The following is a 62,224-nucleotide window of genomic DNA, read 5'->3' on the forward strand; positions in this document are numbered from 1 at the left end:
GCTGGCTAGCATACTGGCCCGCGCCGAGAACATAAATAGCAGTGTTACGCCGTTTTTAACTTGTGCCTTTCAGGTGAACTAGAGCCACTGACCAACAAGAACAGAACCGATGCGGGAGAACTTGAGCAAAAGCCTCGATTGCGGGTATCAGTCGATGGATCAATGTAGCGGAATGCTGTTTTATCACCCGGCTAGACGCCGTTGACTCTTGCGGGGATTTTATTCTTTAACTGAAGTTAATCTATGTTGAAAAGCCGAGAGGCACTGTACAGCTGTCACCAACTTATCAACGTTCCTTCGGCCTTCATTTTAAAAATTCCTTGCACTCGTTAAAACATTTGGCAGTGTTTTGTGTGCCTGCTCAGATGTCAATAGATTGTAGATCTCCGTAAACGAGAGAAGCTACCTCCTTAAACCAGAGGCTAGCATCAAGGGTTCCGAAGTAACCGTAATAGCGGTAGATCCAACAATCAGTTACGTACCACAAGTGCACAGGAATACATCTCAGTAATGAGCTCTGTTTAACCGGTAACGCTTAACACCCTCCTCGATCATGCCGCCATTTGATGCACCATGTGAGGGCGCTGCTTCGCAATTTCACCACATGACCTTCATGCGCTGCTCAGCCATACTAAAACCATACTGATATACAAGCTACCAGAAGAATTAGTCCACTTCTTGGCCATCCTAGGAACGGTTTTAATCACATCACTTCGGTATTGCGCATCCTTTTATTTTCCCCCCTAAACTCAAGCCGTCAGCTTTCAGATAAGTGTCAAGGGAGCTTTGTCGATCACATTCTATAATAACACACAAAGGGACTGCAAGGTCTTGCTAAGAGCTTGCTGTCACCTCTTGACATTAACTGTGAGAATCACCACATCTGTGCTTGATGCCGGAACTCTCCTGTCGTTTTTAAGCACGGACATTACAGCCAGACGTTGTCGAAATTTCGCAATCAACCTTTTTCGTTAGGTGGTGTCGGCCATTGTGCCTACGGCGTAGGTGGACTTAGGTTTGACTTGTTGAGTAAACGGAGTTGGCGCATCCACAAAATTCAGGAAAAAGGAGAGGATACTGCAGTTCCAGAATGCATAAAACTTCAGTGCGTAGAAAGACGACAGAAGAACTTATGCTAGCATACACCTGATGACCTGGTAGTATGACGCGGTATTTGAACTACTAATAAGTGTTAGCCGACTCCTTTGAATCGGTTGCTTAAAAACTGCTCACAGGCGGCTAACAATTGTGTTAACTTTCTTGGTTTTAGTGGAATAGCTTAAAATATGTTCAGATCTTTGGCCACAAGCATATCCGTTGCGTGATAAGAGTTAGATGGGCGTAACATGTACAATCGCTTTTGCACAACCCCTTCGCCAAAGCTGGGGCTAACGTGACCCACACCAGCACAAAGATGAAAATTTCTGCACAATGAGAATTATCCTTTATCGCTGCCTCGCAGTCGCCCACCTTTTATCGGACACCTCATCCGAAACTAGCTCGATGTTGTTTGCTAGTGTGAAATCGGGCAATATTTGTGATGGATACCGAGCCAATTTCGGCATTTCGATAAGTGTCCTACTTAAATATGGGTGAAAATGTGTCCATTTAAATGTTGTTCAAACGCGCAGGATTACGATTTTTGATAGATTTATTGAAGGCTGAGAAGATACTTTGAAGTAAGTCGCAATACCTCTCTGCTTAATTCACCCTCCAACCAAACCCTTTCTCTCAGCGGAGCAGCCTCCTGGGTTCCGTGTCTACAAACATTTTATTGCTTCCAACAATTATCGCGCTAGGGCGCTATCTATTCAGCCAGCGTAAAAATGCAGCCAGTTACCTGGATGCACCGTGGCTGAACGCTCTCCACCAGGTCTTTCCAAACTAACAGGTTTTTCCAATCTTGATCTCATAAATTCATTTGGGAAATTTGCAGGTGTGGTTCAAATTGAGGTGGCAAAATCACTCTGAGTTAGTTCACTTTTGGACTTGGTGCTGATCGAAAGGCAGGCCATTCCTGTCCAAAGTCCAACCCGAACATTTATGATCTCTGTGGCACTGCTGGCACGGCCTAGAAGGCATTGGACCGTCCAAGGCACTAAGGGCGAAAAAAACCTACTACTAATGTAAACCGAAGGAGATTTTGTGATTCGTTTTTTGCACGCAAATATAATTGGACCGTCCAAGGCACTAAGGGCGAAAAAAACCTACTACTAATGTAAACCGAAGGAGATTTTGTGATTCGTTTTTTGCACGCAAATATAATGCACGATTTGGACTTAACCTGCTCACCTTCACGTAACAGCAGCAATTACGCGACAGCCAATTTGGTAAACACAAATCTGCGCTCCCATATGTACCCAATGCGGACAATCATCACCGCGAAAGACTGACCATGCATTTTTCGGTGGTCTTCCTAAACAACAGATAAAGATTTATAAGGAACAGATCTTTGGATAAAGTTTTCGTCTAAACATGCGGGAATATATCATTTTAACTTTTTTCTGTGCCACGGAGACGCTGACTCACCGTCGGTTGGAAAAAGTCAGTAAAAATATTACCAAAATGGTTTCTCGGTGATGTAGTCTCAATAGACAGGATTCGTTGGGTCAAGTATATTACATTTTGCCAAGGTCTATAGAATAAATGCTGCTACTGGCATGAGTTTTAGTGGCACGAACCTGTGAAACAAAATGGACGGTGTATACCGGCATCTGTTCCGGTGAGTGAAATATTTGATGGCATGTTGTTGTACTTCTATTCCTTCTGTCAAACTCCTCCCTGCTGTTTACTGCTTCAACCTCATAGACTCCAATTGCATTTGTAATCCCTCACTTAAACCATTAACATGTTGAACCGATCTGGTTGATCATCTTTTACGCGCTCCTTTTGACCTTTAGCTTTACTACCTGTTGCGCGAGGCGTGTCTCTGATTAATACCGATTTGCTGACTTTTCTGAGCTTTCTCTGGGCTTGTACTACTTCCTCCAACAACTTAGAGGAAACCCTTCTAAATTTGATGTTTGTACCCACTTTTGAACGTTTTTCATATAATGGTACCGCATTTGATTTCGCGCGTCAATCAATGGGGCTCTCTTGAATACGACAAAGTATTCTACAAGTAGATGATCCCTCCTAGCACTCGCACGATATAGTTCCGTTTCACTTCCGATGCGGCCGAACAACCTCATGTATCTGTAGGCAATTTTTTTCGGTGTCTGGTGCTTAGAATTGCTTCCCGGAGAAGGCCAATAACCCCCTTATTCAGCGGAACTAATTAAAAAATATATAATTGATTAGGCGTCATGACAAAGTATTCTACAAGTAGATGATCCCTTCTGGCACTCGCACGATATAGTTCCGTTTCCCTTCCGATGCGGCTGAACAACCTCATGTATCTGTAGGCAAATTTTTTCCGGTGTCTGGTGCTTAAAATTGCTTCCCGGAGAAGGCCAATAACTCCCTTATTCAGCGGATCTAATTAAAAAAATATATAATTGATTAGGCGTCACCAGGTTTAGCGACCTGACTCGTTTGGGGAGCTCCCAAGTAATTGATGAGTTCTAGCATCGCTGATTCTTTTACTGCCAAGAATCGTCATTTGACGTAAAAAAATGCTGTGCTGCAACGTGATGTTATTAAAGATTGCGATCCTGTTGGGTACCGGAGTGATCCAGGATGTCTGCCATCATGTTGCGGGGTTCATAGTATTAGTAACGTTTATTTTGAGGCAAGAAAGCTGAAACTGCATTTGGCGCGAATCCAGCAGTCTGGTTTGTATCACAATTAGTCTGTTTTCTTATTAATGTTATTATTGCTCATTTCAAATTGGGGGGTGGCAGACACTCAGTTATAATCCTAATTGTGGGGCCAGAATAAAGGCACGAGTCATGTCCTTTGTGGGCTGCCAGCAACGCGTGCAAACCAGGCCAAAAAGAATGGGAACTATGAGGTCGTATCATAGACAGCACGGTCCAGACATCTGATACTGAGATAGGAAGGCATAGTTTTCAAGTATTTTCTAGCCTGCGGAACATACCGGATTGGAGCACGATTGAACCATTACAGTTGGAAAAGGACGGGCAGCAACACAATGAGGAGGGAAAAACCAAAGCATTCTGTCTGTGAATCGAGAAAGCTAAAAAGCCAGAACGCGGAATGTAGAGGCACAGGAGAATTCCTGTGATCGGTTTGGATACTCTAACCGAAAATGAAAATGGGGCGACATGGGCTGTTTAACAATAATCTCGTAGGGAACGCATAAGGGAAGCAAGTTTAAGCCGTCAACTTTTGAAGATTGTGGTCAAATCAGAGTCACCCTGACCTAAGCATGACGAGAAAACCTCGAATTGCGGAAAGTGGGGAACCGGGACGGCAAGCCTGGAGACGCAGCAGGGTTGCCGTCATCCAGCGGGGCAGACGAACCGAAAATAAAATCCAATGCTGGGGCTCCATGACGTTAGATGCTTGGGTTTATGACCAGGATCACGAGAAGCGCGTGTGAGGATAAAATTCTCAAAACGTTTAAATGATACTTGGAATCTTAGACCCACGATACAAAATGAACATGTGTGAACTGATCAATGTCATTACTTTGGCGAAATCTGACGCAAAATCCCCTTGAGCAGATGAGTTCGTGCTAACTTATAGGGCGGAACGTGAACTGTGGAGAAAATGACCGAATTAGGCGGAGCACAAACCAAAAGTCCATCTTGATGGTTAGGTACGGACAAATGGGTTAACTTAATAAAACGAATATTTCCCGAAGATTGCTGGGGTCTAATAAAGAATTTGCTCATAATCGCAGGTAAAAATCGGGTATGCACGACGCAAATGTCAATAGCGCCAAGCGAGTGGTCGCCCGTGTGTCATCAGGCTGGGTATGACAGTGTTGTGCCATCGCTGTACTGACATACTTTTGTTCTAGGACAACCCGGTAGCGACGTAATCTGTGCGATGACCAAGTAACTTTAAGAGAAATAGGTTACACCTAAACCGTGTAGTCTTTGAAGGCACAAATTCCGAGATATACCCGAAAAATCTTGTCCCAGTTGGTTTACATGTAAACTTTAAGCGCATGGTATCGCAGTCTGAGCTTTTGTCCATCTAAAGCCCAAGGTATTGCTATCAGTAAACGCTGATGATGACTGCATACAAGAAAAATTCTCAGTAATACTCTAAATGTTGTGAGCACAACGAGTGTAAACAGCATCTTCAAGTACAGCCTAATGAACAACATTCTTTTTGAGTGGCCACGGGTGTAGCACTGAAACGACTCGGCTGGAAGTTTGAATAAGTCGCCTAGTAGCGGCTGGAATCACTTACCTCACATGCGCGCTAATTCATTTCTCTTTGCCGTCAAACAGATTCTACCTATCAGAAAATGTAACAAATTCAAAAACTCACCTGATTATCTAAAGCCGTGGGAGTTTTTCAAAAACTTTAAAGATGCTGACAGTTCCCAGTAAAAACGGCTGTGTAATTGTGGGTTACGCGCAAAACTCCAAAATTTAAATATTTCAATAAGGGGTTATCAAAGATTCGGTACAGTGGATACAGGAATAAAATATTAAAACTGTGCAAACCTGAAATCTTGGAATTGCGCCTGCTATTGTGCACCGGTTTAGGGACTGCTAATGCTCAGCAGGATCTCAAAGTTCACATTGACTAAAGGTAATTTGGTGACAAGACTGTGTCATCTGTGCTTTTTAATTGAACAAGTTCTGTTGCGACAAGTTCAAAGATCGGTTTATGGTAAGTTCAAAACATGAGAGGTTGTATGGGCGAAAACAGGAACAACCGAAATAAACATTACCTTGTAAACAAGAATAGACAAAATGGACCAGCACAATAACTCCTGCCATAAGCATATCCTCATTTTTTAGTTCCACTATTTTCCAAGGTGAAGAACCTGAAGCACTCTGAGTTAGCCCAACAAAATATGTTTTTTCACTTTAGTGATATTCTGCATTTTCGGCAGAGAAGGTTGATGGCCCTGTAACCAAGAATACAAAATGTAATGAAAAATCTTCTGCTGTTAGTGTTCTATGATGCCCATACAGTTTCAGTGGCGTGCAACGAATGCATTCAGGAACATTGCTGGATTTGTTCATCGAGGAAATGGGAGGAAATGAGAAAACTGTGACTTCTTGGGCATTTGAACAGTTTCAAGGAGGCCAGTGTATGATCTTGATAGTCGTTTGTTTCTAATCTTGTAAGGTTCGTGTGATCTGGTTGTTTAAATAGGAGGCTGTGCACAGAAACCGTGGAGATGCGCAAATAAAAGTCTTCGAAAAGTTATGACATGACTTTTATGCAGCCTAGCTTGTAGGAACGGGAATAAGCACAGTGGTTATGCCCACCAAGCATCCTTTGATTGATGCTCACTAAAAGCTAGGAAATATATCTACTGTTACAAGTACGGCGTGGTGCGCAAGCGGAGTCAGCTGTAAGAAGTTTCACAAAAGGAACAAATTGTCACATATTACAAAACATCTTTTCACAGCAAAGACGTGGGTCGTTAGCTTCGATTTGATGGTGAGCGGTAATTCCGCTGAGAGTTTGTGACCGGCACATTTTGAATAGAGCAGAAGCCTTTTCGAGTTGTATATGGGAACGACCTTCATGCGAGGTCAACCAAGAAACACAACATTCGAGTTGATGTTTGACAGTTAATGATGAACACTATGCTATTCGGAAGCCAGTGACTTTAAGAAGCCTACAAAACAAGCAAATTGTGACAACTGGTGCGGATGTGAATATTGTTTTGCCAGTACAATAACCCTGATTGAATTTCGTACAGCAATGCCCTCAAGCATTCGGCCGTACAGTCAGCACTGCTGCTTCCGTGGACAGTCGAACTGGTCAGCAGGAACTGTTAATTTTTTGCGCAGCAGATGCTTAAGAAGAGGCTAAAAGAAAAAAGGAAACAAAGCTATTGGTAACCAAATTATTTGTAGTTCAAAAGACCAGAAGACCTGTATAAGACCTCTGTGTGACGGATGGGTAGAAAGACATGCAGAAAGGTGAAAAAGGTGGGGGTTAACCGCAAGTGTTGGACAATGTGTTTCAAGTTAAATCCTTAAAATGATGCTAGAAAATGAGAAACTAAAAAGGTAAATTTGGATCCACTAATCAATGGGCATGAGAGCTCTGTGGAAGTGCTACGTAAAACAGCCGCATCGGTTTGAGAAGTGGAGTGAAATATTCGTCGATTTTGTGTTTGCAGTGGTGCAGACGGGGCCATACGTAACGGTATATACCGATGATGCAAACATAATCTGATGGTCTGAGGTTCTTAAATAGCTGTCCAAGGTTTATAGTCAGTAAATGTGGAAAATACACTTACTCCTGCGCATTGACTTGGTAATGTGAAACACCTCAGTATCATTCAGGTAAGTCCGACTATATGTGCAGCAAAAACGAGTGCAAAAAACAATTTCGTTGAACTCGGACATAGGCCTGACCTTTAAGGTTAGTCATTTATGCACGCCCCGTTCGGGTTTCCCAATAGGCAAGCCTGGTCTTCACCGGTTCCTGCTCTGATTAACGTAAGAGAACAAAGTTGCGTAAACGATATTTCCGGCGTTGATCTGACGAGGCTAAATAAAATAATTCGATGGCGCCTGAACTGGCAAGGAACCAGATTTATTACGATAAATTCATCTCCGATATAAGTATCCTTGTCCAACATTTGATAGCACCGCGGGAATTCATCATTTATTTTTTGCGCGCAGCATTTTTTCTCTCCTCAGGCAACCAGTACCACGTGCCGAACAAACTCCTAACGGTTGTTCGGTTAGGCCCACCTGTGGAGAAATTCCAGTTATGTGTATTGATATATTATTAGTGTCAGCATTAAGGAGCCGAATCTCGAGGAAAATGTGAAACAAAGTAGCATCCTATCTGTTGTCCTCAACTTTCCAGCATGTTTTCACGAACGTAGCCTACCAACTGAGTTTATCGAGATAAGGTTTTCCACATAGAGCTAGAAATTCCTAGGTCCAGCACAATGGTATTGATACGTTACCCCGAATACCTCGTGAATTAAAGTCGTCTAATCCTAGAAATCGTGCCATCTGCAAACCGCTATTACGGAGATAGTGCCTAATGAAAATCAGCAACCTGATTTGCGCAACAACTGGTTCGTGATGCTGTATTGAAAAGGTACAACCACTGGAGCACAAAACCGCCATGCACAAAACTTCTAGGTACTGGATGGATAAGAAAAACCTGTCGCCCCCAGTTCACGTGCTCCAGGTCCGCTAAGATTTGTACCTGTAAATTGTTGAGGGGGGCCATTCATTACTTGAAAAGAACCTAATGGAGAGCACAATTTGTGCATAACTTTTGGAATGAAACAAATTGTTTCTTTGGAACAAGGCACACTGAGACATCGTTTGCGACGACCCGAAAGAGACCGATTTACTTACAAATCAGAATATTCAGGAAGGCTGTTGTGATAGTATTGTTCTGACAATTGTATGAACCATAAGACTCTGGTACTTCAACCGCGTTTTTAAAGACCTTAATGTTAGCACCCATGATTTTTCCACTAAGACGACTAAGCGTACAGAGACCACAAAAAGGGTGTAAACTGGCGGATCAAATGGATAAAACAGAGGGAGAACCTCAGTTTGGCAGCTAGTGCTTCGAAGTTTCACTGTGCTCCAACTTGTGTTAGAAGTCGTCCTGATCCGACCCGATAAGTCACCAGCTTGGCAGAAGGCTTTCTGTTATTGCTATTCATGGCCTGATTTCCGTCCGACGTGGCTTTTGAAGATGATATATTATGAATACTCTGCGCTTGCACGGTAGGAGGCTCTAGGCTAGATGTTGCGAAATATTTACGACAGCAAGTAAGCAGTTACTGTCCTCAAGTTTTGTCTGAAAATTGTCAGGCGTGGAAGCCTTAACGGACGATGTCATTTCTCTGTGCAGACATTTTGAGTCTTTGCAACTTGTCCACTGAATTCGCCATTACATCTTTCGACGATTATGCATCAGTTTTGTGTGTGAAGTCATAATTTTAGTCCTTTTACTTTACATTTGGCGAGAATCTTGCATGCGCCTTTATGAGGTACATCTAATTCTCGCAACATAAACGCAGGTGTTTGGTCACGCAGGATTTTCACCTCACCGGCTAGGAGACCTTGATACCATCCCTCTAAACTTCAATGTCAAACTTCACCTGGGTAATCCCAGGTCTTTCGTTCACCCTAACATCGTTACCTAAACATCGTCAGAACCACGCTACCACTTCGACGTTTGCGGTATTCTGCTCACCCTACTTCATAAAAGTAATCTTCTCCTCGCTCAACATGGTTTTACTTAACTCAGTTAGAGGCTTATGAACCCAACCTTAAGAAATATGCGCCGGGGCAGCTCGACAGAATCGCTCAGCATAACTAATGGGTTTCTGTTTACATAATTCCAAAGGCCTGCCCATTAAGATGGGGTGGTTTTATCGTCACTTTTTGTTTATCCCTTCATCCGTTGGTCCATCAGGCCCTTGACGCCCTGTGAAGAAGGCCCAACAATACTGGCATTATCAGGCCAGTTTACCGAAGCATTTCTAAGATTCCTCCATGATAGTATTATCTTACAAATACTGACAATGGACTTCCATTTCGAGTTCACCTAGACCTTACGCCAATGAACAACGCTAAAAATTCACACTCTGGCATCACACAGCATTTTGTTTATTGCAATATAGATAGTTGGTAACTCCTCACACCAACTTGAATGCGTACATAATTGACTGGTACGCCATGTGTTTGATAACTGTACACGTCTAAAACGCTCTTACTTGATAAGCCAAACCGAGTTATAAATGTGTAAACATTTATTTCGTCTGAAGTCAGGATATATCATTGGTAGTGTACTGAGCTGTTTCTTTACTTTTAGTCTGAATGCATCCAATATTTGACGTGCCGGGTATTGTGAAAATTAAGCTATGAGGGGAAGTGACTGGGGCTGTTTTCATTATCATCTGGATTTCAATCTTGCCCGTTTTGTTTATAGCTGGGCCACGCCAATACAAATGATTTAGACTGAAGTTGGACATGAGGGGTTCCAGATGGATGTCTGAAGAACGGGCATAATTTCTCGAATATGCGAACTCCCCAAGTTCCCCACTGGATATTAACAATGCCCATGTTTATCGCTTTTTTCTGCAACGATTTAATGTTAATTTGTCATTTGAGAGATTTTCCAAGATAAAAATTAGATCAATCAAAAAAGCGCGTCCGCTGAAAAATAACATACGCCGCTACGTGTGTGCTCCCATTCCACCAGGCTCTCTTCATTCACTTATTTCTTTTACCTACAATGGATACACAGTGTGTGCGAAGGGTTCATCAGAAAACTGCCATTTGTTGATAAGTGTTGTAAAATTAGAGCGAAATCAACAAACGTTAAATGATTTGTGCCTATCCGCGTTCCGAGAAATAATCCTGGGAGGGGATTGCGAGGCGCTGGTCAGAAACACTTCCCCGGTTCGCAATAGTTAATCGAATTCATAAGGACTTTGTCATTAGAACTCCTCGCATCTCGCACAGCTGCGGAATCCAGGTGTGTCAATTTCTTGAACACAAACGGATCAGTTGCTCAGTAACAGCGCTAAAGCAACATGCTTCCTGCAGCATTTTCGGGTAAGTTACAGCCTATTCTCACCTGTGGTTCACACAGATTTGCCCAAGGCGTTTAAAAGAATACAGCAAATATCAGTCAAACACCATGGACTCTTTGCCGCGGAACACACGGCGCGCCCTTTCAATATTATGCGCGGGCGTTCTCGTCTCACGGATTTTTGTGGGCTGTGAGATCAGTTTGAAGTAATCGCGCTCACACAGACAGGTTCCTAAGATAACGAAAAAAGATACAGAAAAGCTTCATAGTCTGCGGTCGTGTCATCAATCTTTTCATCATCAGCCCTCATAATGGACGTATACGCTGCAAAGCAGTGGTCGTTGGACTGGCACCTGCCTCTGAATGACGGGACGTGCGTCCATGTGTCATTCGGAGGAGACTAAGCGGAAGCCTTTGTCATGCGTTGTGAGAAAGTAACGGAAAACAGCATGAGGATAGATGCCAAAAAGGATTTAGCCATCTGGCCCTCTACAAACATTCCTTCATGCCACACCATACGGAAGCGTCCTGAAAGACTTCCACCGTTCTACGGATGATCCGGCACACTTTCTCCCGTATTACTCGCATGAACTACCAAATACTTTATGCGGCTTATGGCCCCTCGAATTTCCCAACCAAGTTGACTACTCAGGGCGCACGAAAGATGTCAACCTCAATGAGCGTGCCAGCGAGTCGCCGACTCAAATCGGCAGACTACGAAACGCGTCTCGAGGCGCTTGATCTCCTTCTCCTGGAGTATCTTCACCTCTGAGGGGAACTAATACTTATTTACGCGATGTTTGAACAAAGTTTCGTGAACGAGATTTTCACAGTTGACCCAGTAAACATACAGTGGGGACGTGGTAAGATGACCAAGTTCGGAGCGCACACACTCATCAAGCACTTTTTCTCATTCCGGAGAGTCGCCATTTGGAGTAACCTTCCTCCAATCTCCTGGAGTATCTTCACCTCCGAGGGGAACCAATTCTTATTTACGCGATGTTTGAACAAAGCTCCGTGAACGAGATTTTCACAGCTGACCCAGCAAACATACAGTGGGGACATGGTAAGACGACCAAGTTCGGAGCGCACACACACATTAAGCACTTTTTCTCATTCCAGATAGTCGCCATGTGGAATAACCTTCCTCCAGCGGTTGTCCACGCTCAGCCTAGGACCCAGTTCAAAGCACTATTATACATTTATTTATGCGAGTCCTCGCGCTGGCAAGCATACTTCCCGGCGCTGAGGACTTAAAGAACAGTGCCTTTCGGGTACACGGCAGCCAATGAAAGACGAGAACAAAACCGACCCGGGATATTTACACAGAACCCTCGACCCAACAAATCCGTGGTTCCATGAACTTATGCAGTCGGTGGGCTGTTAAGATTAGCGTATAGAACATATTAACGAACATTGCCATGCACAACGATAAGCTTGCAACAAATTGAGTATATTGGAGCTGTGATACATTGTCCCTAGAATGCAATGGAGAACAAGCCGAATACTGAAACTTCTGGTTCTGTAGAATCTCATGAAAATCCGAGAGTTACCAATTGTTTTAAGTAATCATTTTTCAAGGACGCGTATCTGCTGAATGCCCCCGCGGTTATTGTTTTCACCACGAGGAGTTTACCGTAGCTTCGCGATGTCCGCATATAGCGTGTGTGAACGGGGGTGCTCCAATACCAATGGTTATAGGATGTTCATTAGTGAGTTTTCGACCTTCGAACTTTATATAAAAAGGATCTAGTCATAGGAAGTGTACCAGAATATTGGTACCTCGGGTGCGTTCATTTGTGGTCAATTAGGTGATTGTTGACCTGTTTACCAAGGTTGCTGTCTAGCCCACATACGTCTCGTGATAGATCTGAGTGACATCGCTGGTGATTTCACCCGCGGACTGATGGTGCCACCTCGTTTTGCAACGAAACGCCAAGCCAATTTCGACCTCAAGATTAGCCATGAAGGATCTAACCATAGTTTCGCTGGTTCGGTATTCGGGAGTAGAGAAGAATGTCGAGAGCCTGACTTATCCTCTTCAATGAGTCGTTCGGCGATAGCTAGATAATTGAGGTGGCCGTGTCCATATGTATTGTTGCAAAATTTGATTGGTTCCAGGTCGAGATTAAGACATAAAACCGAAGGGTGTGCGATTTACTCGTCTAATAACGATAGTACGTGAGCTGAAAACGCAAAGTGACGGTTGTCAGTTAATAATGTATGAAAATTAAACATAGACGTGGCTGCTAATTATTCGCGCAACATGCAGGCTTTGAAAGGTGTGCAAGATCATACTCAACGAATGGCTTGTGCTTTCCTCAGAGTCAGTCACTATTTTCACGGTTCGCTACTTCTTACGTATAATCTCAAATAGCTATGGGTTAATTGAGGGAGCAAACAAATACTCTGTCAGTATTTTTCCCCACCTCAGCCGTTCACCAACTGTAATGTTCGGTCCTACAACCATGGAGGGGAAACACCTTGGTAAGGAGCGGCAAGAAAGCGGGAAATTAGGCATTGATTGCAAAAAGGTCTTGTCGTTTGGGAAACTGATGGAGAGCAGAATGCCTGCGCCGTTGGACGACATTAAAATTCGCAAATCGAATCAAGGTGAATCAGTGTGATTGACCCAGCGTTTTGTGCGAATCCGACCCGACATTAGCCCATTTTATAACGACGGGCATACTTTAACGGGAGGGAGATGCGCGCATCTGGCATCTGTTGCCTGCCGTATCCTTCAGGGATGTAGCTGACTAGCACGAGGATAACGCTCCAAGGTAGAAAGATACACTAATAGTTCAGAAGATGATGAGGGCCTAGACTCATAGACTAGGGCTCGAAATGCGCGGGTAGAATAAAAGCTGATACAGAGGTAGAGGACAAACTAAACGGTTGTGAAAAGTGTGCCACTCAGTGATCTAGACGCCGGTCTTTACCATATATTAGTTTTCCAGTACTATCTTTAGCTAACTCATTGAATGAATTTTAGGTCCTGACTTGCGGATTAGCAGGAACAGCTTTTATCCACTCTTAGCCACAGTGACCTCTTCCTTTTCTTTAGTTTGCAGTCCCACCCCCCTCTCCATCTACACAGAAGCTACATTTAAGCTGTTGTCCAATTGATTGTCTAGCTGCATTGTACTCTGAGCTCGAAGACCTTGAGCATCTCACATCAGGGAATGGTACCAACCGTTCTGAGAACCAGTGGTTCCCATATACATGCTTAGAAACATCACTAGCGGAATTCCCGACCGCGGATTTCTCATCCCGATTAAGATCGCTGTCCTCCGACAAGGCTACTCATAACGCGTTGCGAAGTAAGCTTCGACATGTCTCCCTGAATAGTTGTGGCTCGTAAAGTTTTATACTTCTAAATGAAGAACTGACCTCTTTGGTTTGATCGAACTCCCGACCGAACAAGGGAAGAGTGTAGTCCTGGTCAACCTGTGTATTGAAAAAGATCGGTAATCAAGAACTGAACCACGTAATCATTAACTGATGTTGATTTGGTCAATTTGGCTCCAAGGCTGCTCGGTGATAAGGGGCTGCCACGTAACACAACGGTGTCTTTTGTGTCTAAACCCACTAATGCTAAGAAACAACTGCTGAGCTGCACAAAGTTGCAAAAGACGTTCACTGTTATCATTGCGTTTTGTCTCTAGACCGCCAAGGTGTTTCTGGTGAACTGAGGCATCATAGTGCATCGGAATCTCGTCTTAATATTGATTTATTTGAACTCTTCTTGATTGAAAAGATTGTGGTCAGTCGTCAACAGGTGCATTTCAATAACTCGGAGCGTCGGTCCTCTGTTACCTGAATAGGAATGATGATGATTGGTGCGAGTTATATCGAAGTAGAGAGTCAGACCGCACGGAGTGGATGATTTACATGTATCCAGTCGGGCAATCAAGCCTCAACTTGTGAACTTAATGCTGTACCGGGCGAACGGTTGCGAGATCGCTCGAAGGTTGTTGTCTGTAGTGTGTACATAGAGAGGATACCTTAACTTCAAATATTCAAGTTTCTGAGTTGCAGTAGGTGCTGGTCGATAGAGTATCTAGAGTACGGAGAAGAACGACCAGTTGTCCCATCTGCTTAAGGGTTCTCATGTTAAATGCTGCATAAATACATGACGGGGCGAAATAATGGACGTGCAGCGATAGATAATAGCTGTGGCGTAGTCTGTCAGTTCACTAAAGCCTGACCGATGTGCCCACAACTGAGTATGCATAAGAAGAAAAGAAGAATAGACCCGAATCCTAGTCAGAGGTCATTTCGATTTCTCCATCGCTTTTAGTAAACCTAGTGTTCCACTATAACTCCGGCGATTCTGGTAGTTGGAATATCGGATCTTCCGAAAACCTTGTATTTCGCCCTGTAGGTCAGCAGAGCTGAATTGGCGTCCAACGATGAACGATACTGTGTCCAATGTCATTTGTTCTGTACATTAACGAGATACCTCAAATAATTGGTTCACCATGTCCGCCGTGCACTGGTGATCTCAGAATATGACAATTGTTCTTTTCCCCGGGAGACTCATTACCATCATCACCGACAGCATCATATTAGTGTTCAACACCGATGCTGCACTGTTGTAAAGCCATACTTTATTTGAAAGCCTTATTGTAAAGAAAAGAATAAAGGTGGATGGGGAAGGGATTTAGTGCTACTTACTACACTACTACTACTTGCTACACCTCCAGACATTCTTTCAGGGAATCTGGATAGAAACTGACAACATGAACGCCACTGACATTACCTGGCAGCCATATCTTGTAGTGTCTCCAACCGGGCGCAGTGCGGACCACGTGGTTGTCATCCTACAAGACAAGTAGTACCTACCGCACCCAAGCGTTTCGTGACCTCCTTCACACTCCTCTGCCAGGTCAAGGGTTGGTCGCCTCTGCTTCCGCCACCATGAATTGGGCATGGAAAAGAGCACTCTCTTCGGCAAGCGATGGTTAAGCATACGCAACACATGTCCCAACCAACGCAGTTTCTGGTGGTGGAAGTACCCGGTGTACAACCGAACACTCGCTTTATAACTCCCTCGTTACGGAATCGCCGATACCAACCCATAGGAGTTATGGTTCTGAGACAACCATTGTCGAACACCTGAGGGCGTCTCAGTTCCGCTGCCCGAATAGGCCAAGTCTCACAGCCATACGTCAAAACAGCCTGCACTGCAGCTTGTTACATACGTGGGGGTGAGAGATGGCTCAGTAGTTATAGCGCGAATTTGCTGGCCGGAAGGCCCGTGGTTCGAACCCGACCTCTGCCTCTGAACTCCCTTTCTCTAGGCTTGGTCAGCCTGGCAGGATCCGAGCCCTCGTGCTTCCTTCTGGTGGCATGGCAGTTAGGCACCGGAAGTGTGCTACAGCTGAGTGATCGTGATACACCCGCCCCTTCATATTCAGGGGGTACACCATTTTGACGCCATATGTGTCTAAAATTAGCTAACATGATCCGAGCCTTGCAGATGCGTGCATCAACTTCACCTGTCACACTACAATCAGAACTAATACAACTCCCAAGATACGTAAAGCGCTCCACTACTTCCAGGGGCTATCCCTGGATTGTAAGTGTTCAGTGTTCACGAGCATGACCCTACACTTTGCGGGTGCAAGGTGCATGCCAAAGAACAGGATGACTTTGGTCAGTTCATAAAAAAACACTATTGCCTTCTCTTCGAGGATGAGAACATTGTTGTCTGCATATTCCAGATCGACAAGGTTTTCGTCATAGGTTATTTGAACACTAGTGTTTTGGGGACCTTCCAGCGTTCGTTTCATGACTTCATCGATCACGGAGTTAAATATGAATTGAGAGAGTGGGCATCTCTGTCGGACACCGCTTTGTGTACGAAAGCTTTTGGATAGCTCGCCGTAGACTCCCACACGTCCAGAAGTCCGGGACTACAAAGAGCTTATTACGTTCACAAACTTCCGGGGCATTTTATTGGTGGGCAAACGTGTCAAGAACAGACCGGTCAACCGAGTCAAGTGCGCCTTGGAAATCCGAGAATGCTAGAATTATGGGTCGTTTATATGTATGGGGTTTTCCTAGCACCTGATGGAGTATGGAGATTTGGTTAACGCAATTCCTACCATGTCGGAATCCCGCTTGTTGCTCTTGAGTCAGTGTTTAGCTAGCCACCATAAGGCGACAGAGCACAAGTGACGCCAACCATCTCGTTACGACCGGCATCAAATTGATCCTTTTGTGGTTGCAACACTCACTACGAGCCGATTTTTCGAAAATAGGCACCATCACCGACTCTCCCCAGTTGTCTGGGACAGATTCCTTTTCACAAATGCAAGCAAACATATCGGACCAGCGCTGACTGAGGGCTTCATTCCCATATTTTAACGATGGGGATTGGAGGTTATCCGGACCAGAAGCTCGGTGGTGCTTGAAAGAATGTATTCAGTCGTAAACCTCCGAACCCGTAGGTGGTTCCACGTTCACCGTCCAGGGTTCTACGTCAGCTGTGGGCTCCAGATGAATGGCCGCTGGTGGCCACAACAGTTGTTCAATGTTTTCCGCGCAACAATGGAGGCGTTGTTTATTCAAGATAATCACTCCCAACTTTGATGGTTTAGTTCACTGGTGGTTCCCGGGGATCGGTCGCACGAACCAACCGCATCTCCAGCTTCCTGGGCCTCTTACATTTATTTGGCTTTCTGTATCCACCATGCTTCATGGTCGGCCCGCTCGCTCACTTTCACTTGACGTCTGATAATTGGTCGCGCCAGGTTATGTTTAGAACAGACGGATATTTCCCCGGGATTTTAACTGTCACCGCTCGGTCCGTTATCCAGTGCTTGAGTGCGCCTGATGGTGCCGTGCCACTGGCGAAATTCGTAGCACTATGCAGAGGTGGCAATCTCGTCCCAGTATGAGTTCACGTCCGATGGTGGAGCATTAGGAAGAGACCCTGGAAAACACTTCTGGTAACTGCGCTAGCATTCAGACCTGCTAGTGTCTCAGTTTTCAAGCGACTTGTCCGCACCTTAAGCTGCCCGTGAAAACTTAGGGAGAAGCGAGTCCGGATGAGCGCGTGGTTGGAATCCACAAATGTATTCCAAAACGACCGGCAGTCGGTTATTGATCCGCCCCATCGGTAACTGATGGCAATGTGGTCGATTTGAGTTTGTGGCCGGTGTGCGTCTGAGAACATCATGTGGCCAGGCGACTTCGGATAATTCAGAATTTAGTACCGCATGGAAACATCCTGCGATCAGCACACGGTTGAAGCAATCGTTCACCATTGTCCGCACGCACCTAGTCCAATCCTTATCGACCTCCTAATCGAGTCTTAGATACGCTAAGCCTGGCCACTTGTGCATTGAAATCTCCAGCAGCCACCACGATATCTGGGCTTTTAGTTTGCCGCAGTAGGGCATTCAGGGCGTCATAAAACCCGTTTTTGACGACTACAGTCATTTGGGGCGTAGGCAGGCACGATAAAAAAACATTGATCAACTTCATGCTTGTGAGACACCTTCACAAACGTTGTCAGACGATCCGCGCAGACGCGACTATCAACAAGTGCCCAGTCAAACAAGGATACTTCTGCCCGGCGACTTAGCACGATACCAATCCCTGCACATCCCGCTGCAGCAGCCTCTGGATCACCAGAGGTGCGCAGCCGGAAGCGAGTGAAGACTGATGGGGCGTTTAGCCCAATCACTGCTTACAACTTGTATTTTTGTTTCTGAGACACAGCACACACCAATGCCAAGCGAGTCCAGTGTGAGTGCTAAAGCAGCTTGTTGTCCTGACTGCTTCAGAGTGTGCACATTAAACGCGGCCAGATAGACTGGGTGTTGAGGCTTGAAGATTGATTTGAAGGTGTCTGACGATGTGGTCGCCATGTGGCGAGCAGATGCTGCACTCAAAGCCGATGCAAGACGAACGGAGTCATCAGTCCTAATCGCTGGGCCTACGAGGAGAGAGTTATTATTGGGGTGGGGAGAGGGGGAGGAAAAAGTGTGTAAAAGAGTAAGAATGAAGGCGTGAGCATTAGTCTCTTTTGCTTACCCGCCCTATCTTATGCAGCATATAAGGCTACTCAACTGTTGGCACCACGCGACGGCCGATGTGGCCTAAGAGTATTGTTAGTTGTAAGTGTCGTAATTGTACGTGGGCAGAGATACTGTCAGGGTGCCCGAGAGTACGATTAAGGTCCTCAACCAAAGCCTTTGGCGCAAATTCTTAACGCAAGGCAGCGGTGTTTGGCGGGAAATGCAAATGTTTTACCATGTATTACGGAACAAGTCACCACATCTTCCAAACCCCAACCTGGAGGAGCAGGAGACTGTTTGTCAGAGCTCTAGCCATTGACCAACCTGATATGAGAGGCTCTATAAGCGTCGCGTGGACACTTTTCAGTATAGCTCAGTGCATCGATCGGGTGCGGAAACCGTCTCTCTTCGTGACTGCCCGGGGGACTCTGTTTAACTTCAGCAGGTCATGAACATTGTGCGGAACGAAAATGACGGAGTTCATCTCACAATTTAGCAGAAGTATCAGCATTTCAAGTTGGTACCTTCAGGAGCATGGATTACGAAAAGTTTGGTGCTGTTGGCGCAACTCGCCTTCTTGGATGGGAACCGCATGGTCCCCACGACCTGCTTGAAAACACTGCAAGATATAGCTGCTACTCGATGCCAACGGTCTTTTGTTATCAGTTCCTATATAAATTGCCTGACCGAGTGCTTAGAGGCGTAGGAAGCTCGGGGTGATTGTGGTATCATCATCATCATCATCATCAACAGCATGACATCAGTGCTCAACACCGATGCTTCACTGCCGGTAGGCTAGCACTAAATCCCTTCTCCCTACGCTTTTATTTTTTTTTCACGATGAGGCTTTCAAATAAATCATGTTTGTACTGGAGTGAACCATCATTGTTAAACACTCATGTCGTTCTGTCAACGATGACTGCAATGCACAGGCTCCTTGTGAGAGGAATTTCTTTCTATACTGAGGTTAATAATTTAATTGAGACATATAAAACACATAAGTTTCTTACGTGTCAACGATGTGGGAATGATACTAATAGGAGGGGGCGGTCGAAACTTAAAAAAAACATATGATGGAATGGCTGGAAACAAAGGGCGCTATCCAACCCGTTGGCTGCCTACCGTGAACACCAGAAATTCTAGAGTTTTATTTATCTGTATTTGGAAACAAAGGATTGCGAAATTCTTATGCGGAAACGTAGAGGTCAAAGGTGGTGAACAGAAAGCAGAGTATCACAAGAGAGGTTTCATTAAAAATGCATTGATACTGTATGTCCAGGAACCGTGCATGAAGCAGGATGCTATCAAGAACTTGTTTCGAAATGATTTCATTTTGTCTTACGAAGCGCTAACACATATCCAAACATCTAATAACCTTCGAGAAATACACTCATTTGCAAATCAATTTGGTTCTCATGAGGGACTCAACTGAATCTCTCGTTTATGGTAAACGAGAGGTTGATTTGTAAATGAGTGTATTACTCGAAAACGGTCCAATTTGGGTTCAAGTAGAACATAAGGTTGACGGAAACTAGGGGACTGCGCCTACCTGATGAGCCCCAAGAAGGGGCTGTCGAAGAGTTTTCAGCAACCTTGTGAGTAGTTTCTGTTATCTAATAACTTTGATCTCACAAGATTATAAATAGAAGAACAACTCCATTCAACCGTTAGTTATCCACTTTCAAAGTGCAAGTGTAGATGTGTTGCAGTCGCATTCATGAATATCCCATACTGTTCCCGTTGATCTTAGTCTGAGGCTATGGCTTCACGGCATATGCATCGCGGTTACTTTCAATAGGCAAACGAAATGCGAGGGTGGAAATACTGCAGACTTTCTAATCTTTCCTTTTTCGAAAGAGTCTCTGTGCGAAAGCTTGGAAATCAGGGAAACGTCAGCGCGATTATTTGTTTTCGCAGGTGTTATCTTGCGAAGATTCAGTAGCGAATGGGACCACAGAGCTGTGGAAGTCAAGCAAAGTATCTTCTAAGTTGTTCTTTCACTGACCATATCTTTACTTCACGGCAAACTATCGCATGTCGTCTTACGGATTACTACCCATGACCACTCTTGGTTTAAGAGCAATCATATCTGTTCGACCACAATGTCATGCAGCTATGAGCAACCAACAAAGACCTTCATGAACTGTTCGCGTCGTCCCACCCTCATTGACGTGTAAGGATCGGCGGATAATTTCTCATGCTTTTGCCGAATGAATTGCAGCCCTTTTCAAATTCAGTCCTAACTCTACCACTACTGTGTATGAAACATTGTGACCCTCTGGTACATCTCATTAGAACCTTTAGAAGACAAGCTGTGATATGTTAACTTTTCTTCCACTCGTACAAATTATATGAAATAAAGAATAGAAACGGTGTTGAAGGGATACTAGTTGATTTCTACGAGTCGCCTAATCAGTATCAAGGTAGCCGAATTGTTTGTCTCAGTTGTTTTTGTACAGGTAGTCTGGGCTAGTTTGATTTAATCAGTAGTGCCATGTCCTATATGGCTATATCCTTGGATAGTATGTTACACAAAAGGATTCGGAGTTATCTAACCGCGTCAATCTGGTAGCCAAATTCCCCTAGATCTCTGACTGTTAGCGGTGCAGGATTGGACATGAGAAATGAAGGTTGTCCTGGCAACATCAGGATTACATACTTCGAAGTGTGTTTTGCCATGTGTTCCGTTGGATAGCTGTCTCTCTACACCCGAAGAGAGTAACACAAATGACTGTGAGTTCCCGCTATTTTAATCTGACATATTGGTGTGTCCCAGTCAATCTGTACACCATTCAATTTCGCTAAGCTACTGTCCCTAGGAAACGGTATGTCGAACAGATTCTGCAGAATCTCTTGAGACCCAATCAGAATACACCAGGTCGTGGTTTTCACCATCTTTCCAAATCCCTCAGAGCAGTTCAAGCCCTTTGCTGGTCATTTTCATCATAGATGATGTCTTTAAGCGAGCTATGGTTGTGGTAACACTCGGGGGCGTGGACCACCCACAAAACGCTCTGCCTAGATTACGCGAACGACATAATATTGTGTACGATGAATCTAAGATTCTGGTAAACAGTAAGTAAACAAACCGGTAACGAAAACCATAGGTTTTCGGTGGCGAGTCGAATCAGCTTCCTAACCGTGCGACACTGAGGACTGTCTGTTTTCGAGGTATTCGAAAACGTAGACCAAAGTTTTGGCTATCTTCTGTAAATGGTACCTTCGTACTTGTCAAGAACTCTAAGCTAAGTGACGTATCAAGGATGTGCTTCCAGCCATTTGACTCAGAAAAACGGGTATTCGAATTCCTTTCAGGGACGTACCTGTTTCTGGACAGACGGATGGGACGGTTCACGCCATGGAAAGCAAAAGCAGTATTTTTGTTTGGCATCAGTCTTTTCATATGGGATGAACCTACCGTAGCACACGGGCTGTTTCCGAAAGAAAGCGCATCGTCAGGACCAGCCGTTGTTCTCTTTCGATATGAAATGAATCACAAATGCGTGTTTCAGAAGCCAGGACATGATGATTAATCCAGTCCAGATAACCGGTTCGAACATCTGCTTTACAGTGCTCCATAACTGCTTCGTTCTTTTTAAACTTGGCACCCACATCAGTCAGCAGCCACCACGGTTTCTGTTACGCGTTCCACCGTATGACACCTGGCTTTGCTTGCCACTTTCCATGTCGTACATGCGACCATGGTTATCCTGGTGTGAAATTTGAACAATGATAGACCCGTTTTCATAAAGAAAACTACTCACAAGGTTGCTGAAACTCTCCTATTGCTTGCCACTTTCCATGTCGTACATGCGACCATGGTTATCCTGGTGTGAAATTTGAACAATGATAGACCCGTTTTCATAAAGAAAACTACTCACAAGGTTGCTGAAAACTCTCCTACCCGCTTCCACAGGTTTCGCTACCTCTACGACATACGAACACCTGTGATACCAATCTTCCATAGACGCGGTAGAGTCGTACAGTTTGCAACACTTTGTTGTTTGACTCAGCGAATGGCAAACATCTTTAAGACTTAGCTATGGTGTAGTTGAAAACGACACCGGTGCCTGAGCGTGTTTGATATCAGTGATCTGTTTCTAAGTACAGACAGTCTCGCAGTGTCTGCCGACCAACTTAATTAACGTTCGGGCTCAGAAACAAAGCCACTGGTTACCGTGCTGGCCTCCAGATCATTATTCTGAGTTTCGTTCCGCAGTGTCGGTCCGGAACTGCTGACGTTCCATGAGGTCACGCCCATGAACACGAATGTGCCTGAACTGTCCCATTAGCTTGCTTTAGGGTGCAAAAAAATTTCTGTGAATAGTTTCGTCTGATGGCCCTGCCCCTTCATCCCGTTTGTAGTTGTGACAACTGAAATAGACCTGAAATTTGAACATTCTTCACTGTTTATTACCTTGTTGTGTCAGTTATATTATTACTTGTTGCTATCTTGTAGTTGGCTCTAATCATGCATCTGTCGTCTATTCTCATTGGTATCCAGAATCCACTTCAGGTCCAATATCTCCATTCCATGACATACCACTTCATTCGGACAAACAGAAAAACATTTTCAACATGCTGGTTGAAATTCCTCGGTGGACAAACGCCAAAATGGAGATTTGTAAAGAGGAGTTCATGAATCCGATCAAACAGGATGTCAAAAATGGAAAGCTGCGTTTCGTGAACAACATATTTCCACACAAAGGTTATATTTGGAACTACGGTGCTCTTCCTCAGACATGGGAGGACCCCAACCATCAGGACCCGAACACGAATGCAAAGGGAGACAATGACCCGATAGATGTTTGTGAAATCGGATCGAAAATCCTCTCACGTGGCTCTGTGGTTCCCGTAAAGGTACTCGGCATCTTAGCAATGATCGACGAGGGTAAGCAGTGGGGCTCTTAATAGTCCCAAAGAAGAATCAAGTTTCCTCTTTCCGGAGCTTCGAAAATCTTTCCGTACTGCTTCGATATTATTAGGGAGTTGACAGGTTGGATTGATTACTAATAACGCGAGGCTAACTCTCAGTCTGTCAACCAATCAAGGACAGTCTTCGAAGCAACTAGATTTTCCCAGCTCTTTCTACCTTAATCCCGGCGTTTCACTCTTTAATGTACGGTCAATGTGTGTGGCTGGATCTACGCTACTTTCGGACGCACTTAAATGTAGGCGTGTTAAGGAAATCTCACGAATATCATAAACGAGAGATTCAGTTGAGTCTCTCGTGAAACCAAATTGATTTGCAAATGAAATGGCACAATATTTTTCGTTGGAGATACTGGCGAGGATTATGAAGCTTATTTGGAACGTGCAATTTGCGACTGTCTTTAGTAGCGTCCTACTGACCTTGGAGGTGTTGACGAATACGTCTACTGGTGAGTTCAATCGAGTTCCAATCGGACACCGATCACCATGACAGGTTCTGAACAGCCTACTAAAATTAAGTAGTTTATTTTAGCGTAGCCTATTCGGGGTAGAACAGGTCGGTGCAGTAAATCTACTGAGAATTTTCGGCCGCACTACTCCCACCCTGGAATGCCTTCGAAAAAAACGCCAACCGGATTCAGTGGTATAAAGGGAGAGGATCACGCTGGATGAGCGGATAGCCTGACACTTGCTCGTTTCATGCACAACTAGACAGTCCTGTTATTCGTTACAGGGAGGTCGTAAGATGGAGTATCAGTTTTTTAATGTCCTAATGATCATTCCTGTCTTCAGCCAGTGTTCGGAAAGCGTCATCGAAACCACACGTCTTTGTCCAGACAACGATTTATTGATTTTTCTATCGATGTTTCAAAACAGAACATTGAAAATTCGCCAGCGGTCGATGCATCATCTGACCTTGTCTTAATTTCTAACGCCATCTAATGAGTGGACCATGTAGGATATGTAGATACACCAAGGTTATTGTCATAGTGGTTAGCTGTCCTATCCGGCATCACTCGACCCGACGGATTTTCAGAACACACACAGAATCGACATAGTCAAATAAGTGACTCGTACTGTGTGTTGCGGTGTTGAGTGCCTACCTTTGTGTCATGCCAGATAGTGAGAAAACAACATTGTGAGCCGCATGGTATATTCCTCTTGGTTGACATGATTCGCATGATTTGGCACTCACTGTTACGAAATTCACTGTTTACATACAGTATCGAGTACTTCGGGGCTCGACATTCCGCGTGATCTTTCGTGCCATTGTCTTGTTTTCTTCACCGTACTCAATTTAATTTATCGGAACCCCCCATCGGTGGTTTTTGGAATGATCTTTGCAACACTGTCACGTCGGTAGAAGGACGGAGCTTCGCTATTAATCCATAATACGGGATTTTTTCCTGACATTCCAGCACAACTCATCCCCAGATCCCACCAAACTAAACGCAGTATTTCTCCTACGTATACGCCATATCTGGGTGGTTTAAGTCCGTGGTCTTCAACTTTTGTGCACAATCATGTGTCCAGTTTTTGCAAGTCTAAGTCGTACAGTTTCCTACCCCGTCAAGCCAAATGTGAGTAAAATAGACCTGCACCGTGAAGACTAGGCAGATTACTCGCTTGAGTTATTACCATGATTTCGTTCAATTGAAGTGCACTTAGGTCACCGTCTTCTTGCACCTTTGCTGTTTGTATTTCCTCGTGCACCAGATGCAGCACACATGTGAATGTCTACTTGGCTTACTATCAACTCTAGCCCCTAGAGACCTCAGAAACTGCAGACGCTTACCTCTGAGTAGATCGGGGTTAGCTAAAAACATATTGAACATTTTTGCAGCTTTTGCACCACTTTTGGCACGTTTTATGCCTGCACTGCACGCAAATCCTGGTAGAGCTTTATTTGTGCCTACCACAAATGCTTCGATTACAACACATGGTCTTGGTATGTAGGTGTCCTGAAACTGCCTGAAGAAGTTTCTATGAGTGTATGCTTCAGCCGTTAGGTAGCGTAGATATCTTAGGCAGTGGCTTTGTCTACTGTCGCCAAACTGATTTGTGCCTCGCATCTAAAGACTGGGAGTTAACTCCGAACTTGCTGGATCAGCCACAAACGGATTATTAGAATGAGATTTGTCATATTTAATGTGCTTAACATGCTAGTGCAATCTATCCGATCGGGATACCCTCAAAAATACTCGTTTGAGTCAACCGGCCCGACACCTAACAATGGCGTACGGTTTGAGAAATAGTCGTTCGAACTGAGAAAGTACATGAGGCCACGTGCTCCTCTTCTTCCACTGTGACGAGTATTGCACGCATAAATGGCATTGGTCGCTCTGACTATCCATAGCGGTTTCAATTACTGTTTACATACAGTATCGAGTACTTCGGGGCTCGACATTCCGCGTGATCTTTCGTGCCATTGTCTTGTTTTCTTCACCGTACTCAATTTAATTTATCGGAACCCCCCATCGGTGGTTTTTGGAATGATCTTTGCAACACTGTCACGTCGGTAGAAGGACGGAGCTTCGCTATTAATCCATAATACGGGATTTTTTCCTGACATTCCAGCACAACTCATCCCCAGATCCCACCAAACTAAACGCAGTATTTCTCCTACGTATACGCCATATCTGGGTGGTTTAAGTCCGTGGTCTTCAACTTTTGTGCACAATCATGTGTCCAGTTTTTGCAAGTCTAAGTCGTACAGTTTCCTACCCCGTCAAGCCAAATGTGAGTAAAATAGACCTGCACCGTGAAGACTAGGCAGATTACTCGCTTGAGTTATTACCATGATTTCGTTCAATTGAAGTGCAATTAGATCACCGTCTTCTTGCGCCTTTGCTGTTTGTATTTCCTCGTGCACCAGATGCAGCACACATGTGAATGTCTACTTGGCTTACTATCAACTCTAGCCCCTAGAGAGCTCAGAAACTGCAGACGCTTACCTCTGAGTAGATCGGGGCGAGCTAAAAACATATTGAACATTTTTGCAGCTTTTGCACCACTTTTGGCACGTTTTATGCCTGCACTGCACGCAAATCCTGGTAGAGCTTTATTTGTGCCTACCACAAATGCTTCGATTACAACACATGGTCTTGGTATGTAGGTGTCCTGAAACTGCCTGAAGAAGTTTCTATGAGTGTATGCTTCAGCCGTTAGGTAGCGTAGATATCTTAGGCAGTGGCTTTGTCTACTGCCGCCAAACTGATTTGTGCCTCGCATCTAAAGACTGGGAGTTAACTCCGAACTTGCTGGATCAGCCACAAACGGATTATTAGAATGAGATTTGTCATATTTAATGTGCTTAACATGCTAGTGCAATCTATCCGATCGGGATACCCTCAAAAATACTCGTTTGAGTCAACCGGCCCGACACCTAACAATGGCGTACGGTTTGAGAAATAGTCGTTCGAACTGAGAAAGTACATGAGGCCACGTGCTCCTCTTCTTCCACTGTGACGAGTATTGCACGCATAAATGGCATTGGTCGCTCTGACTATCCATAGCTTTAGGTTTCAATTGTCAGCATCTCCTTCCAGATGACCAAGCATAGCGATCGTTCGAAATACTGTTCGGTCAGTCGAGGTTCGCAATGATGGTTTCACGTGAAGCAAACTAGTGTCGTTTAGTCCGGAATGATACCAGCAGTTGAATTACCTTTTTATGATGCATGTGTTACGTACCAAAATGACCTTTTTTCGTCTGTACTATCTGCCAAATAATTTACATTCGTTACTTCGGTAGCACGCTGTCTTTTGATTTGACCGTCGATTGTCAACTAATATCTCGTATCGCCAAATCCTCTGTAGTTTTTGGTGAGCTTGAAAAATGGATGTGCAGAAACCATGTTTGTAGCTCGAGACCAAAATGAATGCTTGTGGGCCAGCTGTCACGTCTGTCTTTTAGGATGGTATTGAAACACTGTATGAACCGGCGTAGTAAACAGTAGATCAGCTTCCTATCAGGAATAGTCGCTTCGTTCGTAGATAGTTTCCTATTCAGCCTACATCCGGATAGGTAGTGTCATACATTACGGCCTTCCAGTTGATCACAGATATCAACGACAGTTCCAAAAAACAGACTAACCCTCTCACCGTCCCCCTAAGGCCGCTTCACTCCGACCCCACGAGATTAGCTCTGATATTCTTGCCCCTTCACAAACTACCTTCCCACCTCCCAACAAAGCTATCAATATCTCCACGGAGCAATATACCATACCAGCAAAGATCAGGGTGTGAATTTCGCGCACTCGCTTATTGTGTTCTTGTGCCATTTAGGTGTCATGAATACACTGTTACCCCCCTAGATAACTGGATCCAATAAAACGATTTTCGTCCGTATGACATACAACTGCTGACACCTCCCCCTCTGTGTGGGCTCCGCTTTGGAGATTACTTTTTTGCCCCTTGCGAGTCCTCAGAATGATTGGTCTCCTCCCAGAAAAAAACATTTTCGTGCTCTCAGAAAACCACTTGAAAAGATTGGACTCTTGTGATTTTATTTCATTTGTCAACTGACGAGAGACGATTTTAAAGAACCACCCGAAAACTATCTTCCCTGGGGAAGAATTTACTCCCCATATGCCATACAAAATGGTTCTTTGACAGTCGCTCTCCTGAGAATGGTTTTCCAAGGAATGGACGGATGCGATTTCACGGGATCATACACAGAACCTTAAGCTAAAGAATCGCTTGGTGATGTCACGTCGTGCACATCAGTGTCACTACTTGATAGGCTTTTCTTATACAGCTTAGTGGGAGTATGTACAATGATATCACGCACAAATTTGTATACAAACAATTTCCTGGTGCAAATGCAGTTGGCATGTGTAAGACGGTATATTATTAATGGAGTTTTGCTGACATCTATCTTCATAACGATATTTGTGGACGGGGGCGAGATAACCCAAGTGGTTAGAGCGCGAATTTACTGACCGGAAAATCCGTGGTTCGAACCCGACCTTTGCCCCTAGATTTCCCCTGTCTAGGCTTGGCCACCTGACAGTATCCCAGCCCTCATGCAACCTTCGGGTAGCATGGCAGCTAGGCAGCGAAAGGGTGCTACAGCTGAGCGATTTTTTTATTTGTGACGATAAGATTTGTCTATTTGTGATGATGTTTGTCATATGGTGATGTTATAACAGAGTCATAATATTGATGTGCTAGCAGTTGTGTAAAAATTTGGAGTATGTAGATTGTTAGCGATACCACTTTGGTTTTCAAGGGAGACAGCTGAATCTCTCGTTTATGGTCTTCTTCGAAGAGTTTTCAGCAACCTAACGAGTAGTATGTTACTTCTATACTATGTATACTGTTATTTATTCTCTGTAGGAGAGATTTTGTACGTATGGGCCGTTTCTCAGGGGTGGTCCTGTTGTGGAAGTGCATACGGGTACGTTTTGTGCGAATCAGTGGTATGGATCACCGGGCTAACTGTTCAGTTACTCTCACCTGATCTGGCAATTATGAGCTATTGGTCGTGCAGGTTGATTGTTTTACGTTTTCCTTCTTTTCTCTCGGTTCCACAGGCGGCTGAAAGCAATACTTGGTTGTAGTTGTGCTTCACGGAGCACATTGGCCTAGTTCGATGTGATAGGCGCATCCGAAAACTGATGCCAGCTAATTGTAACACCGTTCTGCTGTCGTGTCTCTTAAGTATGTAACCCAATTATCGGGATGTAGGAACTAACCGTTGAGTCATGCACAGTGAAAATGGTGTGCATCTCATGATGTGTTGTGATATTTTCAATTTTGTATCCGAGTGAAGCAACCGGTGTTGGTGTCGCCGAAGTTGACCGTATTTAGCTGAATCGCACCAAAGTCCCAGCTAATTATGCAGATTTTGCACCTACTTACGTATTCACCAAATCATCGTAGTCTGTGGTGTTTCCCGTGAAAGCCTTGAGGCGTTTCTTTCATTTGTACTGATCCCTATGAAGCTGCGCGGCTTTCGTAGCTTTATCTTGTTCTGCCCGATAGCCTAACGGAATTCGGTTACACGAATTCAAAACCAAGTCATCTAGCGCTATCTCTGATCTACTATACTCTTTGGGGGTAGTGAGTGCCGTTTCAGTATAGCTCCTTATTCTTTTTCCTAGTTGTTCCTCAAAACTATTTTTTATTCACCGTTAGTTATCGGACAACAAATGCAAGTCAACCTAGTTTCCGGTCGTGTTTTCTCCAGGTTGCCTTGTTTAAAATGGGTGTGGTAGTTGTAATCTCGCGGACGATTTTATCTAGGCGTGGTTCAACTTGGAAATCTCCCGGCTCATTCTCTGATGCTCAAATTTTCTGAAGAGCTTGGCCTCGTTAGTGAGGTACTGTTATTCTCCGGTTCGGCGCAGAAAAGAACACAGTGTTAGTCAAACAAACAAGCATACTAGGATCTGTAATTAGCCGTCCCATGTGAAATGTTTTGAATATTCTTATCCATAAGATGTTTCCTCTTCCACTCAGTTTAACTGACTGGGTTCGTTCAGCTATGATGCCCTTTCGTTGCCTAGCTACCGTGCCACACGAGGGCTGCAATACTGCTTGGTTTTTCGAACCTGGACGGAAGCATTTTGGTTCGAATTATGGGCCTTTCGATCAGTAAGCTGGCCCCTCAACCACTGAGCTACCTCGACTGATGCTCAAATTTTCTGAAGAGCTTGGCCTCGTTAGTGAGGTACTGTTATTCTCCGGTTCGGCGCAGAAAAGAACACAGTGTTAGTCAAACAAACAAGCATACTAGGATCTGTAATTAGCCGTCCCATGTGAAATGTTTTGAATATTCTTATCCATAAGATGTTTCCTCTTCCACTCAGTTTAACTGACTGTGTTCGTTCAGCTATGATGCCCTTTCGTTGCCTAGCTACCGTGCCACACGAGGGCTGGAATACTGCTTGGTTTTCGAACCTGGACGGGAGCATTTTGGCTCGAATTATGAGCCTTTCGATCAGTAAGCTGACCCCTCAACCACTGAGCTACCTCGGACTCAGTTGGATTATTCCTCAAACCCGATGAAAGCTGTATTCCTTCAGTAACTGACTGTGTTCGTTCAGCTATGATGCCCTTTCGTTGCCTAGCTACCGTGCCACACGAGGGCTGGAATACTGCTTGGTTTTCGAACCTGGACGGGAGCATTTTGGCTCGAATTATGAGCCTTTCGATCAGTAAGCTGACCCCTCAACCACTGAGCTACCTCGGACTCAGTTGGATTATTCCTCAAACCCGATGAAAGCTGTTATTCCTTCAGGGTCCTGTTCCACTACTTTAGGTACAGGTTCCAATTAGCTCTTTTAATGAGAAATGATTGACTGAGATTTTGGCGTGGCTCCAATTGGACATAATTTTTTCGACTACCAATACTGATTGCATGTTCGACGAGCCAAAAATGAAAACACCGGCAGAAATTCCATTTGAGAGTGCAAGAAATGTCATCCCTTTATCTTTCACCGGATTTCCGACCCTTTTGAAACGTAACGTTTTTTGTCCAGCTTAAAAGTCTAGAAAACGTCGCCGACAGTGAGCCCCACACAAATCCCTGTTCGGACTTCTAACAGTTATTGGGCTTGTTCACAATTCTGGTTGAAGTAGCCAGAATTTCCTTACACGTTGATGATGCGCAGTTTGTAAACACTCCATGAATTATATTCACACCCATCCAACCCTGTGCCCCGCATATTCGTTCGAAGGACATCATTAACGAAATTTTCATCTAGATTTTCGCTCAAGAACGGTGCCTTGCAAGCACCTTATCAATACAACGTCTGTATAACTTATTCTCGAATAAAACAAAACGTTCACTTGATATCGGGCACTGCGCTTAGCAGGCGACCAACCTATATTAGTCGGTTGTTGAAATTCTGTGAATCTTCTTATACTTTTTGTGGGAACGATTGATTCTATTTCACATTGTAGGTGAAACGGATTGGAAAGTAATCGCCATTCACACTGATGATCCGTTGGCAAACAAGTTAAATGGTAGGTTGGTGGTTAGTTGATCATCTGATATCTTTCCTTTCAAGACATTGATGATGTGGACAAACATATGCCCGGACTTCTCAAGGTGGGTCATTTTTCTCGCTCCGGTTTATCGAATGTGAATACACTTTACATGTCTGATAAGGAAAGAGGTCATCATTCCAGGAGCTAGTCATTACTTAAGGCGAATTACTTGTCTGAAGGCTAAGGAAGTCTTACTGCTAATTAGCCACTGATGGCCAAATCATATTGCGCTCGGTCACTAGCCTGAAGATCCCTGGTTCGAATCTTGCCATAGGTTCGTGGGATACGCACTGCCCATAGTTCCCAACGTGTTGAAACAGCTTTCCATGAAGTCATTAGTCTTCAGCAAACGTTATTATCTATTTTGTTTTGAGTTTCTCCATGTACTTTTATCATTCCTTGTCCCTATTGGAACAAGGGGTGTGAACCTTGTAGTTCAAGTGCAGCCATCAGTTTTCACGCTCATGGAGTCTATGCGGCATGACGATACCATACTGGGTGATTCAATAGTTTTATTTAGGGTAATCAGCAGTCGTAACATGTGACGCCAGGTATTCCATGATTCCTTGGTTTGTATAGGTACTTCTTCCATCTTCAAACTTTAGGCCACCCGGGACTGGTTCAGGTTTTACAAAGTGCCGACTGGGAAACCAGAAAACACGTTCGCCTTCAACGGTGACTTCAAAAACAAGGTATGTTCCCCGATTTCTTCTCTACGACTTTATCGCCTATTGATTTATTTAATCTATTTTCTGGTTGCAAGTTCGATACCTCAGTTAAATTTTCCTTGTTTTTTCTCCAGTGCATCCACATTGTGTTCCGTTTTGTACAATATAACTGCGCAGTCTTTCTTCTATTATATTGATGAGCTTGACTTTATTATTATCAGCAAGAAGAAGAAAGATCACTGCTGAGACTGGACTAACCCGGTAGTACCATGCCGACCAACAACGCTGCTTCGTGGCCGGGCTTGAGCCAGAGGCTTTCACTCTGTACCCTAGTCGTTTTCCTGTCTAGTTTTGGGCTTCCTAGCATTAGCTAAGCCCCTTGCAACCGTGAATTCCATAGATAAAAGTACTTCCATGCCGCGAAACATAGTTGGTTTGCAAGTGAGTGTATCCCGCTAATTTCGTGCAATTTGGGTTCAAGTAGAACATAAGGTTGACGTAAGCCCGGGGATTGTGCATACCTGATGAGCCACAAGAAGGGCGAAACCGGTCATGGGCTGTAGAAGAGTTTTCAGCAACCTTGTGGGTAGTTTACTTTGTGAAAATATACTGGGTATCTCGAATATCGTACCAAATGAAACATGAGGTGGTCTTTGTGAAGCACATTCAGTTGCTTAAAAACATCATAAACGAGAGATTCAACTGGGTTGCAGGTAAGTCTCTCGCAAAACCAAATTGATCTGCAAATGAGTGTTTTTCTCCACTTTCACGCCACTTTGGCCGTCGTGTGATGACATCATCTGGGTCGCCTTGCTGGCTGCGTGCAATGGGGGCGAATAGGCAAAAATATTCGGCTGTTGACGATCCCCATCTCTCTACACCACAATGTCATCGTTGTGCCCTGTTCCGCTTGATGATTGCTCTACTGTAGATCCCAGCTGGAGACTTCAGTGAAACACTAGGGCACTGGAAGGCCAGTGCGGCCGGAAATACCCTGAAACTGTTCCAGCTAATCCTACAACAGGACCTAGAATGCTCTCCGCAAATGATTTAATCAAATATAATATTGGAAACCTAATGTATAATAAATACCAGCGTCTAGTTCGCTGGTCGGGACACTTTAACTAACATCTAGTTAGACTTCTTGGTTGTTTTGAGCTTGTTATTTGAATTTCAAACGTTTTATCAATAATTAAGGGTCGAAATCCTCCGACAGCGTTCACTCACTCAGACGACATGTTTCTATTTGGATCTGATCCCGTGCTGTCGCAGACAGTATTAAATAACCCAAATAACTTCACCTCGTGGTTTGGCGTCCGCTTCGCACCCGCGAGATGTAGAGTGCTGCTGTATGACTGGATCAAATCCGAACTTCGTGCTTGCAGATGAACTGTTTGGAGTAATGAACAAACTGGTCTACCTTGAAAGCTGTATCAGTCCCGCTGATTAGGTCAAAGGCGATATTACCATCCTGGTTAGGAAGGTCGGAGCAGCTGTGACGCTGTCGTGGAGCAAACACTTCAAGGGATCATTAATCTGGGTATCGAAATCACATTTGACGAGAGATTGATAGGTTTGGATTATGCGGGTGACTTCGTTTTGTTATGCACTTATTTTTCCAGGATATTGAAAGTGTTTTCACATTTCGGTACGCGTTTTCTACTCTACTTCAGGATTTTCCATCATCTTGTGTCTCTAAAACTTCAGAATGAGAAACTTGAGTTTGTTTTCGGTTCACATATCCTGGCAACTGCACAAACCATGACTGCACCGCAATTTGCAACTAATCAGAACGCGAGGAAGGCTCGCCACCTGGTCACTTTTGGCATCTACAGCTGACAATGATGATGATGAATTTTGGCATCAGAATCTAATTTTCCCGGAGCTAAAGGGCCATGTATGGAAGGTGACTATATAAACGACCTTTATATTTGTGGGACTTCGCCCCTGAGGACATTAAGCTTTGAACTATTGATCACAGGCGTAGCGTGAATTAGCTAGCTGCAGAAGGTACGCAAGGACATGTCTGGAGCGCGTTGCACGTTTCCCCGACCACCATTTGCCCAAGAAAACGTCTCCCATCCCAGGCGAAAGTTTGTCGGGGGATAGACCATGACATGGCAGCGTGAAACAAGAGCGGCGGAAGACAAACTGAGTGCTATGGGACTTTTGGGCCTTCCAGACTGGGGCCCACATGATCCTGTTTCAAGTGGCTGTCAACCTTGCAGGACGTGGCGTTCATGCTCACAGTTCCTAGGTGGATTGTCCCGTTAATGTCGTTGTGCGCTTGGCTTATATCGGATGAAGTTTACGAAGGACAGTGGTTCTGTCCCGCTGATGACACCCTAATTCGACATGATACCCAGATGTGTTTATTTTTATGCTGTCCAGAGGTGTGAGCACCTTATTTGTGATCTTTAATGATTCTTCACCTCACGCATCCTCGTTTCCACTAATTACTAAGACTTGCTTGCCTCATGTTTCTGTGGCAGCGGAACACCAGTATACGTTACTGATGTACTGCTGTTGATGATGTTGAAACCATGCAGTACTATATAATCATATCATTTTATAGGAGAAAAGCCCTAATGTTTAAAAAAGGTAAAGGTGGGAAAAAATGGGGCCTGGTTCCAGCATGGTCCAAACGATACGATATTCCTTTGGTCGGTTTTTATCACGAGTGAAGCGTTTCCGTTAATGTTCTTTATCAAGTGTAAAACAAACTGCTGCTAGTTTGTGTTTCCATACGGATGCGTTTACACCTCATTAAACGGTCTACAATAAAAACATTCCGGCGCGGTGAAGTGCGGCCAAGTGTCATTGCTACTTTTTCTAGTCATCACCATCCCCACCTTTAAGCTTCGCATGCAGAACTATTGCGATCAGCTTAGGTAGTCGTTCGGTTTCCAGATGTTTGTCATTGAAGAGACCACTTCCCACCAGCGCTAACCAACGTCCGACTATACCCCAGACATGGTCTGGCGCCCTGTTCTCTGTCGGTCACTTTGGCTAATGGTTACGAACCTATGTTTAGCAAATCGATGATCTGATTGACGACTTGTTTCACGCATAGCGCACGAAATAACCATTGGACGACTAGCTAGTAACTGCTAGCCAAGTTAGCGTTGAGGTTCAAATATGGATTTTTCAACACGCGCGCATATATTACAAGGTTACGTGTGAAGTGCATTGATCGAGTCTGTTATCATAACTATTATTCTAGTGTATGATTTGAACAGCCTCAATCATCAGCAAACTGCACTCATTTGCAAAAAAATTGATTTTGCGGGAGACCCACCTAGAACCCAGCTGAATCTCTCGTTTATGTTGTTTTCATTCCTTATGGGTAGTGTGTTACGTCTGTAGCTGCAATCACCATTTATATTTGGATATGGGATGAAACTTGTCAAACAATACCCCGGGCGTTCAATACTCTTGCACGTACATCACTCACATTTACTGGTACAGCTCGATGAATAGGAACTATTAAACACATGAAACCTGTCCCCATAAAGCAACGAAAAATGATTATCATCTGTAACTCGACAGATATTGTCATTGAGGAAACTACTCCTAAGGTTGCTGAAAACTCTTCGACAACCTTGTGAGTAGTTTTCTTAATGAAAATATACTGCAATATCTCGAATATCGTACCAATAAAACATGAGGCGGCCTTTGTGCAGCACATTCAGTGTAAGATATCGTAAACGAGAAATTCATTTGAGCCTCTCGTGAACAACTAAATTGGTTTGCAAATGAGTGTATTTGTCGACAGGTATCAAGTCATTGTGCAGCGCCTCATTCCATTCTTCGAATGATATTTCAATTTTGAAGTTTTCAGCTTATCGAAGGTAACTTACCGGCTGAGTTAGATCGAGTCCATTCACTAACATGGTGAGTGAGTTTATCAGCTCTGCCTATGAAGCGTGGTTGGAGGTAGCGTGACGGTGCAGTGAACAGTAAAGACTGTTAAATAAATCAACACGTGGACCATCCTGCGACCCAGTGAGTCCCAATCAGGAAGACCGACTGCATTATGCTTCTTTGATATGGTAGCCCGTATATCACCTCCTAGAGAGTGAATTAGCCTCTTCTATGGAGGTTCATGGGTTTCGGTTTTTGAGAGTTTGTTTCCTGGAAGAGGATCCAAATGGGGAACATTCTGTGCATTCCAAAACTGCCTGATTGCCCGATAGGTTTCTAGTCCGTATTGAAGTCTGGTCTTGAGATTGGACCTGACACATGTTTCACGATGGCACATTTAACGGATACATGTATCCTCTGTTCGATACGTATACATATGACATAGATATTTTGCTGCTGGAATAGCGAAAAACGACCTTGGCTGTGGTGGACTGAAGATTCGGCTCTATTAAGAACGGCAAATTAAACTATAACATGAAAAAATTGCGTGGAACCATTGGCGAATCGCCCTGCAGATTGTGTTCAAGATGTTTGTGCAAGCATACTCCCCAAATGAAAAGAAAGTCAAATAAAAATAATAATGAAATAATCGTTCAGCTGCGACACCCTTTCGCTGCCTAGCTGCCATGCCACCAGAAGGAAGCACGAGTGCTGGGATACTGCCAGGTTGCCCAAGCCTAGACTGGAGAAGTTGAGAGGCAGAAGTCGGGTTCGAACCAGGACCTTCCGAATTCGCTCTCTAACCACTGAGCCATCTCAAATTCATGATTATCCTCCAAGACAGCCCTTATTCGGTTACTGGAAACCCTGTAATCTCATCCATTGTCGTTTAGTGGTTACTTCGTAACCTGCAGCAATCGGTCTTGAGTGGCAGTTCTCCGAGAAAAGACTGCCTACCGGATGTCACAAACTGGTTTCACCGTTAAGCGCTTACGGGGTTTTGCGCTTGCCTTCAACTGTGTTCCAACGTAACCAGATAAAATAATAAGGTACCGCGATCATTTTACGAGTTCGGCCATACACTACTGAGTTCTGTACTGCCAGAAGAGTGATATTTTCTCGAAATCGCAAAGTTTGGTTGCGTCCATTGCGGACACACGAATCTCACAGATCATCTCATTGTGTTGTTCTTGAGAATCATTCATCATCTTATCCTATAATCCAAACATCCGATTTGAACTAACTTGTAATTAGCTGAACTGCATGTGAAATTATGGCGTCGGCAGCTGATGTTATGGTAGCTTGACTTGAGTTTGGAGTTTTGTCACATGGATTTGGCCAACGATATGAAGAGGTCACGTGTCGTACCAAATCAGCGTGCTTTGTTGATAGATTTAGTATATTTATCAGGATTGCGAATGGATTTGCAAGTTTCAACAAATACGCTCATTTGCATATCAATTTGGTTTTGACAGGAGACTCACCTGGAACCCAGCTGAATCAAAGCTTACTTGATATGTGGATGAGCGTATTTGTCGACATCAATCCAATTAAGGTTCAAGTACATAAGGTTGGCGAAAACTCGGGGACTGCTCCTACTTGATAAGCCCCAATAAGGGCGAGACCGGTCATGGGCTGTCAGCAACCTTGTCAGTAGTGGATTTGTTAGTTGTTTGTTGTCGTCTGAATGAGCTCTTTGGTTAATGAAGTTTGATATCGAACGAATCGTTTTACATATACACAAGGCTGTTGTTAGATTACCTTTCTCGGGATACGGATTACAAAATGGACATCACCCTGGGTATGACACCGCCAGCTTATTTATTGCCACCTTGGTGGTATTTCAATGGGCTGCTCCGCGTAACAGTTGCACAGAATCGTACTAGGGAAACTCAAAGATATTGACGGGTGACGCCGGTACCTTGATGAAACCCATTCTTATGCCGTCTTGTTTATGACGGCTGATGACTTCGCACGATCGCCGACCGATACTAATACCTCGGTTGTAAATCCTTGGGAAGAGCTTACATTCGGCTCGACACAGATCGCCTGTGGCCCACAACTATGCACAGACGTCCATTGGTTTGACCACTATCGACTGGCAAAGCATATTCGAATGCCAGCCATCCACAGGTAAAACAGTTTCCCTGTCAGTGACAGTGTTTCGTAGCATTGACATAGTCAGTTTCTTTAGTAAAGACGCTGGCTAGGCTAGTAGTTCTGTTGGTATGCCAATCCGGTTATCTGGCAGATGGTGTACGAACTCTTATTCTCCGAGCTGTACGTTAAGCCTCCACAAGAGTTCACGGCAGGAATTCAACTACAGATTCCTTGTTCTCCAATCCCTATAGAGTTCACTTCCTGATTCCACGATTTACTCTTTTGGACAAGTGGCTTTTCTGTCGAAGAAAGGGCGTAAATCAGATAACCTAGGGAGAAGTGCCGCAAAGCCACATATTTTGAAGATCGGATGGGAGTTTTGTAGGAATTGGATTTCCGACCGAAGCAAACGCTGTTCGTAATTTGTTTACGATTAAACCCTGGAATCCTATTGCTACTACTGAGTAGGTGTTGGGCTTATCCTCGGTTTGCGAAGGACACTGCCGGGCCTGACTTCCCATGTTCCCAGTTCTACTGGTTTCGAACACTAGTAGTCTGGGTATAGATGAATGCTACCTTGTACGTGGGGTCACGCATTCATGTGCAAATTAAAATGGTGTTCACGGGACATACTAATGTTCTGCAGCTGAATGTGCCAACTTTACGGGTAGTGATATATCATGACCAATACTTTGCTTTCTTCAATATCGTTCCAATTTGAACACGAGGTGACCTTTATGTATCACGCCTAGTTGAATAATATTTCAAACAAGAGATTCAGTTGTCTCCGGTTAACACCATTTTCAGTAGCCATCAGTTTTTGAATTCGCCTGAAACCAGATTGGTTCGATGAGACTCAAAGTGGACTAACCCGATTGTAGTCTGTCCGGAATCTTTCATTAACTTTATGTTCAGTGTCACATCAAGTAGGCCTTATGTGATTGTAGGGACGGAATCATCATCGGAACAATACATTGGGTCTTGATGGCCACGACAGCGGGGGAAAAACATCTGCTGAAGATTGGGAGATCAGTGCAAAAATGCTTAGCGTCCTTTGAGGGAACCTCAAGAACGAGTTGCCTACAGCTTTCAACAGCATCCTATCAGTGTACCGCGTCATTAGCGGGTTCCACTGAAAATCGTTTGCGAGCCATACTCAATGAAAGCTGGTGGCACAATGACAGACAAGTTTTAGTTCAAAGGTCGGGTTAGGAAGTCACAAAATGCCCTTCCCATAGGAGTGGTTACGTAGCATATTTTGTAGAGTATACAACAACTTACAAGGTGCATTTCGTAGGTCCAAGTAAAGGCAAACGTCTCGGAGCATTTTATTTGACTGCGATCACCTTCGTATCGCTTTTCCGAATGATACAGACAAACCTACTTAGGCAGCTATTTCTAGAGAGTCGACCATAACTTATGTTGCGGATTGTCCGCAGTTCGATCTTGGAACTGTTCAAACATGGGGTGAAAGCTGACTTCCGAAGGACGATGATTTTAGGATGATTCTTGCCACTCCTCGGTATCGATTTCACGGACTTGTGTGTGTGCACTTTTTGACGAGGGCGCCTTAGAATATAAGGTAAATCCAAGTAGGACACGACAGTATCAATAACTGTCATTTAGGCTACCAAGTAACGCTGACCTTTAAGGCAACAACCGGGATTTTCGTTTAATATTGGGGCTGTCCAGTGTGACCTGCACCGCATTTACATCCGAAGGGGAAATCGATCGAGGCTACTGAATATTCCATTTAAAAGGTCACTTACGGAAGCTGTCAGCTGCGCCATTTCCATGTAACCAACTACAGTGATGTCTGATCCTATGTGTCATCTCCAAAGAGACTCCATTCTCTGGCAGAACCCCTTTTCCTTGCTTACCCCTGTTCGTGAACATTAGTGTACAGTAGTGTAGTCGTCAAAGACCTCCGAACTAGAGTGAACGGTCTTGAAAACATTGACGTGCTATCCTATGCCCCTGCATTCTTTTTATCGGCTTTTACGTTCATCAAGGCGCAGTATTTTTGTGCCCACACTAACTTCATGTGTTGAATAATTGTATACTGTTTTGTGTATGGTGGACGGAATTATGTTACCCTTGATACTCAATTTCTTGGCTTCTCAGGCGTTCGCTTTGGATGTGATTCAACAGACACACGAACAGTGGAAGTCGTTGATTTCTGGGAAGTCCGACCGGAAAAACATCACATGGTGAGCTGTTTTGGCTGAGTGTATGTTTTTCCTTCTTTAGACTGTTACCAGGCTAACTAAATGATTTAACGGGCATTCTAAGTCTGTATGATCCTAATCTGTTGAAGTATGAGGAATCCTTGTATACAGATAGTCTATAGTTAATTCTAGTATGCGGTTTTTATAAGACATGTTCTCCTGGTGTCCGCTTGGAAGTATCTCATTTAGAGAGGAGTCATTCGACGGAGACCGTCTCTCAGAACGGAGCGCTCTAGTTCGTATTTTGAACTTCTGCTGAAATTTGCATTGGACAGATCCTCTTACGACACCGATCACAGACTCATTTTTGAAACCAATTTTGACCTTAAACCCCTCAAAATGAATCACAAATTGATCAACCTTATTGGAATAACACATTGGTTGAATTTCGTCCGCTGTATGTTCCAGAAACCTGTGGAGAGCACAAATTTTCCCGTGTGCTGTTGTAGGTTTTCTTGTTTGATATACGGTCACGTATGTTTTTGATAATGAGAAGGGAGAAGTGAGCTGCTAGCTGCAGCGGGTATCCTTTTATTGAGTTTGCCTAGGATTTCTGTGTATCTTTTTCACTCAGTATAGGTCACTTCGTAGGCTGTCTATATCTTAGGATTCGTATGGTTGGCTGGAAGGGCTGTTTTATTGGATAGTTGGTTGAGAGTTCACAAAATCAAATTTAGAGCAAAACAACGTAGCCTTATTTCGCTCAGGACTAAGCATAGGCACTGTTTTTTTTCTCACTGGAGCCTGTTTACCACCAGCAACTCGCGCTTTAAATCACGCGAGTAATGCACAGTACGGTTATTTTATATGACAGTACGGAACAAGTAAAGTGAGTAGGTATTCCTAGTGAGGGATGATTATCTAAGCTAGCGTACACACTATGCTTTCTAGGTATAGTATAGACGAATTGGTCGAGTTATCCTATATGTTGCGTTTCAGTCCGGACTGAAAACCTGCTCAACCTCGTACTTCTGGTTTTTCGTCGACCAGGGAAGAAACGTCTGCAAGCTGTTCACAAACTTCAGAAAACAGGTTGACAGCCATCGGATTAACAACCAAATCCTTGCAACTGACCAGGAGCAATGCCTGAGCTCTTGAGTAGACTATATCATGGAATTCGGGCCTTGTTTTAACCACATGTTGACTGCGTCAGAACACTCAATCCTCACGGATGATCTGTTATTAAACCAGCACTGAACTTTAGTTGCAAGTGATTGTTTCTAGTTGAGAGGCGAACTGAAAAGTTCATCTACACAAAACCTCTCGTTCGTGACCGGTTCCATTAAAGCATATCTGTTCAGCCCGATAGATAGAGGAAGATATCATTTATCTGAGCATTTCGATGTTTGACCATATCTTCAAAGTAGAGGCATTGTAGGATTAGCAATCTAGGAGATGTTATAGGCATTCTTCAGGATTGCTGTCATTCAACTAGATGACCTATTTGAGCACCGGGAATTGAGTGGAAAACTAAGTCAATCAGATGAAATGGATAGCACAATAACTGCTGAAATAACGCTCAAGGAAGCCTTTATGAAGATCAACCATCGACCCTGCGTGTGAATATACGATTTGGAACTAACAAATTTCCTAAGTATTGTACAGTAAATGCTGCAAGCTATATGAATAGGACAGCATACTGTCTGGAATATAAGATTCCTGAAAACAGTCCTAGAATGCCCGAAACCTACTGAGATACTCAAACCACACCATAATCGCAGTAGGGTAGCCGTCAAGCATTCAGGCCCGAAAAGCCAGTTTCTGGTCGAACGCTCAAGCAATCAATTCAGTAACGGTCAACGGTGATGAGTGGTCAGGCATTTCACAGAAGCACGACCGATAATGATAGGTGTTCAGGCATTTCATTGAAGTGTGGTCGTCGATGATGGGTGTTCACCGAACGCCAATCAGATAGCCTAGATCAATGTCAAAAGTGCCCTTTAAATACTGTTAATTTTTGTACCCGCTTGTTCGCAATGGAGCGGTTATGTTCCTTGGTGGTGAGTCTTTTTCCGATACCGGTTTGACACGGCTTTTCGCATCGATGGGATACGATCGCGCTTGTCAAGTGCCTAATTTTGCGCGACTTACTGGAAAATGACTGACACATGTTCAGTCATTCTTTGAAACAGGCACTGAGTACGCCACATTCACAAACTAAAGAACGAGTATCAAAATCATAGCGGCGGATGTTTGTTTTGAGCAAACAATCACCACTGAAGTGAATCCTAAGGTGCAAGGCACAAAGTCTTCTTAAGGAAGGTTTCGTTTCACCAGCTTTTTCGCTTCTGCAACATAGCTTCACGTAGATAAGTAGCTTTGGAACTGACGGCATTCCTCTCCTTCCTGTCATGCTGGGCTGTCTTAGTTGTCTCAGCACGATTTCATTTGTGTACCCATTTTTTCAGAGTCCTGAAAATAGAATTTAGTCATTCTTCAATCGTATCGTCCATGCAAATTTTATGGACTCTCAAATGGGCTTCCTTTATATTGCATACCTATAAGAGTGGAAGTTTGTGTACTCATCCAACCACATTGGCTTTCGGCACATCCGTTTGTATAGAGTACCGTGCAGTCTCCGGGTTAATGTAACATCAGACAACCGAAACCTGCTGTTAACTTCACCTCCCGATATAAATCCGATTGCTGAGTGGATCGAGTTAAACGAGCAAATTAATTCCTATGTAGGAGTAACAGTTTAATGAAGGATTATCAAAACATCATCATAGCGTTTATACAGATCTCAAGCCGTTGCTTTCAACTTTACTCACGTGAATTAACTAAGTGGGAATCCCATTGCTACTCAATCTCTTTGTCCAAATGTAGAAAGAACCGTTGGATAAAAAACTGTATTATGGGTGTTCACCCTCTTTGTGTTATCAGAAACATCACGCGAAAGCATTGATATCGCCTTGGCCAAACCATTACTCCTCCACGATACGTTGTTTTGTCAGTCTTAAATAATTCAGAAGGACGCTGCGCTGACTATCTTGTTTTTAGAATACTAATAATCTGAATTAACCGGAACATCGGTCGGTGTAGTTGGTTCGAAGCTTATTCACACTCTTAGACCACAACTGTGTTGTGAACACAGGTGCGGTCAGTCTAGCTATGACCTTATGATAGTCGGATCTGGCTGATTTATGTTTGTGTTTGTGTGTGTGTGTGATTTGGGTTATTCTGTTGCCGTAGAACATTCATAAACAACTTGTTCATGAAGTCGTATTTTCTCTCCTATTCGTTCACACTTCATGCTGTTGCTGCGATGACCATGTGTGTGTGTGTTGCTTCGCTCTTTCAGCAAGACAACTTGTCTTGCTGCTGACCTAGCTTGTAAGCACGCGTCAGTCTAACATGAGCTCGTTTCTTTTTTATGGAGCTCTGTTTGTTTCATTGGCCTTTACTCTTTCTTGTAGTTTCGCTTTTCATGACTGTAGACTAACCAAGCTATCGGTGTATGAACCGCCCAGTCAAAGTTCCTTTGCAGATGTGAACTTCCCCACCGACTTATTCCGGCATATCGACACGCTGCTCTTCGCGTTAGCTTCGTCCGACTCATTTTCGTTTGCAGGTGTCATTGTGTGATGAGTGCTTATTCACTAATGTAATATTGATCGGTGTGGTTTATGCGATAGGACACTGACAGACCAGCACATGTTATGATGTTTCTCTGGGTTGTAGAAGTCACGTTCAAATCAATCTCGTCTGAACAGTCGTCCTCCCTTTTGTGTGTAGTTTCTAGAATAATTGCATGACGCAACTAAATCTCGTTCTCACATGTGTAGTCCGCTGGATAAGTCAGGACTCGCTACTCTGTCTACTTTTTACCGCACTAACGTTTTTGTCATCGACCGAATCGAACAGCATTTGTGGGTGCGCCAGTCAATGTTGTTGCGAACAGTTTCACAATGTCCAGGTAAAAAGTAACATTGTAAGGCAGCTGAGGAATGGGCGTTGCTCTAGCTAGGTTACCGGAGAAAGTAAAAAAAATAAAAACAACAACGCAAGCAGCACGGTTTCGCCGAATGAAAAACTCAACCACCCCCTCTTGATGTTGGACCGACCTGTTCTGCATTAAACAGCTGTTCAAAAGACTGAGAAAAATATCACTAAAGTCGATGTAGCCGGTTGTGCGGCATATAGGTTTAATTCAGCCCTAAATTTTTCAGCTCGTGAGAGTGTTCAGCTCACCCGTATCATGGCCAAAGCAAGAGGAATCGACTCAAAATTGCTGCGAATTTCTCGACAGAGGTTGGTCTCACCGGGTACTCGCTTCTGATGGCACTAGCTAGGTAGACGCCCTATGACGTGAGGATTCCTCATTGCGATGGTGACAAGACTTTGAGCACGATTCGCTAATACGTGCTTTACTTTCGACCGTCAACACGGATTCATATTTGAATGATCTCGTTTGTGACAATTTTAACAGATTGCTCCACTGCTCCATCGGGTTTTCGCATTTTTCGACTGATCAAATTACTTACGGAGTCGATTAAACTCTTCGACAGTCCCTCGCCGATTCTCTCTTTTTGGAACTCATCAGGTACACTTAGTAGCCGAGTTCCCGTCGCTTATATTTCACATTATACCTTATTGACGAGATACACTCTTTCGCGAATTACTTTGCAGTTTATTGGAGGCTCAACTGAATCACTCGTTTACGATCTTCAACGGATGTGCTGCATTTACTTTTCACGTTGTTTTTTGGGTGATCATCTTTGGTCTTACACGCATGCTTCCAAAAACCTCATGTGTATCTTAGTAACTGTTGAAACTTTTCGTGAACAACTTAACTTAACGTACCTACACTTTTATTACATCGATTCCATATTTTATGCTATCTAGCCTGTCATTATGGTTGGTTGACCACAACAAACGGACGAACCCGAAAGCTGCTCGTGTTGATTAACGTATCACACAGTGTAGGTGTGTTCAATATCGGTTTATATAGGTGCGAATATTTGGTCGTTACCTATATTTCCAATGACCGCCGAATGAAATATCTTGTTGTACAGTAAAACTTCTTACTACAAATAGGGCTAGTCAAGTCCGTCGCTCCAGAAGAGTAAGTGTTGTAGCGCATGTGTTTTACCGCCTATTTGGTTACTCGATTTTAAGATCCCTACACCGTAACCGTCATCGAGGCGACAAATTTCAGCGCTGTCTTCATCAGGGTAGTAGGAATTCACTCCCCACAAGAATTGACTACCGTGAACAGTTTTTATTCCATATCACAAGCTAGACCATTTTATCAACATGTGACAAATCGTCATATTCTAACCTAGCCTTCTTTTAACTTAGATCTATGGTTAAATTTCATTTGTTTCCACTGTTTCTCTATCCATTGCTCTTCCTATTTTTCTCTAGTTTACTGCTGCTTGCTAAATAAGTCATACTCTGTTTTCTTTACTCTGTCCAGCTGCAATGTTTTAGTTGAAGGAAGTCCGTTTATCGTATCATCCGAAGATTTCGCCGCCGAATTACTGAAGTGTCCGAACTTCACTGAGGGCAAGCCAACATGTGATCCTGCTTGTAAGTGCCCGGTTTCCTATCAAGTTCTGTCGGTACGGAGCTAATGTACTTTTCCCCACTCTTCGTTTGTGTGGTCCGAACTCCAAAGTAGATGCTTCTTGTTTAGCGTGCCAGATTCCATCCCCAATCGCTGGTGCCTTTTCTTCGTGCATTATCACATCCAGGAAAACGTTTCAAAGGTCCATTTACTCGGGTATAGGCTTCAAAGCCTTATGTGTTAGGTGTACGATCTGTGAAAACTTGAATGTCTGACTGTTTCCATAATTTCCCCCACGCTTATTCTCGCTTGTGCAACGTCAATAAACAAACCAGCCTCATTTATTTACTGATGGATCGAGATAGTTCAGTGGTTAAGGCGTCAGCTTACGAACCGGAACGTCCGTCATTCAAACCCAGCCTCATATTCTCAACTCCTCCTGTCCAGGCTTGGGCAACCTGGCATATCCCAGCCCTCGTGTTTCTTACCGTTGGCATGACACCTAGGCACCGGAAGAGTGTGATAGCTGAGCACTTTGACTTTTTATATTTACTGACGGAGGATGCACCGTAGTCTGTGGAGACTGTGGAGTCTGACCTAAAAACTTGATCCTATTAGCACATCATTCTTTCACTTCTTCTTTTATTCTTCCACTTCTTCACTTTCCAGACCGTTTCAGCCAGCCATTTCTGTTGCGTGTGTATGTAGCCTTACCGAACTGTGCGCATTTTCCGTTTTCTTGGCTTGTGCCCCGTTATTTGATCTCGAACGCTTTGGTCGATTTGTGTTCGGTGGGTGATTGACAGATTCAAGGCATCGTTCGCATCAAGCTTGTCAACAATCTCTATTGATTTAGCTTAGCGAATTACTACCAACTGTGCGTTGTTACCTTGGGTTATAATTCTTCGTCATATTTACATTGGCGTCTTAATGTGCGTTGTAGTCCCTTCTGCATCCTCACCAGTTCAAGTGTTCTTAGAAAACTAGTGTGGTTTGATCTATTCCAGGCAGTTTAGAATGAGTTATGATGATAGCGCTTTGTTGAGATTAACTTTCTTTAGTTCCGGCTTGCTTTTGTACTACGTGTATGTTAGGTTAAACTTATTGTTCGGTAAGATGCGTGTAATTCTTGTCCACTCGCCACATCGTGACCGAGATCAACGGAATTACGCGGTCCTTTCATAATGGATGCTGAGCTGAACTGAGTAGCTTTTAAAATTGTCCCTAGTTTTCTACTCCTTTCTGTTCATATCAAAATCTTATGTACCGCACAGACCAGATAGCAGCGCCATCGAAACCTCAATTAGAAATGCTCAGTAAAGGTCGATCATTAGATAGATACCACCTTTTTTTATCCATTTCGAAAGGTTCTTAATTTTTTACAGCAATATGAAATTGCAGAAGACTTCCGCCACCGAAAACCTGGAACACTTCAGTTCTCGTAGTTTCAGAATCATGCCCTCACCTGGCCTCCTTGCGAGATTTATCCGTCTTTCAATCAATTGGATCATTATCCATCTTTCCTTTGCCAGTGAAGTCACGCTGGCCACGTGGCCAGACTGTGTAAGCTCGATCATCCAGTTGGACGATTACAGATATCCACGTGGCATGTGATTCAAGGAAATACCAATAGTTTCTATGAGCTGATGTGCCACACTATAGAATCCTTTTCGATCTCGTTCCTTTTTGACCGCATGAGCCACACTCGTGTATGATTATCCTGTTTCGGTTTTTCTGTCCATCAATATCCTATTCTGTTTTCCCGTCAACTGGTATGACCTCCTCCATTCTCCCTTCTGTTGTAGTGGATGAATGGCATTTTTGCAACAAAAATGCATAATGGCAATGTCCGATGCCCCCTTTGGTTCCGGTGCTGTTGCAATCATGGACGCATAAAGATCCCCGTCCCCAATTGATTTATACCCATTTCCACCCTGCTAGCCAGTGTTTCTCGCACACTTCAATGTTAAAAGTTATGACCGGATTTCGTGTTTTCTCGGATAAAGTGGGATGCATGTACCAATCGGGTCGTCTCGCTAGCATATCCTTTTTGATGTGCGTGGCCTAGTATTCTCCAGATGTATATACTACAAACTGGTCCTGCGTACCTGGACACGCGGATATCTCGATGTCCTAACTGTTTCAAGGCAACGCTTTAAAGCTCGTACCTTTATCTGTTTATTGTGTTTTCTGTAGCTTTGGAAAACACTGTCCGTCCTAACTGATTTGACTTTGCAGCATCATAGGTGTGTTTGTGCGTTCTGTTGACTAGTCATCCAGGTCTCACAGCCTGAAGCAATGGTAATGATCCGGTAACGGAATTTGACTCCAACAGTTGTCCTCCACTCAGATGTGTTTGACTGCCACTTGTAAACACGTTTTCCTCGATTCAACAGACTAATTCCACCATCAATCTTCTTGTGCCGATAAACCAACCGAGTACGGCAAAGCCATTAGCGTATCCTTCCCTTTATCTGCAATGGCCGTTAGATCATTGGTTGAAACGCCTCCAGTCACATTCGCATCCCCAGTCAGATTTTGTTTAACCGCCTGATATAAACAAGCAGCTTAAGGTGACTCAGGTGTGGAGGCAGAAGCCCTTGAGTGTTCATTTTTCTGTTGCGTAGGCCTAGGCCACCGGACAGCATCCGAAACTTCGTGTTACTTTCCGATTCCGTTGTGCCTATTTCCCGAAGTTTCGTTTGATTTGAGTTAATTAATTAATGGAATATATAGTGAATTGTGACAACCAGCCACCGGGTAATAATTACCTCCACTTTGGGTGATTCCCGCAAAGTACTACTTCCTCTCGAAAGGATCCAGTGACGTCAATAGAAGGCAAGATCGATCACAAAGAGTAGGCACTGTTAGAATGAACTAACAGTTGTAGCGCTCAGTCTAGGTGGTGCTACTGGCAAGGGTCTTGATAGATACATGTCCAGGCTGCTGGATAAAAACGAACAAATGCAACTACAAGACCACGTGATTAGCAAGATTCGGAACACAGTGTCATTTGTTTGTTGCATGTGTCGCTGTTTGAGAAAACTAACTTGAAATCGAATTAGGGATGCACTTACGGACGCAGTTCTTGAGATCAGCCCATCAATTAATCCGTCAGATTTATTTCAACCAGTCTTTTTACGTCCTAACTTTTGTGCTTATTGGAAGTTATTGGCTTCTTTTGAAAATATAAATCGAAGCCAGTCTCGTTTCATAGTTTTCGTTGAATATTTTGTAGGGTTCAGGTTTTTCGAGTTGAGTTTACCCTCGCAGAATTCTTGATTTATTTTAACCATATTGTCCACTGAAATATGCGGGTCCAAAGTTTAGTCTGACTAGTCAGTTCAAGATGGATTTCATGATCGCTTCTGGAATGGTCGACGAAGTAGTTCTGAACGACGTATGCGGCTTCCTAATGGACTTGCTTCAATCAAGTTGTTAGTAGTGCTTTCACCGTGAAGCTGCCGCTATAGCAGATGGCTACTTCGGTTCGGGTCAACAAACTAGTTGAGTTTATTATTTGAGTTCGTTGTCCTCCAGTAAGCTAATGGATCATACACTTGCTTTATAATAGAATAGAAGAAAATAGTACATGTGGTAAACCCTATGCCAAATCGTTCCAATACATGTGAAAATTGAAGTTATACTTTTCTATGTTGACGACTATCGGTCATAAATATATTCTTGATCCCGACAAACTCCGCCGTTATTCCAGTGTGTCATACAACACTTACTTCTCCACAATTTTATTGTATTATTTAGATTGAACAACTGTGCTTCAGCGCACGATATGAATTTGAACCCCCTAGTGGTCCTCTCATAGATCTCTGGAGTAAGTAAGCGAAACTGCAGAAGGGAGTGCACCAGAAAGACCAGTGCTCAGCAACCACAACTAATGTCAACGCGAAAACAGAACCATGCAAGTTTACAGTCCATTGGGAAACCAGTTTGTTGTGTACCCATTCTTGCCGTTATGCACCCAACATCACTCCGATTTCACCCAGAAGGCCAACTTTTTGTTCCAAGCTATCTAAAAAATCGTTCAGCTGTGGAGCCCTTCCGGTGCCTAACTGCCATGCCACCTGAAGGAAGTACGAGGACGTGGATACTGCTAGATTGCCCAAGCCCAGACAGGAGAAGTCGAGAGGCAGAGGTTCGAACCACGGACCTTTCGGTCAGTAAATTCGCGCTCTAACCACTGAACCGTCTCGCATATGATAGTTTCCTGAGCTTTCCACAACTTCTGAATTCGTGTCCACATACTGATTCTGTATACTTAGGATTGGAGGCAGAGTATTCTTTGGCCACCGATGCTAACCTGCGTGAATATGCCTCAAAATACAGTAGAGTGATAAATACAGATAGAACACTGTGGTACGTTTAAGATGTACAGCCGGTCGTATGGCCCATCAAGCTTAAAGACGCTCATTCTATACACTATGCAGGACGAACTTGCGTGACTTTCCTGAATTGCGTCTGGAAGCTTACCGAACTCTGAGAACAGAGTTCATACCGAATGATACACTGGGAAAATAAAACAAGGAACGAATTCAGAAACTGTCGGAATATAAGTCTCTAAACAAATGGGCGTTCAGGATTACAGCTTGCTAGAAGGCCTGAGTTTATGACTGAGGCAACTATATCGGGATGTGGAAGAAGGCAGAACACAGGTCCTTACTCTCTAGTTGCACCGAAGGAGGAGAATGTACGGTGTTAATATCACAGATAACAGCTGCCGAATTCTTGACGCTCATCAAACCAAGTAACCAGGTCAGAGACTCGCTTACTGGGACCACACTATAACGAAGGTACAGTAGGGCAAATAAAACCACCATTTTGCGCATTCTGGCAGGGCTACCAGCTCACTTGAGTGTCGAACAAAGTTTCCGTCCGGAATGCGGAAGGTGACTGAATACACCGCCATCCACACCGAGGGCAAATCCAGGCACCAAGATAGTCCGTCCGAATGCCCCAACTAGAACGAAATTATATATAGTTCTGATATCATCCGGGGCCTTTTCTTGAAATTGTAGATTGTAAAAGGAAGTCTTGGTAACGGGTACACTGTTACACCACTGATTGAGACGACCGGCCAACATGCATACTTTTGAAAAGACTTCGCGTTTATCTCCAGTTGACGGCGCATATTTTTAACGAAGCTCAAACTTACTGAGGAAGAGTTGACTTGAGTCCTCAGCCCTGCTACCCGTTGTTAAACGTAATTTAGGAGGTGCTTGTACTGAAAGGAGCATACAAACCCGGGTATTATATAACAACGTATGTGACATGCTTCACAGAGGAACACAAGATCCAAGTTCATAAACGGCAGACTCCGGGTCTCGATGAATAACTTAGTACTCTGTAGCATGGGACATCAGGAAGTCAGCGGTATTCGACGTTCGAAAGGATGTAGAGACAGCACACGTCGGTGCTGAAATGTGCAGATATACTGACTGGTATTAATGAATCAACACGGTATGCACAGCACACATGCGCCCAGGTCGGGTGTGACGGAAAAGAACACCGGAGCGTGGCAACGACACACGTGTATTAAACCGAAACCGGAAGACGGGGGTACAAAGTCCGGCCAAGGTCAATCAGAGGGGTGTAGAAGAGGGTTACTCTTTCCTGGCCAGGGCTCGTGATGGCTCGTCCGTAATACCCGCAATAGGGGCAGAGAGGGATAGGAACGTATAAGGTCATATGAGAGACGTGCAAGCAGATACAGCCGAGTTTCAAATGCGTTAAAACTCAGCAGTGTGACCTGCCGACTCTCCCTCAAGGTCGTGCACGCTGAAAGAAGCGAAGCTAACACAAAGCTAGGATATGGCCTCTGGTACAGTTCACAAATTGGGGGTAGCGTGTAGAGCCCATCCAACCGTCGATATTTTAACATCACTTCGGCAGCTATAGAGTTACCTAAAAGAATGGTTCAAGGTAATTCCACTCGTCACTTCACCGACAGTCGGTTGGTTAGTGCCTATGAGCTCTTATTTATCTAGTCACGCTCCTGCATAATCGTCCTACCCAGCTTCTTCAAGAAATTTCCAAACAGGTAGGACAAAGGCAAGAACGTTGCAGTTGATTACCGTTACACCACAAAAGCCCCCGTCTTGGTGGATGAGAGACTAGCTGTCCTGAAACCTGAAGTGTACCGAACGCCAGTCACTCAGTAACTAGTCAAATGACAGGTTTGTCCTGAAAGCAGGATGGGCTACACCAACGTATGAAGCAAGTGCCAGAAAGTTCTCACAGAGCACCTTACTAAAGCCATTCCCGTCCTCCGTAAGCAATGTCAGACGAAGATCATAGACTGTCCGGTTACGTGATTGCAGATGACGATGTTACGGTTCGGTCACGCAGCGAGCAAACAATATGATAATGCGGATTGTGGCAATACTCTATCCCCAGCTATGTTGCTTGATCCAGACTCCTAGCACGGCGAATCGTAAGAAGACGAAAACCTCGGACACAAAATTTAATAATCCAACAACACACGATCAACAGGCGATGCCCGGAGCTTCCGAACCCAAGTCAGTGGAAAGAATGGTATCCTGTACGTGGTCGGATTTAAATTTCCTTGGAGTATCAATAGGCCATTGATTTTTCATAGTTTGACCTTGAAGATGCCGGGAGTTCACTAGCACACATAAAAACAGCGTTTTCTGGGGGATGTTGATATCCCCAACAGTAAACGCACTTGGCAAACGTGGAAAAACCGGAACTCTAGGACGACCCGCGTTTTATCGTACAATGGAAGGCAGAGTGGAAGCTACCAAGTATCGTGAACTGGTGGTAAAGCTCAATGAGGACGGGGATGAAAACGGTGGTATCCCATTAAGCACGAGTGCAAGTGCGTCAACGCAGTGAAAAGATAAAGAAGTGCAGGATTGCCGGCGACTTAAAACCCAGTGCACAGTTTACAGTCGCTGGTCAAAATCGCCGTTGTGGCTTGACAAATGCTAGACCCATTGTATCTGGTCGTAAACTTAAGCGACTTCCAACTCTCTAAAGTAGTCAGTAGGCCGCAGTAGATGCACTTAGTTCATGGGACCTACATCCTGGGAAGAACATTCTTGCTTCTGTAGATGTCTATCAAGTTTCGCGTGGTTCTTTCTAAATATGACAACCAGTAGATACGAATCTGAGTTGAACAAACTCAAGGTTTTACTTCCGGAGCGGGGAGATTCCCGAAGTGACGTTACTGGAGACCCAAGGATAATGTAGTTCTTATCGGATAACGAAGTTAAAACTCTAGTAGAAAGAAATCTCGATACGACCCTGAGGGGTGATTTGCTCAAATTAAAAACGGGGGAGACTCGCTTGCTAGTTATGCACAATCACCTTGTCAGCAAAGTAGCTAACAACCCGAACATGACTTCGGAGGACGGAATGCGTGCTAGTTATACTTAAGCGATTGTTTGATGGTGGCGCTGGACTTAGTGTATGAGGCCCGGGTTCCAAATTGTGCAGGACAGATCAGTCAGTGCACTGCACTGACGATGTCAACTCGATTGGCGATGAAACGTTTGCAATCAAACTGCCAAGCTCGGCGAACAGACCGACAACCAAACGGCGCACCCGAGCTACCTACATTCCACAACAGTGCTAAGTACGGACATCCCAAACGCCGTTCCGGAAGCCGGTGCCAGACGCGTGGAGTGGTTTTTGAGAGAAGTTAGAAAGATTATCCGGCAACTTTCAGTTTTTCGGGGAGGCAGGCTTCGTAAGGCGTCTAATTGCGCAAGCTCTCATGTCGCCATTGAACCACTGGTCAGAAAAGTCATTCGTTGGATTTGAAGACAATCGTCTCCGCACTTATTGTCGGTCTACACCAACAGACCATGGATTATTCGGCCTATCTGGCCTGCGACCACTGGCCTTGTCTACCCCGTGGTGAGAATTTATAGACACATCCACCGGGTGAGTGCACATGCAGAACCAATCCCATTTCCATAAATGCAGGTAAACCCGTGCATGCGTTTCCCCCTCAATCGAGCAGGAATTTGGCATCAACTGATGTGGTTCAACATCTAGGCTGGGCTTCACACTGGAGTAAAGGCGACAAGTTGAAATCTGTATACCTGTGCGCATATCCTACAGCCGAACCTCAGATACACACCACAAATTCGTATGAAAACGTATTCTGACCGAAGGAAAATTTAACACAGTTTGAACGTTTTGTCGTATTTCTCTGAAAACTCAAGATATAGTTCTAGTTTTGTTAGAATTTGTTTAAGCCTCCTCAAGGTCAAATTTGGGAGCGGACTTCACATTTCTAATAGCAGCCAATGGTCCAGCGCGATGTCTTCGTAAAGACGGCGGGAGATTTTCCCGAAGGTTAGGGTGTTTCCTTCTGTATCGGACTGGAAAATGCTTTCAGGGGTGCAAGAAAAATTATTACGTCCCCTTCGTCTGCGCAAACTCAAAACGGAGAGAAATTCGCGAAAGTTTTTCATTGTTGCAGCAGACGTACCGAAAGACAAAGCCACAGCATAAGTCGCAGCTAGTATGTTGTTTTCATGGTCGTCAGCACACACAGTCAGGTGCACGACGAGTTTTATCTGCGTCCGTATACCAAATCTTCGATATTGCCGTAGAAAGTGTTAGTGAGTTTATGAACAGTAAGAGCTAACACTGGGTGGCCAGTGCTTTGGATTTCTGGCACAAGGACATTGGATTAGAGGGTACCTTAACACTCCCGGTCGCTAAGTAGTGGGGACACGATAAACTTAGTGCAAGCCATCAGAATGGGTATGGTCTTCATGGCACTTCCTTAGCGATGTCATCCTATAGTTCATGGACAGCCCCGAACACGAACATCTTAGGTGAGCCGTTCGAAATGTCTGTGGTGGTTAGGATTGACCAAGAAATCGTGACATCTTAAGACTAGTATGGAACAAGTAAATTCCTTGGTCCATCAAAGGTCCGGAATTGTTCGTTGTTGTCATTCGAGGAATGCAAAAGAGTCGTGTCTGCATTGAGGATAGAGAATGGGAAGCGTCATAATGCTAGCTAGAAGGCACTCCGAAATAACCGGTTATCAAAAGCGATTACAATTTCCAATGACTCTCGCCTAGTTTCAAAACGGAGGTCGATATTCATGTGGAGACAGGGGGTATGTGCGAATGGGTGTGGATATGTGTAAGCGTCAGGAGCGTGCAGCGACCAAATCGTGCAAAACTAATGTGGCCAGGTGCAGAATAGGACAGTAAACTGGAGAAAGGTGAGTTTCTTAGTGGTGCTGTACGTTTGGACTTTGTGGTAACCCCAGAATGAGGAAGATACGTTCTAAAGAAAGACGGTTAGGCTTTGCAAAATGAGCTTCATCAAAGGTATCAAGCAGGATGCTTTTATAGACCATGTTAGAAACTTTTGTATTGCCATGGAATATGTTTTGTTTTTACAGGAGTGTTGCTCGGGGTGTGTGCCACAATCAAGACAGGTTTAGGAGGTAGCACAGCCGTCCGAGAAAATTAGCTCCTGTTTTAGAATTCTCTTTCCCCAATTACAGAGAACTAAGTGTGAGGCTCAGCATAGGGTAGAGAATGTATTTAGGGGAGGACATACAGATGAAATGACGGTCGCATACCATGCACTCGCGTTTTCGGTGAGAGGTGATACGAAAGGGACGGACATGGTACTGAAACATTTGTTGGATATTTGGGTCTTGGAGGTGACCGAAAAAGCTAAGAAGGTATAAAATGTGGATAAGCAGGCAAGGTGTCTTAAGGAGATGGATTATTAAGAGAATGGGCCTGTCGGCCACGTTGAAGACAGAGGCAGTAATGAAGATATTTTGGAGACTAATGCTGACTGGATTGTTCCTGGGCAACGATATTTGGCAGACATTGCAGTCTCTGGCTAGATTTTCACCACAATCAAGGTCAGTTGGATCTTATCGGAAAGGGCTGTTGTAGTAGCTGATCCATCTGAACATTGCAGACTTGATTGTGAAAGTGAAGATGCGTGGCAACACTTCGGCATGAATAATGAGTGGAACAGTTCCCAAACCCATTTGACAGACATGGAAAAGTGCTTCAGTATACAAAAATTGCAAGCAGCTTTGAACATGTAAGGATTGTCTGAGAAGTGGAAGGTCACTGGATGTTGAAGGTCACAAGAGTCAGTTTACGGAAGCAAGTACGGAGGCTGACGGTTTGTTTCCCAAAAAGGAGCCTCTAGTTGATGCCATTGCCGCTGCGCTTCAACAAGCGACGGCTATAGATAATGATGAAGACGGCGGGCCTGTTGTTACCAAGTCAAAGTGTATCAATTTCGGGAAGCAGAAGTGGGCTGAGGTTGAGATTTGGCGCTCTAAACTGTTTTATTCCATACGCGCAACATGATGCTATGGATACATCCGTAGGTTCATGTTTGAGGACGCATGAGGTCCCTGACACTGGGGCTCAAGTCTATATATGTTATATTTCAATGACTTCCGTACACCTCTCCTCAGCTTTAGCTTCGCCTCATCCAAACATGCACATGCTTGATGAATCTCACCTTTGGATTGTCGGTGTTTACAAGGGATCTTTACTATCGCTAACGTGGCTAGTTGAGCAAGTAGTAAGTTCACCTTTATAAAAGTCAGAGTCCAGGTCTAGCACGGACACGGATAGGGCATTCCGCACAACGGGCTTCAATAAGCACTTCGTGAGTCAGCCTCTACAACTGTGTTCAGTTGTGTTTTCAGTGATGTTTTGAAAATGTTTAATTTAATATGCATTATTTATTAATTAGTTTATTATTTTATTATAATTATTATGCATTCTTTTCAAAAGCTCTCCCGAATGAATGTGCTTTCCTGAAAACCAGAACTGAATTAGATACACAACACATTTGTGCCGATTCAACCAATAAATGGAAAGAACTAATTTGCAAAGATTGGGTGTATATTTTTCAGGTGTGGTGTTAAGGCTATCATAAAAAGTTGAGTCGTCGTAGTCAGCAGTGTGCATATACACGGGCATAGTTTATGATATAATCGGCCAGGGTGAGCGGCAACTTGTGCGCTCTGAACACGCATGGCCGGGGCGAAAATAAACGTACACGTCTGTGATGATGAAAGGGCCCCGTTGGCCGTTGCGTTAGACTATCAGTAATAGATAATACCTCATAACCAGCGACAGGCACTTGTATGGGTCTAGCTACTAAAATAAGTATCCGATGTGAGCGAAAAGGTGTGCGTATGAGTATGAAGTATGAAGAACGTTCGTCAGCCGTAGGATCGGACTGTCATGCCTGACTAGGACCTCACTTGGTGTTGAACATAAACACGGGCTTATCAGTTTTGATGAGTGGCCAAGTTAAGCAATTATGATTGGGGTCATCAAGATGCACGTTGATGGTTGGCTTTTTTTCGTTACCAACGTTGCTCTTTAAGATACATTAGGGCTAACTGACATAATGCTCGCCGAAAGGAGAGATAGCTCATTGAGTTTTTCTTTTTTCCGTGCAAATATTTCGAGTGACTGACTTACCCTCCGACAACGACTCATATCTAAGATTCGGGATCACTCAGAAATGTGCACACTTGCATCAATACTGGAAATTGCATCAATTTGTCCTCGGTTATTATGGCGCACGCAGGGTGAGCCCCCACAAAATTGGCGTTCTGGAATTCTGTGAACAAAATCTGACGCCAGCTCTGTGCTTACTGTTGATGGTAATGGTATACGTTTATATCCGTCATATTCCGTAGTTGTGTTTTAAGCAACCAAACACGCACTTAAATTCTGCGTCCTTAAAGATGCTCTAGTTGCTTCTCTCTTTACCTCGGCAAAAATATGAAACGGATTTCCCGATTTGCTCATTTTGTCTTCGCGCTTACCCTGATTTGGTCATCTGAAAGTTTTAGTAGTAAGATTTGCTGGAGTTTATTCACCTCAAGTTCGCTTTATTTGTGCGCGAAGGCCGCGATTCCTATCCTTTGTCGCCGTTGATCAAAATCGTTTTCAGTTAACCAAAAACGTGAGAATTCTCAAAAAAAAATTAGGCGTCACACATAAAGGCCCATTTCAGCAACCGCAGTCACAGTGGAGCCAAAAAATTTTACACGCACTTGTTGCGACCGTCAGACTCACAGAAGATGTGGTTGGGTTTGATGCATGGTGAACAGAATAGGTGGTCTTACGGCCACGATCAGTGGAGAGTGTTCCAGTTGGGTTTAGTTGGGAAGAAGAGACAAAACTTGAAAACAGAAGACAGATGTAACGATTCCCATCTTTCTCACCCACTTAGCCGTGTGTAGGTCGGTGATCCGGCTCCTAACACTACGTGACGGCCTAGGTGGCACATTGCTCATGTTTGCACGTCATCTTGGACATCTTTCTTGATCACAAACCTGGGAATGGGGACGATGATGCTCATCGAAATTTTCAAAATCCTGACTTCAGGGCGACCGGTGGATACCTGCGTACCTCCACAATAACACAAGTTTTTAGGCACCAACGTATTGTGTTAGTTTCGGCTCTCGACTAGGATGGCAAAAGGACCGTGTTCGTAAAATTTTCTGACGAGCTTGTATGAGCAACCGCTATGTGTCGAACAGTCCGAAACAGCATAACGTAGCGGGTCACAGACCATAACCAGCGACAGGCACTTGTATGGGTCCAGCTACTAAAATAAGTATCCGATATGAGCGACAATTTGTGCAGTTTTGAGTATGAAGAACGTTCGTCAGCCATAGGACCAGACTGTCATGCCTGACTAGGACCTCACTTGAACATAAACACGGGCTTATCAGAGTTGGTGAGTGGCCAAGTTAAGCAATTATGATTGGGGTCATCAAGATGCACGTTGATGGTTGGAAACCAAAACCAGTAAGCCGTTGCACAAGTAGCGCATCTATTTCCCGTAGCAACCCTGACCCCGGCACAAACCCAAAAGTCGACTACGCCCTATCACAGATCTCGCTAATCTTAGCTGCCCCAAAGATCTTCCCTGGATCTCACTGTTATCTCCCCTCGGCTACAATCCACGTGATCCGTTCCTCTGACCGTATTTCAGGTTATCCACCCACCCGCAAGTTGTCCCTTGTCTGGCCTGCATTATATTTAGCCGGCGTAATCCTCACTAACCTTCACCTATCAGCCGCGTGTTCTGCTTAACCACAAGTTCCATTTCTCGTCTTCGACAGTGCTACAAACACCCTCATCGCTAAACCAATCCGCAATATGGTTTGAACTTCCCATCCGCGCCTTATCCTTAAATGAGCCCGAAACACATCACTCTACACATCTTTCGGTCGCCATTGACTGCTACCTATCTAGCCCATAAGTCTGCCCTCCTAGCTAAGATCACTCATAAGGAACGACGGATGTCAAACTGCGTTTATGTACATTCCTTTCTCAGGATACAGGATCAATGTTGTTCCCCTTTATATCACGTATTTATATCCTGTACTTAATGGCTGGCTTCAGAAACGATCTCCTCACGTTGCAGTTCACACTGTTTGGCTTCGACGATGGAAGGTGTATTGCCAACCCTCGGAGGTACATGCATCTAATGCATGACGCTTCGAATTTTTTAAAGTCCCTTCAGCAACGACGAGAGTCACGTGCAATTTTCCCACACCCTGTATTTTTTTCAATTTCTTGAAGCTTTAAATCATCTTGCTCTTGGGAACACCGAGCACTGAGAGAAAAACAATGACTTGGTTGGCTGCTGGACCCACACTCTTGAGCAATCAGGCCTCACCATGATGCTGGACCTGCAATGGGCTCGCCTTCTGATCAATCACATGGAGATTAGGTTTATTGGCCGCCCCATTGTCTAAATCCGTGTGGTGAGGCTATTATGCGCCGGATAATGCCGACATTTATCTCTGTGTGGTCAATTAACCTTTGAAGGACCAAACTATGGACAGCCTTCGATACCGTGTCTAACACTCCAGCACCACGGTGATTTTCACACCGTTCACATATCCGTTTTGAATGTAGATACTTTCTGCTCACTCCACATACCAACAAGAGATTGTTTGGGATGGCTAATCATGGGTTCTCCTTCGTCTGTGAAGAAGATGGACTACAAAATATCGTCACCGGATCCGATGCTGGTGCCTCGGGCATACGATCTATGCACATGCAAGCATTCCGATTGGTTAGTTGTGCACAAGCCAGGAAGCGCGTGGGTTCAAACTGCATTTGTGAACAAGCCAGGAGGAAAACGAGTTTGATGATTAAAACGCATAAACTGATGGGAGATGGATTATCAATGCAAGATCGAGAATAGAATAAAAGAATTTAATGAAGTTCTTCCAGATGACCTATGCTTCTCCTTGTGAAACGTACAATTTGGCGTCCATAATTTGGATACGCAAACTTAACATCACAAAACGTATCCACGTACCCAAAATGCCCCCATCTGCCCGACTTTCTTCACACTATCTCTTTCTGACTATCACATCAGTTCTAATAAAGGCTTGACAGGAACTCGATATTTGTGTTTTCGGAAATCTTGATTCAGGTTTAACTATAGGCTTGAATATGTGTACAAATTCGAGGCTTCACACTCGGAACACTATGTTGCCTTCATCTTAGTTAATCATATTTTATGCTGTATATGAATGTCAGCAAAAGCAGTGGTGCCCTATGAGGAAACGTGCTAGCAGAGAAAGTCGAAAAGGAGTTGGACGACGTCGCCCGGACCTTAACCCTGAACCATCACGACGTTTTGCCCAAGCTTTTCGCACTCGACCGTCAAGCCACGTGAGGTTACTGGTGCAAACCTCTATCAGGAATTTAGGCCTCGTATGGAGCAGTCGTACGTTTGTTCGTGGATCAAGTGACTCGGCCCAGCCTGTCAGTTGCTTCAACTTGGCTTGTGCCTGAATCAACCTCCTAGTTCCACGGCTTTTCGAGGTGTAGGGACGGAGGCTTTTTAGTGCAGGAGAGCTCAACTTTGGTTGTGAAACTTGCGCAGCCACCAAGGTCACTTCCGTGGATCATCTACGAACCGCCACGGTGAGATAAGAGGCAACATATTTGCAGCCTTGAAATCGCAGTCCCAAAAGTGTCGACACCCAGTTGAATAACGATATAAAGCACCTTCTCTTCCAACTTTTTGCCTGTTGGTGTTCATTTCGAAACCAAAACCAATCAACCGTTGCACAAGCAGCGCATCTATGTCCCGTAGCAACCCTGACCCCGGCACAAACCCAAAAGTCGACTACGCCCTATCACAGATCTCGCTAATCTTAGCTGCCCCAAAGATCTTCCCTGGATCTCACTGTTATCTCCCCTCGGCTACAATCCACGTGATCCGTTCCTCTGACCGTATTTCAGGTTATCCACCCACCCGCAAGTTGTCCCTTGTCTGGCCTGCATTATATTTAGCCGGCGTAATCCCCACTAACCTCCACCTATCAGCCGCGTGTTCTGCTTAACCACAAGTTCCATTTCTCGTCNCTATCTCTACCACTCCCAAGGTCCCAAAACTTCATAGTAGGTACGAAGAAACTTCCACACGGGCTCCTCAGAATGGTCATCCTACTCGACTAGCTTAAACTGGGAGTAACTCAGTCAAGGGGACATACAATATCATCGTCCAGAAATTTCATAAAACCAGTGTGTTATGCCTCCCAGGTAAACCGGTGCGCAGTCGAACGACCCATGAGCTGCATAGGGAGTTTTGATTTTCTCTAGGGACGACTAAACTATTCCTCAAAGGATAACCAGAAGTGTTTCACATAACACGTAAGCATTTTGTTGGAAGCAAAACAGCTGAGATCAGAAATCTGTCTATGGACAACATGAAGAGATGCCGTGATGCTGGGCTTCTCCGAAAGAAGCAAAATCTGCCGCTTGAGGTGACATGCTTCATGTAACTTGTGTAACATCCGTGGGGTATTTGCAAAAGAACGGCGAAATAATTCTCACGGATGACAAACGAACCAAGTAACAACGTAAAGTGTCACGTAAAATCCGTAGTGATGGCGCGTTGAAATACAATCTCGCAACAATCCAAGGGCATTGCAGCACTAAAATCAGTCCCGATGACTGACAAGCTCAAACTGATTCGATGAACTTGATCCTGCAGTCTCTACCTACTGACGAATCGTCCATCCCCGAAAATGACGCGCAGCCGAAAGGACTTACGGCTACTTCAAAGGATTCGGCGTCTTCTAAGAAAGAGCTTCAACCTATTTTTCTAAAACATTACTAAATGTGATACAGAAATGGTGGCCTTTTTATAAAGGCGTAACCGCTATAAATCAGAAATCGGCCAATTTAACGCACGACAACAAGATAGCATAATAGAACTT

The 62,224-nt window shown here is 44.2% G+C and overlaps 3 protein-coding genes across 3 annotated transcripts; 1 reads left to right on the forward strand and 2 right to left on the reverse strand.

Moving 5' to 3' along the window:
• Positions 1-12,214: 12,214 nt before the first annotated feature.
• On the forward strand, positions 12,215-47,943 carry T265_14382 (hypothetical protein; the record flags this gene model as incomplete). Its single annotated transcript, XM_009173409.1, has 7 exons — positions 12,215-12,341; positions 23,164-23,570; positions 31,502-31,649; positions 32,194-32,280; positions 40,345-40,430; positions 45,868-45,980; positions 47,763-47,943. The coding sequence occupies 2 exons, from the start codon at positions 12,227-12,229 to the stop codon at positions 23,568-23,570; spliced, it is 522 nt and encodes a 173-aa protein (XP_009171673.1).
• T265_07782 (hypothetical protein) lies at positions 19,495-28,725 on the reverse strand (the record flags this gene model as incomplete). Its single annotated transcript, XM_009173394.1, has 3 exons — positions 19,495-19,615; positions 20,142-20,272; positions 28,531-28,725. The coding sequence occupies 3 exons, from the start codon at positions 28,723-28,725 to the stop codon at positions 19,495-19,497; spliced, it is 447 nt and encodes a 148-aa protein (XP_009171658.1).
• On the reverse strand, positions 36,629-42,314 carry T265_07783 (hypothetical protein; the record flags this gene model as incomplete). Its single annotated transcript, XM_009173395.1, has 2 exons — positions 36,629-36,919; positions 42,243-42,314. The coding sequence occupies 2 exons, from the start codon at positions 42,312-42,314 to the stop codon at positions 36,629-36,631; spliced, it is 363 nt and encodes a 120-aa protein (XP_009171659.1).
• Positions 47,944-62,224: the final 14,281 nt, after the last annotated feature.

This window comes from Opisthorchis viverrini (assembly GCF_000715545.1).
Source record: "Opisthorchis viverrini unplaced genomic scaffold opera_v5_188, whole genome shotgun sequence".
NCBI classification, from domain to species: Eukaryota; Metazoa; Platyhelminthes; class Trematoda; order Opisthorchiida; family Opisthorchiidae; genus Opisthorchis; species Opisthorchis viverrini.